General features: G+C 33.4%; 6 protein-coding genes and 1 long non-coding RNA gene across 10 annotated transcripts; 4 read left to right on the plus strand and 3 right to left on the minus strand.

Moving 5' to 3' along the window:
• Positions 1–2557: 2557 nt before the first annotated feature.
• Positions 2558–6334, plus strand: LOC108195244 (sugar transporter ERD6-like 16). The gene is made up of 18 exons (XM_017362200.2): positions 2558–2964; positions 3093–3155; positions 3252–3341; positions 3467–3526; positions 3603–3668; positions 3759–3824; positions 3919–3994; positions 4093–4157; positions 4238–4330; positions 4423–4503; positions 4609–4693; positions 4763–4809; positions 5017–5079; positions 5190–5249; positions 5332–5385; positions 5479–5538; positions 5615–5729; positions 5847–6334. The coding sequence occupies exons 1-18, from the start codon at positions 2593–2595 to the stop codon at positions 5960–5962; spliced, it is 1632 nt and encodes a 543-aa protein (XP_017217689.1). The 5' UTR covers positions 2558–2592; the 3' UTR covers positions 5963–6334.
• Positions 6335–6870: 536 nt separating this feature from the next.
• Positions 6871–8021, plus strand: LOC108194352 (nucleoside hydrolase 4). The gene is given in 7 exon segments (XM_064081315.1): positions 6871–6906; positions 7035–7125; positions 7128–7205; positions 7254–7375; positions 7377–7538; positions 7743–7852; positions 7854–8021. Coding segments are annotated over 7 exon segments (633 nt in total). The 3' UTR covers positions 7888–8021.
• Positions 8022–8206: 185 nt separating this feature from the next.
• Positions 8207–10113, minus strand: LOC108193869 (histidine-containing phosphotransfer protein 1). Its single transcript, XM_017360707.2, has 6 exons — positions 9818–10113; positions 9583–9713; positions 9314–9382; positions 8926–8997; positions 8732–8804; positions 8207–8497 (listed from the first exon to the last, which is right to left on the minus strand). Exons 1-6 carry the CDS (start codon positions 9875–9877, stop codon positions 8444–8446), a joined length of 459 nt encoding a protein of 152 aa, XP_017216196.1. The 5' UTR covers positions 9878–10113; the 3' UTR covers positions 8207–8443.
• Positions 10114–25348: 15235 nt separating this feature from the next.
• On the minus strand, positions 25349–30282 carry LOC108195284 (probable prolyl 4-hydroxylase 4). Its single transcript, XM_017362242.2, has 7 exons — positions 30067–30282; positions 29924–29981; positions 29740–29844; positions 27753–27810; positions 26503–26678; positions 25888–25954; positions 25349–25789 (listed from the first exon to the last, which is right to left on the minus strand). The coding sequence occupies exons 1-7, from the start codon at positions 30183–30185 to the stop codon at positions 25494–25496; spliced, it is 879 nt and encodes a 292-aa protein (XP_017217731.1). The 5' UTR covers positions 30186–30282; the 3' UTR covers positions 25349–25493.
• A 13283-nt stretch (positions 30283–43565) lies between these two features.
• LOC108196868 (uncharacterized) lies at positions 43566–44860 on the plus strand. The gene has a single exon (XM_017364343.2). It carries the CDS (start codon positions 43814–43816, stop codon positions 44327–44329), a length of 516 nt encoding a protein of 171 aa, XP_017219832.1. The 5' UTR covers positions 43566–43813; the 3' UTR covers positions 44330–44860.
• A 6417-nt stretch (positions 44861–51277) lies between these two features.
• Positions 51278–52589, plus strand: LOC108196249 (uncharacterized). The gene is made up of 3 exons (XR_001801733.2): positions 51278–51399; positions 52255–52372; positions 52466–52589. It is a non-coding gene; the product is annotated as an uncharacterized LOC108196249 (long non-coding RNA).
• Positions 51471–60369, minus strand: LOC108196248 (pyruvate, phosphate dikinase, chloroplastic). Of its 4 annotated transcripts, none has more exons than XM_017363444.2 (21): positions 60232–60369; positions 59337–59616; positions 58767–58823; positions 58109–58342; positions 57782–57919; positions 57466–57628; positions 57139–57374; positions 56910–57038; positions 56582–56761; positions 56058–56195; positions 55752–55916; positions 55506–55667; positions 55329–55418; positions 54429–54567; positions 53966–54143; positions 53514–53643; positions 53187–53315; positions 52922–53059; positions 52734–52811; positions 52024–52115; positions 51471–51867 (listed from the first exon to the last, which is right to left on the minus strand). In XM_017363444.2, the coding sequence occupies exons 2-21, from the start codon at positions 59601–59603 to the stop codon at positions 51825–51827; spliced, it is 2886 nt and encodes a 961-aa protein (XP_017218933.1). In that variant the 5' UTR covers positions 59604–59616; positions 60232–60369; the 3' UTR covers positions 51471–51824. The 4 variants fall into 4 exon arrangements, with proteins under 4 accessions (XP_017218933.1, XP_017218932.1, XP_017218935.1 ...); XM_017363443.2 differs by having other exon boundaries at positions 60124–60241; XM_017363446.2 differs by lacking the exon at positions 60232–60369 and adding an exon at positions 60124–60220 and having other exon boundaries at positions 59337–59583.
• Positions 60370–60948: the final 579 nt, after the last annotated feature.

Genomic DNA, 60948 nt, shown 5'->3' on the forward strand with positions numbered 1-60948 from the left:
TACACAAGTATCAAATTAAGAGTAAATCTTTAATAATTTATAAATTGAAATAAACAGACCAATTAATCAAAGTACCACAACACACCCACCGACCTCCATCTTGCTAAATTTCTGATGGATTGAAGGGGGGAAGTGAGTTAAGGTCGGGAGGTGGCCGGAGTAGCGAAACGCCGCCATGAATGTGATGTCCGGCGGCGGAGGTGGTTTCACTACTGTTGCAGCGGCGCCGGAGGAAGAATGAAGATGAGAGATTTTTGTTGGGGGCTGTGTAAATTGCATTCGCGTGTATGGTTTGTGTGTGTAGGTCGGAGAAACGAAACGTCACCACCTCCAACGGTGGTGACGCGGCAGCGAGGGAGAGAGGCGGTAAGAACTGGAGAGAGGGAGAGACGAGGCTGGAGAGAAGCTAGAGAGAAGGAAGGGATGAACGAAGGAGAAGAAAGAGAGAAGTAAGGGGGAGGTCGCCGGATTTTGGCCGGAAAATGGGGTAGAGGCTGAGTTTCTCAAATCCGTCTTGGTGGATGTACAGATCAGGCCTCTACGAGTCTATCCATGATGGATATGTAAGCATCGGGTGTTGCCGGAATTTGGCCGGACAGTGGTGGCCACTGGTCATTGAAGGTGAAGCTTGGTGAGGAAGATGGTGAAGGAAGGAGATGAGGGTGAATATCTCACAAATAAGTTAATGAATAATTAAAAGAAATAGTAAAAGAGAGATAATAAAATGTTAAAATATAGTATATATAAAAGCTGTTGAGAAACTGATTAACCATATTAATTACAATTTAATCTAACGCCGTCACGCTTTATTTAACGGTAGTACACTAACTGCTGAACATTTTAAAGTGCTGTATTTCATCTGTAAGATATGGAAGTACAGTATTGAAAATGCTGGAACGATTAAAGTGCAGGTACACATAGTGCACTTTTCTCTTCATTTATTCAAAAAAGATTATCATGATATGCAAAGATATCTCCGGACGTTGAGATAATAATACTTTAATATCTAATAGAAAAAAACTCATTGAAATCTCTATTAAGAATCTTGTGAAAAACAAACGAAATAAGAGTTTATATATAAAATTATATACACTATAAAACTTGTAAAGGATGATATATCCAATAATAAATCATTTTTAAAAGTGTGTAAATATACATGCTGAAGTAGAAAAATATACATCTATCGCAAATTTGAAAAACTACTTTGAGGAATCGCAAATTTGAAAAGGAAATGATCAATGCAAGTGGGAATTTAAAAGGAAATGAATATTAAAACAATTTTTATATAATTTTTTGTACTTGTGTTAATATTTTACGTTTCTTTATATTAAGTTATTTTGACGTACTTTTTGATTTCACATTATACTATTATAATAATAACTACATTTATTTTAGATTTAGCATTGGATTAAGTTTTATTTTGAATGCAAATATTATTATATTATATTTTAATATATACATCAAAAAATAGAATATCACTTAAACTGAGATACATGTTGCGTCTAAATAACATTTGGAGCTGGGTGACAACTTTGTGGATGTGAACTGGTTATCTTCGCAACTGGAGTATATCAAACAACTAACAAGTAGTTGTAACTTTTGAAATGGCGAGAAGCGATATGTAGACAAAACAAAAGCAGCAACTTGCAAGCAGTTGCAGCGTGGAAATGGTAATTTTTAAAGTGAAAACCAAAGATTCAGCTACTCCGATGTGATCCATATACAGCTTTGATGTTTTTGTGTTGATTGTTTCTTATTTGTCGGCTCAATAATAAAACGTAGATTCGATTTGTACATATATAGAGTATCGTTTAACATGCATGCCCTGTTACATTCAGCGGATCTAATAACAAATAATGCCTTGGTTTTTGTTTTCCAAGTTGTGGGTAAACTGTAACTGTAGTTGATATTTTGATCTGGGATTTATATTGCTCACATTTCTACTTGAGGTTTTTTGTTGAAATATCATGCTGAGAATTTATTAAGTAATTTAATTGTTAAATTATTAGTGATCGTAATTCACATAGTGTGTATATGACCTTGATTCATGACTGTTTGTATATTATATATGGATGATTATCAAAATATAAGGTCCTGTTCATTTTGATATAATGAAATGGGGGGAGAATGCAGAAAAATGTGTACAGTATAATTGGATTTACGTTGTGCAATCCTCCACAACAAAAACCATATAAAAAACCTGTTTTTTAGTTTACAATATTGTGGTTGATATGAAACCAAATATTTGACAAAAAAAAAAAAACAAATCTTTAGCCGGTATAGTAAAATTATTACCAAATCGCAGAATCTTCAATTTTACTGAAAATATAGAGATGGTAAAAAAAAAAAAAAAAAGCAAAGGAGGAATCAAATAGATTAAAAAAGAAGACGATGAAATGAAAAAAATTCTGTCGATTAGATAACACGTCAGTGACAGCTTTCGACCCACATGAGTCCTCATGTTGTACTGAACAGACATCTTAATCATTTACATGAGACAATAACAGTACAGTTGCATTTTTGTTAGAAAAATACATTTCAAAGAGCCACTACAATTTCCTAGGTTGTCTGCATGGCCATCACATATTTGACATGTGTATTTATATAGCTAAAACCCTCCATAGATTTCATTCTTTCTATCAGTATTTTCACCATCTTTCTCTCGCAAGTTTCAAACCCTCCATTAATTTCATTCTTTGTATCAGTATTTTCACACCTCTCTCTCTCTCTTCCCCACTGTCTCTCTCACACACATTCACAGAGATGGCCATTACTAATACTAGAGACATTGAGAATTGTGCAAGTAAAGGACCTCAAGATTTGGAAGAGCCATTTATCGAGCATACCAACAAGGTGGTGGTGATTTCTGAAGACGAGGAAACTAGTGAAACCAATGTGTCAGTTGGGATGGTCCTGTTCAGTACTTGTGTTGCTGTTTGTGGATCTTTTGAGTTTGGCTCATGTGTGAGTATTCACATTTCAAACGCGCGTGCGCGTGCGCACACACACACTAGATTGGAGATCAAGGTTAGTGTCTAAGTAAAACTGAAAAAGGGTTCCTCAGCTCAATTTTGTTTTGTAAATTGTTGCAGGTGGGATACTCAGCTCCTGCTCAATCTGCTATAAGAGAAGATTTGAATTTAACATTAGCTCAGGTTAATTTTGCCCCTTCTTAGTATTGTATTTATATGTATTCTACTCACTCTGTGATAATACAGAACTAAGATGTATGTGTTGCTACCATTTTTCAGTATTCCATGTTTGGCTCCATTGTGACCATTGGTGCTATGATTGGTGCAATTACCAGTGGCAGAATTGCAGACTCCATTGGTCGAAAAGGGGTATGAGTCATTTGTAATCACCCTATTTCTTAATCCAATTAGTTGATTCATAAATTTTCCAATATCCCCTGATTTTATGAAAAATAACTAAAATTGAATCTCGATATGCTAATTTTGTTAAACAGGCTATGAGAATGTCAGCTGCTTTCTGTATTGCTGGGTGGCTTGCAGTTTACTTGTCCATGGTATATACCTACTTATTATTCTGTTCTGATCGAAAAGGAAATGAGGAGATATGACTCTTTGTATTAATTTATACAGGAAGCTTTGTTACTTGACATCGGTAGATTCTTGACAGGATATGGCATTGGAGTTTTTTCTTTTGTGGTAATATAACTTATATCTCAAGTACTAGCCAAGTCTGCTACTTTTATTATTTCAATTTATCCTAATGAATTATAAATTTGAATTTTTTAGGTGCCAGTGTTCATAGCAGAAATAGCGCCTAAGAATCTCCGTGGAGGGCTCACTACTCTAAATCAGGTCATTAGAATTAAAAGGATTGTTGTTATGCTATGTTGTATCATCTGGTTGCTATTTGAGACATTGGCATATGCATGATTTAATTATTCTGCAGTTAATGATTGTAATTGGTGCTTCTCTTGCGTTCTTAATGGGAACAATGCTATCGTGGCGAAACCTGGCTATAACAGGTAACTTTTCAGCTTACTCCCACCAGATGTAGGTGTGTCTATGTTACATATTTAGACGGCCAAAAATGATTGATAATTGAATTTAATTTTAAATGAAGGACTTGTTCCCTGCATTGCCCTTCTAGTTGGTTTATTTTTTATTCCGGAATCCCCCAGATGGCTGGTAAGTCTTGAATATCAGAAATAAAAGGCTTATGCCATGGGAAAATGTTACTTATGCTATTCTGTTATTGGATTTCACAGGCGAAAGTAGGGCTTGAAAAAGAATTTGAAGTTGCTCTACGTAGGCTTCGTGGCAAAGATGCAGATGTTTCAGCAGAAGCTGCAGAAATTAAGGCAAGTTTCCTTACTGCACGGACATCCTGTTGTCTAAATTTTATCAATTTATAGCTGCCTTGATAAAATTTGACTTGCTTGTGCTTGAATAGGCTTATATCGAAAGCCTCAAGGATCAATCTGATGCTAAAATACTAGACCTGTTCGATAGCAAATACATACGTTCTGTGACTGTAAGCAGCATAAGAACTTTGTGTTTTAAGTGTTAGTAGATTTTAAATTATATAGAAGGAGAAGTGCTTTGCAAATTTAGCATACCCATTGACTGTGGTGTTCAGATTGCTGTTGGACTGATGGTATTCCAACAAATAGGAGGAATAAATGGAGTGGGTTTTTATGCTAGTGAGACTTTCGTAGCAGCTGGTAAGTTAACAAGAGCTAGTTGATCATATGTACAGAACTTGTTAATAATAGATCAAATGTAAAATGCAGGAATGTCTTCAGGCAATACTGGAACAATAGCTTATGCATTAATTCAGGTTTGCAAAGTACCTCTATTTCTTGATGAATTAGAGAAACAAATAGAGGGGAACTTGTTATTTTACTTGGATACTTTTTCCTATCTATAAGGCCAATTACACATATACAATAGCACATATTTTGACATTAAAATGAGCCCACAAGAATAGTGCAGCTGCTCCTTTGGTATACAAGCCGATCTCAATTTGGTTAATATGTCCAAACAGGTTCCAATAACTATTGTAGGAGCATTGTTGATGGATAGATCCGGAAGAAGGCCACTTCTTATGGTGTGTCAGCAGTTCTTTTTGTTTATGCAATTCACTTAACGCAGCAATGTTACCAAGTAACCCTTTTGTGCAATGAAGTAAACCATATAAATTTGGATTTTCTTGCTCAGGTGTCCGCAACCGGGACATTTCTGGGAAGCTTTCTAACTGGGACAGCTTTTCTCCTTGAGGTATATTTCAAACGCTACAAGATCGTACATGTTCCTTTGCCAGAAACAACAGGCTTATCTTGTTCCATATTTTGGTAAATAGGGGCAAACACTTTTGCTTGACTGGGTTCCCACTTTAGCAGTTTCTGGTGTACTGGTAAGTTGAATACTCTTTCTTACTTGCTTTTTAATGCTAAAGTGATGGCGTGAAAACATCAGTCACCTCTAACATATTGCCTCGTATTATCAGATTTATATTGCATCATTTTCAATTGGAATGGGAGCAGTACCTTGGGTGATAATGTCTGAGGTAATGTTGTTACCAAGCCTTAGAGTTGTGACACATGAAATTAATCGTGCATGTTAACTTGCTTCACTGGCTGCAGATCTTTCCTATACACATTAAGGGTATTGCTGGTAGCCTTGTTGTGCTCGTAAACTGGCTAGGCGCTTGGGCAGTTTCATATACTTTCAACTTTCTCATGAGCTGGAGTAGCACAGGTATTAAAGAATCCAAACCAGATGCACACATATCATGTACATGTGTGGCTGAGATATATGGGCATTATGTATTTCTTCATCGATACCAAATGTTTTAATAAATATATTTTGTTGCAGGCACCTTCTTTGTGTTCTCCGGATCATGTGCTCTCACAGTACTGTTTGTGGCAAAGGTAGTTCCAGAAACAAAGGGGAAAACGCTTGAGGAAATTCAGTCCTCCATCAACTCATAGTTTTATGAGCAAAAAAGGTAGTGTCCAAGAAGATTCCTGAGGAACTTGGAAATTCAATAACTATGTTTAGAAGATGGAAAAATCCAAGACAAGTGCATAAAGATCAAGCAGATAAAGCTGGATGTTCTTTCTTTACATTTTTGTAAGACCTCAGAGGCAGGGATGATCTGTGCAAGGGGAAAAAATAAAATTAATATAGCAATATATTCAGTTCAGATTACTCGTTTCTACCAACTTCTGCACCATTAAGATTATACGCCATGGAGACTTTATTTCTTTATCTTACTACAATGGTTGAGATTGCACTGTGATACATAATACATCCCTGGCTTGAATAGTGAGAAAATGCAAAAAGAAATTTTTATGATGGAATTATAAAGAATGCGAGGAATAAGGAGAGAAATATTTGTTTTATGTTTTCATTGTAGTTTGTGATGTATAAAATTATATATATATATATATATATATATATATATATATATATATATATATATATATATATATTTCCTCTAGTTTCTTGCAAATATAAATATCAATGTCAATCGTCCCATTATCTTCGTATCTTTCAAGTAGGTTATTACCTATTAGAATTACTTTCATTCACTTTTTTTAAAAAAATAAGGACTTGTTTTTTCATATAAGTGGTTGACAAACATGACCAATATTATGTCAAGTGACAGATAGGCGTGACAAGCTTCTATTCTGTTCACTACCTGAAATATAGGCATAACAAGCTTCTAATCTCTTCACTCTAAACATATATGCTCACATAATATCATAGTGAGTCAGTTACATTCTCCCTAGGTTATCATTCTCTCTCGCTCTTGTGGAATTCATAGTCTACTGTATATAGTTTTGTTGATGTGGAAAGTGAAGGTTTTATCAATGGAGATCATTGTATTGAGTTCATGGAGATTACGTTTGTTTGTCTTGAGTTCATATCAGTAAGGTTAATGTTTTGTCACAATTTCGTGGCTCTGTTTTATCTTCTTAAACTTGCTGTTAAGTGAAAATCTTGGTGAGAATCAACACAACTTTCTTTTCCATTGCTTGGATACGAGAAACAAAGTAGTCGTCGTTGTTTGTTTTCGTCCAGGCAATCCTGGTAACATCAACTGGCTGGGCAAATGCAGAAACAGTCGATGTCGTTTATGATTTGCTGCATATGATGACATTCCTGTCGGCATGTGGGAATTCTTTGATTTCAATCAGTCTGTTTCGCCTGACAGCAGCGTCGGGACAAGTCTGTTTCACCGGAATCAACAGCTGATTGATTAATATTCTAATGCAGGACATATAACCGTAAAAAAAAAGGAGACGGGGAATGTTATCAATGTTCCTTCCAACAAATATGCAGAAAAGAACGTGTTTCTTGACCCTCTGGCTGCAAAAACAGTGTTTGAATCCGAGCTTTACTTTTACCCTCATTCCCCTCGATGTCCAGCATCAAGAAATATTCACAAAGATCGTTGAAGAGCTGCGCTATACAAGAAAGCTGCCCAAGGCTTTGTTTTCCTGGCGCCTACTATTAGCATTACAAAGCTTGCAACTAAAGAATCATAGATATCAACACATGGTACTAATAATTACTTATATACCTCAATTTTTCACAGCTTCCATAATTCTATCTTTTACCAAAAAATTGTCTTGGTAGGAAACATTCCTAGGGGAAATTCTTGGTACAGTTGTCTTGGCTAGTGATAACTCAAGATTAGAATCTGAATTCTAATTCAATCCTATTACAGTTTTAGCAACTGCAGATGTGTCTGAAGATGAATAGCTGTATATTGATGAGAAACAGGGCATATTAGTCAAAGTCTTAGCAAATTTGGAATCTTCGGGATATTATGAACTCTTTGCAAATCTACTTGGTGATGAGAAACAGTCAGCATGTTGGAAGCTTTGAGGAGCAGAGAAGTATTTAGAGTAGGTTAACAAAATGAACTCATATCGATCACACGATTAGTAAAACATTGTTTGCTTGAAGGCGGCCAAGGTTGTGACGCTATAAGGTCTCCCTCGAGCAATAACTAACTACATCCACGTATTGCCATTAGTTTGTGCTTCCCCACAAATTTGTAATTATCAAAGAAAGGCTTGGTAATTTATCTACATTGCCTATCTATTTCTAAGTACTTAGTCTTTCTCAGATAATTATAGAACTGGTGAAACAGTTATTAAAAAAATTAATAATAAAGACACGCACTCGCACATCAGAAGATTTTGAACCAACACAAATCAGACTTTTAAGAATGAAAATTGTGCATGCAATTAAATTCATAAGTAGGCATCCACTCCTTTACTTACAATGTGCTTCTTAACACAGCATAAGACCATCGATATATGCTAGAATTAGACAAATTAAGCATCATAATATTCCTCGAACGAAAATCGAAGAAAAAGTCAAGAGAGGAAGAGAAAGGGTAAAAATCTGAAGAAGGCTACACAGTCGAAGGTAATCACATTTCAGTTACCGCAACTTTAATACTCGAGCATAGGAACTGCACCACCAGCTTCCACAATCTGTTGCTCCAACTGTAATTGAAAATTTGAAAGAAATTCCTTCTCAGAAATGTAATGTATGACCTTATCCAAAATTATTCAATATGCATGAAACTGAATATCAAGGCAACCCGAGCTACTAATGGCCGAAAACAATTCTGGCTGACATTAACCAATGGAATTGCCACAGCAACACTCTAGTTGCGATGAATCACAGAAACCCTCAGAATTAGAATCCGAGCTGGTACATGATTATAAACAGCTCACCTGGAACAAATTCTGAAGCTTATCCTTCACAAGTGAGTACTCCTGCTTAAGTTGTAGCAGACAACTCATGCATCTATATGTCAATACATTTGTATCTTTGTTAGTAAGCCGATTCAGATTTTGTGTTAAAATGAAGGACTGATCAATATTGATATTTCTTATTATTAATAAGAGATTGGGAACAAATTACTCACGCTTCAGTGTTCTGTTCTTCGCAGAAGCTGCGAAAAGCAATGCAGACATTTCTGACTCGCTGAGCACCAATACTGCAACCAACTTATAAGATAAGAACATCTTCCTAACTACCAAAGAAATTCCTTACAAGAGTAATTTAACAACATTAGCGTCTTTAAGTAAATATACTACCTTCTGAATATAGGAAACTCAAGTTTGATCGTAAACATGCTATTCTAAAATCTAAACTTCAAATGAACTTGTGATTAGAAGTCAGAAATGCTTTTTTTCTTTTCTAACTTGATAAATATGTTTAAATTGTGCAAGGGTCAGTTAGTGATTTCATGACTATATGAAATAATTTAAATCAGTGTACATGTTAAAGCAAGCCTGACTCGAAATATATACCTGGAACTGCTACCCTTAAACTGATGAACATAAGCATCCACCTTCTTGAAATCCACAATATGCTGACCTCTGGTACAAAGATATGTATTAGAATATTATTATTAACAAAAAACTGTGTATCAGTGTATGTGTGTGTGAGAGAGAGAGGGAGAGAGAGACGGAGGGGGGAGGGAGGGAGAGAGAGGGACAGAGAGGGAGAGATAGAGAGAGAGGGACAGAGAGGGAGAGGGAGAGAGAGAGAGAGAGAGAGAGAGAGAGAGAGAGCTAACACAGCTATGGTGAGATCATTGAGGAGCTTTTCAGAATCTTCAAAGAAGAGAGAGACCACTTCAAGCACAAAATCAGGGTTGCTCTCATCTTGCAGTTGTTGAAGTTGGGCGAACTGACCATCCAACAGCCCCTTACAAGTCATAACCAACCAAATAAAAATATCAAAACTCACTCCAACCAAAAACAAAGAAGCTAACACCACAAATCAAGAACACAACACATCCACATACTTACCTGGTTAAACAATGATGCAGTGTATTCAAGAAACCTCCTCTGCAACTGACCCACCTCCATTTTGAAACCTCTCTGATTCTTGAGGATAGAGATGACAGAAAGAACTCTGCTGAAAGCTTAGCTAATGAATATATAATTGGCAGATACTACTATACCAAGTGGGAAGAATAAGTAATAATTGCAGCACAACCAAGGGCTGAAAAGGATGAGGTGAAATGAATGTGGAAAACACAGAGGGAAATGGCAAATCCAAAAGTGTGGCAAAATCCAAAGGTGTTCGAGTATTGATGCTTCTTTCTCTTTTTCCTCTGGATATGTGTTTGTTTTAGAGCTGTAAACGAACCGAACTGTTCCGTAAGTTCGCTCGGTTCGGTTCGTGTTCGAGTTCGGTAAGCTCGTCCGGTAAGCTTACCGAACACGAGTTCGAACAATATTTTCCGTCCGATAAGCTTAACGAACCGAACCGAACTTTTAGGGTGCTCGGTTCGTGTTCGGTTCGTTAAGCTCGTGTTCGATTCGAGTTCGAGAAGTTCGTGTTCATTCGACAATAAATAAAAATATTTATAATATTATATGTAAATATAATATATAATATCCATAATTTAGGTATTAATTTTATTTTATAATTGTAAAATTATTTAAAATTGATATTGTATATGTTGTAAATATATAAATAAAATATTTGGGTTAATTTTTTTCATTAAATTAATTAAAAAATAACCTAAATATTATTTAAAAATATACATTGTTCGCGAACTGTTCGTGTTCGGTTCGTGTTCGGTTTGGTTCGACATGTTCGCGAACTGTTCGTGTTCGGTTCGGTTCGTTACCGAACCGAGTTCGGTCATGAAATTTTGTTCGATAAAATTATCGAACATTGTTCGGTTCGTTAAGATTTTGTTCGCTTACAGCTCTAGTTTGTTTTGTCATGCAATCACATCCCACTAGCTTAGGCCTTAGCTGCTCCTGCCACTCTCACGGATTATTTTGCATTGTTCTTTAAATTTTTACTAACTTTATTCTTTGTGCGCTCCCACCCACTCTTCCGGCCTTTTTTTTTAAAATCATATTAGGTCTCATTTAATTTTATAAACATGCTTTAATATTTTATATTAAATATAATTATAGAATTTATTTTTATGATTTTTTTTCCTGAATAAAATTTTAATATTAAACTTTTCGTCCAATTTTTCCTAAAAGAATAAGTTATAAACCTACACTTTGGAAAGAGCGTTAAAGCGCGTTCACGTCATCTGCCTATAGAACAGAGGGACGTAAGGAGTATTAATCTATTATATATCTAATAGAACAAGTGTGAGTAATTTAATTCGTTGAGACGAAACTACCCTCGCTCACAATACATATATATTCATAAATAGTGAGGCTATTATTGACTTTTTATTTTAACAAATTTATTAGACATTAATGTCTCTTCATTAATATACATTAATTACTTTATAATTAAAACTCCAATATACATATAAGTATATACTCCCTCCGTCCCTCCCATTTGAGAGGTTAAGAAATATGTATAAAGTAGTGGAAAAGAGGAAGAAAAGTGGGTGAAGTGGTGGGACCCATTGATTTTTATCGTATAAAAACAAGATAGTGGAGTAAAAGTAGTGTGAAAAGGAAAGAAAAATGGATAAGTAGTGGGACCCATTACCTATTTTTGGTAAGTTTTGAAATGTAAATAATTGGATGGGACACCCAAAAAGGAAAGTGTAAAGAAATGGGAGGGACGAAGGGAGTAATATTTATAATTATGATTTAATAAACATGATCATTATTTGAAATTAATTTAATATTATATATGTTAAAACAATATATAATCATTTTTAAACTTTAAATTTTCCCCATAAATTTTGTAATTTTTTATATCCTGGCTGATTTTCAAGCTATTAATCAAATCTCTTACCAATTAGACATCGATTTAACCGGATTTTACCAAATCGGATCAAAATCTGTCCGATTATCGATTATTCCGTTAATTCGGCTGATTTTTAGAATTTAATTATTATGATTTAATAAAATTTATATATATATATACACACACTCTAATATATATATATATATATATATATATATATATATATATATATATATATATATATATATATATTAGAATGATTATAAATAATATATAACTATATGACAAAGACTCTAATTCGGCAAGAACCTCATTTTTTTTAAACAAATTTTCAATAATTTTAGGTGAGTGGTATTTTAATTATATAATAAAAAATTTAAATAGTGTATTTTTTTGTAATTATATTTTAATAAATATTATTATAGTGAGGATATGTGTACATATATACATCAGCATAGGGGTTGTTTGGATAAACTTAAAAAAAGTGACTTCTTACTTAAAAAAAAAGTGGACTATTAGTGAGAAGTAAGTCTAGACTTTAAGTTTATTAAAGTGTTTGAAAGAAAGTAGAAGTCCTGATAAAAAGATGGAATTTTCGGTTTCTTATATGTGCTTTTGATTTTTTACACAAACGGGTCAATAAAAGTAGAAACTAACTTTCTTAGAGCATCTCCAAGAGCCTCCTTGTTGGCTCCTAAATATAATATAAAAAATGTGGCTCTTAGCAATTTAGAACAAAGTTAAGAGTGTGAACTCCAACAATGCTCTCTACATCTCTTCTCTATTTCATATTTTATTCATATATTGGGCTCCACTACAACAAAAAAGAGAGTGAAAGATGGAGGTGAATTGGATGGAAAGATTTTTTTATTGTAAAAAAATAAGTTAGGAGCCATGTGGTGGCTCTTAACTTTGAGGAGAGAGGAGAGAGAAACAAGAGGCTCTTAAGATTTAAGAGTCATTTAAGAGTCTCTTGGAGCAACATTTTTCCTCTCCCTCCTCAAATCTCAAGTTAGAAGCCTAAATGAAGAGACTCTTGGAGATGCTCTTAGAAAAGGAAGCCGGAAGCAGGAACAACCTAACATACACATGATATGACTTCAAATACAAACAAATCTATTATATATCTAATAGAACAAGTGTGAGTAATTTAATTCGTTGAGACGAAACTACCCTCGCTCACAATACATATATATTCATAAATAGTGAGGCTATTATTGACTTTTTATTTTAACAAATTTATTAGACATTAATGTATCTTCATTAATATACATTAATTACTTTATAATTAAAACTCCAATATACATATAAGTATATACTCCCTCCGTCCCTCCCATTTGAGAGGTTAAGAAATATGTATAAAGTAGTGGAAAAGAGGAAGAAAAGTGGGTGAAGTGGTGGGACCCATTGATTTTTATCGTATAAAAACAAGATAGTGGAGTAAAAGTAGTGTGAAAAGGAAAGAAAAATGGATAAGTAGTGGGACCCATTAGCTATTTTTGGTAAGTTTTGAAATGTAAATAATTGGATGGGACACCCAAAAAGGAAAGTGTAAAGAAATGGGAGGGACGGAGTGAGTAATATTTATAATTATGATTTAATAAACATGATCATTATTTGAAATTAATTTAATATTATATATGTTAAAACAATATATAATCATTTTTAAACTTTAAATTTTCCCCATAAATTTTGTAATTTTTTATATCCTGGCTGATTTTCAAGCTATTAATCAAATCTCTTACCAATTAGACATCGATTTAACCGGATTTTACCAAATCGGATCAAAATCTGTCCGATTATCGATTATTCCGTTAATTCGGCTGATTTTTAGAATTTAATTATTATGATTTAATAAAATTTATATATATATACACACTCTCTAATATATATATATATATATATATATATATATATATATATATATTAGAATGATTATAAATAATATATAACTATATGACAAAGACTCTAATTCGGCAAGAACCTCATTTTTTTAAACAAATTTTCAATAATTTTAGGTGAGTGGTATTTTAATTATATAATAAAAAATTTAAATAGTGTATTTTTTTGTAATTATATTTTAATAAATATTATTATAGTGAGGATATGTGTACATATATACATCAGCATAGGGGTTGTTTGGATAAACTTAAAAAAAGTGACTTCTTACTTAAAAAAAAAGTGGACTATTAGTGAGAAGTAAGTCTAGACTTTAAGTTTATTAAAGTGTTTGAAAGAAAGTAGAAGTCCTGATAAAAAGATGGAATTTTCGGTTTCTTATATGTGCTTTTGATTTTTTACACAAACGGGTCAATAAAAGTAGAAACTAACTTTCTTAGAGCATCTCCAAGAGCCTCCTTGTTGGCTCCTAAATATAATATAAAAAATGTGGCTCTTAGCAATTTAGAACAAAGTTAAGAGTGTGAACTCCAACAATGCTCTCTACATCTCTTCTCTATTTCATATTTTATTCATATATTGGGCTCCACTACAACAAAAAAGAGAGTGAAAGATGGAGGTGAATTGGATGGAAAGATTTTTTTATTGTAAAAAAATAAGTTAGGAGCCATGTGGTGGCTCTTAACTTTGAGGAGAGAGGAGAGAGAAACAAGAGGCTCTTAAGATTTAAGAGCCATTTAAGAGTCTCTTGGAGCAACATTTTTCCTCTCCCTCCTCAAATCTCAAGTTAGAAGCCTAAATGAAGAGACTCTTGGAGATGCTCTTAGAAAAAGAAGCCGGAAGCAGGAACAACCTAACATACACATGATATGACTTCAAATACAAACAAATATTACATTTAAATTACGTTTATAACACAAATAATCTTAATTTGGAAAAGATGAACAAAAAAATATGAGATATATTGAAAAAATAATTTAAAACAACATGTGCTTTGCACGGGTTAAAAAGCTAGTTAATATTAATCTGGTAAATTTATATTTCATAAGTTAATAATTTTAGTAAAATACATAAATAATCCAATTACAACAAAATTTAAGTTTAAATTATAATTATTCAAAATTTTAATAAATGAAAATGATTTCTCTAACTCAAATATACTCTTTCAGCAAGGTCACATTGTGATATTAAAGAATAACTATCCATAGTAATAATAAATTATTATATATAAGCCTAATTTGGTTCAAGAGTTTTTAAAGTAGATAGGTAAACCTTACATGAAATTCTTGAAAAACAAATTTAAAAGAAAATACATGAAACTAGCTTCCTATAAATTATCTTGCAAATCATAAAACATGTGTTTGGTATGCAACTAAGATTTTATTCACGTCTCTTAAAAAATTTCCAAGTCTAATAATCTAAAACTTAATTATATAAAAAAATTAGATATAATTATAAATATATAAAAGATTATATATATATGGTCTTGCTCAAATGAAATCCACTCTTGTAGTGTGATATGAGATCTAATTTCATCCACTAATTTAAATACATTATATTCATCTCTCACTATTTATTTAATTTTTAATATTTCACCATCTTTTAATTAACTACCCATCACCTTCAACCACCGCTGACCACCACCATCACCTCCAGCGACCACCAACACCTCCGGCGACCATCAGAAAATCACCACCGCCAAACATAAAATCACCGACGTCAAACTAAAAATTACCACCGGAAAACTAAAAATCACCGTCAGAATACCAAAAATCAACGTTAGAAAATTAAAATCACCACACCACTGCCATCAACAAACAACCACCACCACCACCCAAATCCAAAAACTACCAACTACAAACAAAATCACCATCAGAAAATCAAAAACACCACCAAAAAAGATAATCACCACATCCAACCGCATATAATTGCAGAGGGGCGGGGGATTGACGCCGGTGGTGCAGCAGCGGAAGAATATTATGGAAGACGAAGCACAGCTAAAAGATGCGACGCCGCCGCGCAGAGGAAATAAAGTCATGGAGGCAGCGGTGTTCAGACCTGGTGAGGCGGTGGTGCTGACCTCGCCGTGAGATTGAAAGGAGAATAAGGGAGATCTGGAGGATAAGGTCTACGCAATCGACATCGGCGGTTCCAGTAGTGGCGTCCGTGTTTTTCAGAGAAAGAGGAGGCAGAGCAACGGTGAGAGTTAGGTTTCCGGCGACCGGAGTTGGTGGAAGGGAGACCACCGAGAGAGAAAGGCAATGGGGCTGAAAGTTAGAGGGTGGCTACGTGGGCGGGTTATATTTGTGTGGTTTTGATTTAATTTGGCGATAAAAATGTGTGGATGAGATTAGATAAAAATGTGCGGAGGATGTGGATATGGAAGGGCGGGAGTATGGAGGAAATGGGGAAGGGAAAAAACAGGGCGGCAGATGAGGCAGTTGAGATGGCGGAGGAGGTAGACAACGGGATGAAGCTGTGGTTTTAGGCTGCGTAGCTTCGCCAGAGCTGTAGAAGACAACTATGGTTGCAATTAAAAGGTGACAGTGGAGGTAAGAGAGGCGGAGGAGAGGAGGCGGCAGCGATGGAGGTGAAGGAGGCGGTGGAGGAGGAAGCAGTGGCGGAGATGGAGGTGGAGGTGAAGATGGAGAAGAAGGTGTAGGTATTAGTGATATGTGCTTTAGAATGTGGGTTTTTAGTTTCTAGAATAAAGAGGTTTCTATTGGAGTAATACTCTCACAAAAGCATTGGAGTATTGGGGTACAAGTCATAATTTTTTATTTTAATCAAAAATAATATTTTTGATTATTCAAATTTGTATATAATTTATCATTTATATTGTCTTAATCATAATTATCAATTAATCAATAATATCTTTCAACTTTAACAAGTATTGACATTCTTGTTCAGCTTATTAGTTATATTGCAGAACATGGTGTCTCTGATTTATAAAATTAATTGCTCTACGTTTTGATTACAATGTTTATGTTGTAGAACATAATTTTCATGTTGTAGAATGTTTACAAATATTGTAGAACAAAAAAAATTAAATTTAGATGACTTGATTATATTTTATCCAATTTTTTACTCCAATGTTTTTATGTACTCCATAGAACTTAACTCTTTCTCTCTCTCTCTCTCTCTCTCTCTATATATATATATATATATATATATATATATATGTGTGTGTGTGTGTGTGTGTGTGTGTGTATATATATGTGTGTATATATATATATTACTACTCCTATACAAACCTTCTTATTTTACAAACTAAAAACCCAGCTGGAATATCACTAAATTCTCCCAGAACCCCATCTTCTCCTCCTCCAACCCAGCCTGCCTCCACCGTCACTTCCAGCAACTTCATGCCGCCACCCCATCTATGTTCGTCGCCCGTCCATGTTTGCCCCCGCCATATCTACAACCAACGAATCCAACCCACTTACACTTTTTCCTTCTTCATCTTCTCCTCCTCCACCACCTCCACCTGCGTTAGTTCCCCGTCGTCCTCACCTCCATCATCTTCCCCGCATTACTTCCAGTTTTAAAGACTCAATTCTGTCTATTTATCAACAACTACCAAACAGAGCACCCTGTTGAATCTACTGAAATTGTTGTCCCATTAACTCCTTCCATGTCCACCACCTTCATCTCCACCGCCACCTCTACTAGAATCAAGTACAAGAACAGATCTGCAGATTTTCCCCAATTTCCGGGAGTTTTCACCAAGTTTTGCAACACAAATCACTAAATTACAATGAGAATATGACTTCTGAAACGCATAACACTAATTTGTATAGCAGAATTCATCAATTTTTGTAAATATATCAACGGTTATATCAAAACTTTAACATGTAATCCATGATAGAGTTTAGTCGTTCCCGAGATTGAGAGAGAGATTGTCGAAAAAAGAGCAATGGAGGGGAAGGGAAAGGACGAAGGTGGTGGTGACGGAGAGAAGACAGAGTTGGTGATGGCGGAGAGAGAGCAAGGATACTGATGACGGGGAGAGGATGGACAAAGTTGGTGCAAATGATGGTGAAATCAGGGTGGTGAGGTGGGTGGTGGTGGTGGTTGTATGGGTGAGATTTGATATGGGCAGATCAACTGGGTGGGTGGGTTTTACTCATTACAGTTTTCTTTTAGCGGAGTGCATTTAGTAAGTACAAGAGTTTAAATAGTGGTCTTTAGTTTTTATTTTAGGAGTGGTTTCTATTTGATCATAAGCATATATATATATATATATATATATATATATATATATATATCATTTGATTCTACTTTTAACATTTCCTAATTTTAAAACTATTACTTATGTATAAAATCTATTCTAGTGTAAATAATAATCATGACATGCACAAACAATTGAATAGTTATAACTTAAGTACAAGTTTAATTTTTAATTTTGTATCTACCGCACGATCACTTTCGACAAATATGGTTCTATAGTCGAATTTTGGATATTATGACTAATTTCAATGATTTTTTTGAACAAAAATAATGTAACTTTATTTTTTCATTTATTAATTAAATATTGGATGGATAATGTGATATATATATATATATATATATATATATCTATATATGTGTATATGTATATATATATATGTATATATATATGTATATATATATATATATATATATATATATATATATATATAAAATTCACCTCCAATCACCACAACCATCTTGATTCTGGATGCCACCAAATTCGACGATTTACTGCTACTAAGAGCAGAAGAGAGATTGAGGGAAGTGGAGAAAAACATGAGAAGGAGGGTGGAAGAGATAAGTTGGGCATAAGTAGGGACGTATCCAGGAATTCGAACTCATGGGGGCAAAGATTAAAGCAGGGTAGTTTGTTTTGTTTGTAAAAAGAGAATAAACCAGGGAGGGCAGGAGCAATGTTTACTGCTTCTAGTTTGTTGGCTGCTACAAGTAGCTGGGATGAGCTTCTAGAACATACTTATACTCTGACCATGGGGCAAGCCTATCAATTGGAAAATTTTTATAACACAAACTAATTAACTCTAGAAAACCTACTGGGGGCAAGTACCCCCACTGCCCCCAGTCTAAATCCGTCCCTGGGCATAAGGACGAGCGGGGACAAGGTTGGGTCGAAGTCGGACGGTAGTGGTAGTGAGTGGTGAGAGTGGAACCGTGATTATGATAATTGGGTGGGGGGAAAAGTCGATGAGAGGTAGGCCGGATGATGACGGTGTGTTTGTGGATGAGATATACGTGGTTGACCGGCTGGGATGTGAGTGGTGGTGTAATCGTGATGATAATTGTATTTGGTGGACTGAGAAAGATAATCACTAAATATAATTATGCAGATAACTAATGTTTCTAATTTCCATTCTCGTATTTGTTTTGATCATTTACCTGTGTGTGTGAAATTAATAAAAAAATTCATATAAATTGGAATGCTGAGAGTATTTTCTCTTTCTTCTCTAAGTCACACCGATCAATTTTATAACATTATATATCATAATGTCATTTAAAACATAAATAATCTATTATTGAATATATTTATTAGTTTGTAAAATTGTGAGAATAATTTTGAAATATCAACCAAAATTTTGTAATTTATCAAAAATATTTTTTTTGAATGAAATAGAAGAAATACTTCTTTGTATATAGATATTCAATTTTAAATAATTTTAACCCTAAATTTTAGGTGAAGTGATTTCTTTCTTAAAATAAAGAAGTGGATTAGTGTTTTCAAAAGAAGTAGAAGCTCTAACAAAGAACTAACATTCTGAACTCTTAAAAGTGTTTCTACTTATTGACATAAACGAATTAAAAAAAAAAAAGTCAGAAACAACTTTCCCCAAAAAACAAAGCGCGTTATTGACAACCTTGTTCTTCCATTTCTAAGAGCATCTTCAACAGCGTTGGCTAAATGGGACATGTAAGACATTATATAAAATTTGCTGAACCTGTAAGACAATTTGCTTCAATCGTATTGGCTATATCTATAATTTAAAAATAGTATGTTATTAATATTTTAGATTGTTAAAATAGAATATATCAGTTCAATATAGTAATAAATGATGTGCAATCTTCATACAGATTTCTTACAGACCTGTAGAGGTTCGACAAATTTAACGAAGTTGTTTAAAATTATAGACAACAGCTGGTTATGGTTGGAGTATGAGTTTTTCGAGCTGTTGGCTAATTTTTTTTATTTTTAGTATGTCAACTCATCTTTTTAACTAAGGGTTTTCACTGGTTGGGGATGCCCTAATGCCACACCGTGATTTTTTTTTTTTCAATTTTTTCTCGTCATATAGATTTTTGATTTGATATTTATATGGTTGCATATAATTAACTGTAACTTGGGAAACAAGGGATGTTACGCATTGTTATATTTTATACGCAAAATACTGTGTAGCCTATCATGGTGCGTCAAATTCGCAATATATTTTTATATTATAAAGTTAAATTATGGGTTTTTTAGTATGTAAGGATAAGAATCTGATATGGACGTGCCTGCTTTTCGTATTTGCTTGTTAGGAAACGGGAACGAGGAGCTAGTTTTTTAGGCTTGGAACTAGGGGTGAGCAAAAAATCTTCAAACTGATCGAAACGGCCGATCCAATCTGTCCAAACTGAATTTCACGGTTTAATAACGGTTTGGTTTGATTATGGTTTCAAATTATAAAACCGAATTATTTCATTTTGGTTTCTGTTTTTACCTCCAAACCAACTGATAAATCCGAACCGAACCGAATGTGTAGATTTAAACATTAATATACATGTACTAATAATGTATTATTAAAAATAAAATTATAATCTAAAAAAAATGTACAATCTTAAACATATAAAAGGTATCCTAGTAAAGATTGTTTTTAAAAATAATATTTATTCTATTTTATGATATTAATTTTGATGTATGTATTATATTTTCATTCTTTTTATTTATATTTTTATAAAAGTATACAAATCACATTTTTTTATTTTCCTCCGTCTCCTTTTATTTATCAAGATAATATATTCTTGTATCCTCTTTAACTATGATTAAATAGAAAATATAAAATGAATTTTTCATTCCTTATTTTCAAGTTAAAATTTAATTTTTTTGCTAATTTTATTTTACATATAAAAAACGGTTTAAACCGAAACCAAACCGAACCGAACAGTTTTAAACGGATTGGTTTGGTTTGGATTTTAAACATAATGATTTGGTTTTGGATTAAGATTTTGAAAAACCGATTATTTCGATTTGGTTTGATTTAGATCTTCCAAACCGTCAAACCGCCCAATGCTCACCCCTACTTGGAACCTAGATTTGGAACATAATTTTAAGTCATTTTTGATTTTGTGATGAAAATTGTTTTTTTTGCGCAATAAGTTACAATTCGCTTTAAAAGTATAAGAGCGTGTTTGGGTGGAGATTTTAAGCTCCACTTCTGCAGTTATAAGTTAGAAGCAATTATTCATACCGTTTGTGTAAAAAGTCGAGAAACACTTGTAAAAAGCCAAAAATCCTAACTTTTGTTTCATGACTCCCAGTTTTTTTCACAAACACCTTAATTACTTATAAGTCTAAACTAATTTCTAACTTCTACTTCATTTTTCTTACTTTAAAAAAAGTACTTAATTTAAGTTTACCCAAGCTGGAAACTGATTTAAAGTCAGAAGTTAGTTTGGGTATTTTTTTTCAGTAACTTAATTTTTTTAACTTGTGTTTAATAAAAATTTGATGTAAGACATAAGTTACCAATAAATTATTTTTATTTTTATTATTATATTTTTAATAACTCGTAAATAATTAATATGTCAAAATTATCCTAACAAAATTTTAAACTCACAACTTATCACATAAATGACGTTAAGTCAAAGATCAATTAAACTTATAAGTTATAAACTCAGTCAAACGGGTTCAAGATTACATCCGACTGTGACGTTTCATAATGGCAAGAGCCAAGAAGCAGATATATAAAATAAATAAATAAATTAGAAGCCGGAGCTATATTCGTAACAAAAGAAATGTAATCAGATTTTAGTTGTAAAATACAAAGAGTTTTTAGTCAAAGGACCCAGAATGCATTAACCGAAATATAAACGAGTAAAATGTAAACAAGTAAAATATCAATTCGTATTTTTGTTAGTTCCTCAATTACTTCCATCAAATTATTTAGGAAAAATTTAGTACAATACGTAGAGTTGTAAACGAGTCGAGCTGTTCGCGAACAAACTTGACTCGACTCGGTTCTATTCGTTATCGGGCTCGAGTTCGAACAAAAAAATTTGTTCGTTAAGAAACTCGAGTCGAGACAAGTTTTACTAGTGTTTGACTCGAGCTCGATTCGTAATCGACTTGAGCTCGACTCGACTCGTTAAACTCGAACTCGACTCGTTAAACAGAATATATATAATTTTTTTAATTTTTAATGTTTATATAATATGGATGATTGAATTTAATTTTTTTTATTTTTGTTTTTTTTATAATATCATTAAAATAAGTAAATCTTAACATTCTTACGGTTAGATTGTCAATAAATTTTACGGTTAGATTGTCGATAATTTTTCTTAAAGAAAATATAACATCAATTCGTGACTGGTCTTGTTTCAAGTAGTAATAGTTTCACTTGCTAACTATTAAAATTTCACCTAAAATATACTTTTTATATTTTAATATTATTGTAACATCATTAATATAAGTAGATCATAACATTCGTCGGTTGGATAGTCAAGAAATATTTTGCAAAACAATAAAATATCAATTCATGACCAGACATGTTTAAAGTAGTACTTGTTTCACTAGTTGACTTTAAAATTTCACATTAAATATATATTTTACTTTGTGATATTTTTGTAACATCATTCACATAAGTATATCTCAACATATGTGCAGTTGGATCTTCAAGAAATATTTTAAAAACTTTTTAAATATTAATTGAATTTTTCTAAAAAATTATGAATTTTCGTGAGCTACTCGACTCGACTCGAACTCGAATTGTTCGCGAACAAATCGACTCGGTTCTTAACGAACTCGAGTTCGAACAATAAAAATTGTTCGATAAGCTTAACCATCAAACTCGACTCGTTAAGCAAAAACTCGAACTCGATAAGAAAAACTCGACTCGGTTCGTTTACGGCCCTAACAATACGTGATAGTTTATGGTCTTTTGAAAGGAAATATTATTGTTTTCAACTTTAAATTGAAAATTGTCTGTTTGTGTAATAAGTCAGAAGCCGACTTAAAGTCAGGATAAACCAGAAGTTGACTCAAAGCCAGAGGCCCAGAAGTTAGTTTGAGGCAATTTTTTCAGTGACTTAAGTTTTTCGAACTTTTTTTTGATAAAAATTACACATAAGTCATAAGTTACTTATACAACATTTTTATTTTTATTATTGTATTTTTAATAACCCAAAGGCCGTTAATAAGTCAAAATTACACAAACAGTCATTTTAAACTCCCAGCTTAACAGACAAGACATGTTAAGTCACAAGTCACGTTGTCATAAGTCATAGCCAAACAGGCTCTAAATGACAGTCTGCCGGTAGTCTTGCGACAAGTCAAGGTTTAGGAAATAGTCGATCTTGCAACGGATGGACAAATATTTTCAAACGAGAAGCACTATATACATAATTTTTTCTCTAATTTTTTTTATTTTTTTATATGTAATTTAAGTTGTTAAAAGATCATATCTAAATATATGACAAAAAAGTCAAATCGTAATATATTATTTTATCAAATTTATATCAAATTAAAATTTAGAATCAAAATTTAATTTGATATAATAATTGAATTTTTTTTTTAATTGAATATAACTATTGTTATGTACATCATCTTGATATACGTGTTAAAAAAAGCATATACTCCCTCCGTCCCAGCCATTTGTATACAAATGGTTGGGACACGGAGACCAAGGAATTGGATAAAATATGAGTAAAGTTAGATGAAAAGTGGGTATAATGGTAGGACCCGTTTATATTTAATAATTGATTTGAGTTAGTGGAGGGAAGTAGTGGGTGTAATAGTGATTATATTATTATAAAATAGAGATAGGGGAAGAAAGTAGTGGGTGTAATGATGTTTTATATTATAAAAAGTTGCTATTTTGAGAATGTATACAATTGATGGGACGTCCCAAAAAGGAAACTGTATACAATTCATTGGGACAGAGGGAGTACTATTTAAAATGTGACAAGTAGGAATAGTACTATAACAAATCAGGAAAAGATTCAGAATGATTTTGGACCGGTAACATCAAGTTCCGTGTCAACAGGAACCAATTTAACGGTCTAATATACCTAGTTAAATCTAATACAAATATTAAATTTATTAGGAAATATTTTTATTATGAAACAGGTGCCCCGAGCTATTACCTGTGTCTTTCAGTATTACCATATTAGAATGTAGGGATGACAATCGCATTAGTCGAAACGGGTTTTGTAAAAATCAAACTCGAACCTGATTTTATATGGTCTACCCAAACCCGAGATTACCCGAACTATGTAATCCTGAACCCGATGGATGTTATTCGGGTTCAAGTTAACCCGAACCCCGAAAAAAATTGATAGTTCAGAAAAGATGAAAATTCAAAAATTCAACAATTTTAAATAAAAAATATTACAAATTTCGAAAATTTGGAAGCAAATTAAAATATGCTAACTGTTCTTTTAGTCTGCTACATTCAAATATTTATAATCCCAAAATCACAATAAAAGATATAGGCAAAACAACACTAGCAAGTTTCTGAAGTTGTTCCAATCTGAAAGCCGCTAATGTGATGTGTCCCTGCCCGTTGTTATGAAATTGAAAATAAGAGTTTGTTTAATTAGGTAAAGGACCGTGAAGACTAAATGGGTCAAATGTGACTAAAGGAGTCTACTTATGTTATGTGTTATGTATATATTATTAATAATTATTAAATTATTTAGATATTAATACGAGTTTCGGGTCGATTTAGGGTTCGGGTTTTGTTAGAAACGGGTTTTGGGTTTTCGGGTCGGATTCGAAACGGTATGACCTAAACCTAAACCCCACCCGAAAGTAGTTCGGGTTTCAAAATCAAATCCAAACCCGAACCCGAAATATTTGGGTTTGGTAACATCCAATCGGGTCGGTATAGATCGGGTATCCATCGGTTTTGTACAAATTGTCATCTCTATTAAAATTCTATTTTTTTAAAAAAAATTGAATCTAAACTTTATTTTGATATAAAAGTTAAACTTTTATGTCAGGTGTCACTTTTTTTTTGCATCTTAATATACTTGCCAAAGAGTCAAACTTCATATCAAACGAATTCTGTATTTTTCTTTGTCAAACTCTCCAATCTCACGATGACAAGTGTCAACGTCATATGACATGCCATGACATGACACCCTTATCGGCATTTTATTGAAATCATGTGATGTTTGGAGTGTCAAATTATGGGGTAAAGGGTGCCAACTTTGGGTGTCAAAAGTTGCATCACATAAAGTATGGTGCCAACTTTATTTGTGGTCTTAATCATGAATTAAATATTTTTGGTCCCAATCGTAAATAGGAATTTTATGGATAAAAGTTGAAATTCATGAGTGTCAACCATTGAAATGTATATTGAAAACTGAATGTAAAAAATAATATAAAAATGAGAAATATAAAAAATGATAATTTTTATAAAAGTTGACACCTAATGCCAACCATTGGAGTAAATTCGGGATGTTATAAATTTTATAATTGTTCAGTAATATGATTTATATGAACCACCAACAAGAAAATAAGGTCCCGGAAAACAACTTAAACTACCTCAATAATTTTGAAACATTCAAAAGAAGTAGGCTTGCTACATTAACAAATGTACGCTAAATTATAAATACTTGTTTATGTAAATCTTAGCATAAATGTTTGAACCAAAAAATATTACTCGAAAAAGTAGTAGATTGAAATGGTAATGAGTAGCCGAGAGACTAACATAACTTACAACTTCTTCTACAGTATCCTGGTTGTTCTTCAGTTCCCCCCATGTACTCAGGGTTGTTCTGGCACTCCCCGAGAGCTGCCCACAACGCACAATGGTCATTCTCATCTGTGCAGTTTGCATCAGCTCCTAAGGTCTTGTCAGTGGAGTCAACATGAATCCATTTTGTTGCTGACCACTTTTCGCCTTCAATTACTGGGCAACCTGCATGCAGACTTTGAAGGTCCGGAATTGCCTTTGGATGGAGATTGAAGAAAAGAAGTGCATCTCCCTTTCGTGGTTTTACTGTACGAAAATTTTAATAATTGAAACTATAATTCTATCAACATGAACAAATTATATTGATTAGTAAAACTACTAATAGTCTTTTAGCAAATTAACACCTGCAACACCCTTTTGGCCGCACTCTGATAAATTAGCATCTATAGATGATTTGAGACGCGAAGATTCCTACATGAGAACATCAACAATATACATGACATTGAATATATTAGTTTATTAAGTTTGTCCTACAGTCTCCCTCATGTCTCCGACAGAGAATAACAAAAGGATGACATGGTAATTAAGGAATACAATTTTTAACATTACAATGATAACATATACTAAACTATGTCTTTAAGATATGATTTAGAGCTCAACACATGCTATATAAATGTGCATTTATATATATTTTAGTTAAATATGAAAATCTTTTTTATTTTTTACTTATTAAAATCGCAGCATTACTAGGATATGAATACTTATGTGAGAGGAACACATCAAATGATTCACAAACATAATGCATATTTCAATATATTGTCAGCTAAATTTATGCAAAAAGATAAGTGTAGAACTAAGAATATAGTTATGGGAAAGTGGAGTACTTGTAATCATATTTCGATATCTTGATAAAAGAACTGAAGCTGAAATCTTGAATGTATTTGATGTATAATATATATAATGTAGATGTGAAATTGTATCATGTATAGATATTGATAGCCTAAAAAGCACAAACTAACCTCTGCCTTGGGAAATACAGTTTCACCACCTTTTTCAACGTCAGAGAGATACATGAGTACAGTTGCTATTCGATGACCACCCTTTGCACTATTAACCTTATCCAAGAAGAAATCATAGTGGGGGTCATATTTTTGCCCATGCTCGTATCTTAAAACTTGAATGTCTTCTCCATTTTCTAGAAAAGAAAATAAATTGAAAACAACCAATTGCAAATCCCAAACTGTTATTCATAGAAAGCCAAAAAAATATTTGTACTCGTCGACATGAATTACAATTGCATATATATTGGTATCATTCTTACTCGAGTATGATCATTGCATATGCGCAAAATTAAAAAGATTATAACATATACAAGATGAACTTGCAAGAAGTATCTGCATTAGTGTTATCATCTGTTTACCACTCTCATTAAGCACACACAATTTAAATATATTAGGAGAATCATGTGATGTTAACCTAAAGGATAGTACAGTGCTATCAAATGCTTAAGGTGTTAAACAAAAATTATACGATTCAGTGGAACTTGGGTCAAGCGAATAAGAAGTAGCCTTTACTAACATCGATTTAAATTATATTACATATATACCTCGATGTGAATGACTACGATAGAAAGAGAAGAGAAAAAAAGTAAAAGAACTAATGGCTATTTTCTCCTAAGGTACTGTTTGGGATTGCTGTTGCAGACAGCAACAACGGCTTTTTGCTGAAAAGCAGGTGAAAAACTGTTTGGTAAATCTAAAAGCAGCTTTTTTGAACAGCTGTTTTTAGCGGAAAAGCTGCTTTTAGAAAAAGCAGGTCCTCCCATACTTTTGAAAAAAGTTGCTTTTCAGCTTTTTCAAAAAGCAGTTATGGATTTCATTATCAAACTTCATCAAAAACATTATTTTTTTATATTAAAACTCAAAATAAGCAAATATCAAAAAAATTACCAAACAGCTAACTGATTTCTACATCAGCACTTTTTTTACCAGAACTTTTTCTGACAGCACAGCAATTATTAACAGCACTCCCAAACAGACCCTAAGTAGTGTATCTCAAATACAAATGCAAGAACATACTCTATGTAATTTTACTCCAAACTAGACTTGTGGAATAAAATGTTAATTTGCCATTCAACACGTTTTGTTCAGTTTCTGTATTTATATATTGTTAACTATTAGTTTATAATTTTAACAAAATCGTCAGGAAAAAACCCTTGGTTGTATGCATTAAAAATTTATCATGCAACTCAGTCTTCCGACCAACAAACCTTTAGGCAGGAAACTCCAGGTTTCAATCTTTTCTTCTATGTCAGCAACAACTGGATCCTTCATGAAATTGTAAAGCAAGTTTTACAACATATACACAAATAAAAGATCTTAGAGATAATTATAATATAATATATCCATCCCTGCACATTCAAAACTAAATTGTTTCATGGAACACAGTGAAGTTAAGGGATCATTTATATAACAAATCATATTATTCTTCTCACAAAGCACAATGCTCAACAATGAACAAAGAGTTACACTACAAGAAGTATCCAGGAAATATTAAGATGCTCTCTTATCCTCCAAGAGAAATTGAAGTAATGTTATGTTCAAGAATAAAGGATCTTGATAGTTGTTAATTTATGTGTTTACGAAGAATGATTTTATATTTTATGTTTAAGTGTCTTTCATAAACTCATCTAGAAAAACGGATCCTTCGGCATTCTATACTAGAGATTCCATAAAATATTAAAGATGATTTTATAATAAGATTATATATATATATATATGGGGTCCCACTCCAATAGAAACTACTATAATAGAAACTAAATAAAAACCAATGCGATTAAGTAGAATGATGCGGGATTTGGGACCGGGGATGGACCCCGAGATGGGCCTAGACAGGGTCTAAGTGGGGCCTAATATGGTCGGGTCGGGGCCTAGTGGGACCATGGCTGACCAAGTTTTGGCTCTTTAAGACCGTCTAGAGCCTGTGCAGGGCCTGTGAGGAGCCTTGGCGAGGTCCTAGCGGGCCCGGGGTGGATTGAGTGGGGGTGAGGGTGGGCCCTAGATGGGTGATGACATACAGGGGTGTGTGAGGTCATTTAGGTATAGTTTCTCTTTGTTTCCATTTTAGTTTTTATTTTAATGGTTTCTATTTGAGCAATTGCCTGTGTGTGTGTGGGGAGTGGGGGGGGGGGGGGGGGGTGTTCATAAATCGTCTTGATTATGCCTGTGACTTCAATTTGCTACCTTTACAACTAGAGTTTCCTCTAGCATCTGGTCCTTTAATTTCAACATTTAAACAATTAGAATTTTGTAGCGAAATGATCAATATATCTAAGTCCTCTCTACAAAATAACCACCAATATTTATACCTCAATTTTGCAAATTGTATATCAATAAACTTGTTATAGATAATAATAATAATATCAGATATTTCAAAAAAAATAATAAATGTGACAGAAATATTAAACATGATGTTAACCTCAAAAGCTAAAGCACGTAATCACAGGACCCCCATGGGGACTCCAAACATGCACCGATTGCACTTTGTCCATATGAATTGTAGAATAGGGAACTACTTAACATTGTAAGTTTGCAACACTACAAATAAAACTGCTGAATCTAACTTTCCTTTCTATTGGTTTTTCAATAATGTAGTGTCTGATAATCACCTATAATGTAGATAAGCCGAATGACTAGCTACACAAGTGTATAAGAATAGGAAGTTTAAAGTGTTGTGGAAATAAAAACTATCAGTGGCTCCTTTCTATTCTTACACCCCATAAGTTCCACTTCTTCATAGCGCTTAGTCTTTTAAGCCGTACGAATCTACTAAAGCTACACATCTACGATTTTACAAGTAATTACACAAGATTGCATGTAGAAACATGATCCTGCAAAGTCACTTAGCTCTTTATTTACTTATTGAGTTATTTCCTATGCTTCTAAAGATTGTAGAATCTATTGCGTTTCCTCTATCACTACTAAAATAAAACGCCTAAACATTAAGTGAATTCGTACTCAAGCCATGGTCCTAACATTCATTTGCAATTACAATCTACAAAAATTATTAAAGAAAGTTTCAATTTAAAGTATCTGCTTATCATTTACCCTTCTCAACATTATCCACTAGATCACCTATTAAGCCACATTTTACCATCTACTTAGACTTAATCATAAACTTGTTATTAGCAATCAGTAACATGCAGTGGAGGACCCATGAAAATGTAAAATATAATTAATGAAAGATAGGAAACATACATTTTCCCTGCGTATGAACACTCCTGAGCTAGTTCGGACCTCACTATGTTTACTCTCTCCAGATAGATTATCTGCAACAGATGATCTCTTCAAACCCGGCTTCGCCTATCACAATACCACAAATTACATTACAATTTAACAAGAATTAAACGAAATTATTTCAAGATGAAAAGTTGTAACTCACAATAGAGATCAAATGATCGCATTCCTCATTAGTAAGAAAACCTTGATACACAAAAGCTCTGTACATAACATACAGATTGTATTAAAATGTAATATTGTTCATGAACAACTTTAAAATATTTCAATTTACATCGTCATTGTTACCTGGGTTTCCAAGAGATTTGCTTCACTTTTGAAGGATTTATAACAGCGAAGCTCGAACATTTCCAAATAATTGACAAGATGGAAATGAAGATCACTAATATCTTCGAAATTTTTTTCATGATTTTAGTATTTACTTATAATTAAAATTTTAAGTAGTACAGAAATTGAGTCAAATAACCAAAACTGATCACGAGAAGCATTGCATGTGTGTGTTGTGTTATATCATGTGTTGATTAAGACAGCGATAAATACGATTATGTAAGTGAAGCCAAGTCATGACCCAAAATACCAGTTAATTAGTTAAACTTAAACCACGTCATATAATTGTTTGGTTTTTAGACACGATTGATGAATTAATCAGTTAGTGTGAGCGCGTTTGACTGAGTTAACACTTATGACTTAACGTGACTTATGACTTAACTGACTTATGTTATAAGTTGGAAGTTAAAAAAGTTAAGTTATGAAAAAAGTACCTCATACTGACTTACAGTTTTAAGCTAATTTTTGGTTTGTTTCTAAGCCGACTTCTGACTTTACACAAACAGACATTTGTCACATGATTTTTTTGCCTATTTACAATTTTTGGTTGATTAATTATATTTTATATATAATTTTGCTTAAATAAATCAAAGAAGAATGGGGAATATTATCTTTGTTCCTCTCAATTGTTTACATTGGGAAATGTATACTTGTCACGTATTTTAAGACTCATTAAATATGGTTTGATAAATAATTTTAAACCTTTTTTATTCTAAATAAAAGTTTAATGTTTAAAATTTTATACAGAACGAGAAATTTTTAAAAAAGAGTTATGACCGTATATTTTATTTGCACTTTAAAATGCGTGCCAAGTCTACATTCCATAATATAATTTACATAAAATAAATTTTTTATTAATTTCATAAAAATTTTAATATATACAAAATTGCTTCGCGCAGGAATAAAATTTTCTTTTCTTCGCCGAATGAGCCTAGTTTTGTGCAAACCTGGTATAAAATGTAAGTTTTTAAAAATTTAGAAAATAATATTTTATACAAATATAATTTAATATATTTCTATTAATATACTTTAAAATATAAATATTTATACGTAAATATAAATATTTATTTGTATATTTATTTTTATGCAGTATTGCAAATGAAGAAATGAAGGCACACGAACCGGAAAGTCAGCCGTTGTTTGACCAATTTTGCGTGTTTGCAAAATTTGAGTTTTATAATCAGGAATTCGATGAAACTTCCGATTTTATAAAAAAAAATTGTAATTTTTATTATTGCTGTAATAGTTCAAAATACTTGATTATATAAAATTAATTATTATTTATTGAGTAGTCTGAATCCTGGGTTTTCAATTTCTCATACAAAAGTTATTGATCATAATTAAGTAAATAATCAGACGACTCGATAAAAATTACGTCAAATTGATAAAAATAAAGAGCTAAATATTGAGAAATTTTGTAAAAAATCATTAAAAAGGAAGAAGATGGAAACTTAAACAAAAGATAAAAAATATAATTCTCATATATACCATTCATATTTTAGATGATTAAGTTACACAATTTCAGTTTATTTTTCCTCCTAAAATGATTCCAAATCCAAATTTTAATTTTTTTATAATATTAATTATACTTGTATAACTATATTTTCAAATGTACTTGCGTTAGTATATAATAATTATACATGTATAATCAAAATAATTCGTATATATAACTGTCATAATGATATTTTGTTAAAGATGAGTTCGGGTGAATGTGTGTTTTATATATTTTTTAACTTTTTCTTTTCTTATCCTGCAAATACAAACATTTAAACTGAAACTAGTGAAATGTGAGGCACTGTTAATAACACATATAGTAACATAATAGCATTCACATATATGAAATATGTACACGCGACCAAATTCAAAACCAAAGTTTATTAGTTTTACAATTATGTTCTTCTTGATGAATATCCTAATTGTTTTCTTAAGGCATTATCAGATGCCGATAAAGAAGCTGAATGGCTAAGAAATCTGATATATGAAATTCCATTATGACCAAAACCTATATCACCCATATCAATAAGGTGTGATAGTCAATTTATCTTGTCTAATGCTTATAGACAAGTGTTCAAATGAACATCTACACACATAGGTGTTAAACATAGTATGATTCGTGAGCTTATCACTCACGGTATTATATCAGTGGAGTTTATAAGAACTCAACATAATTTAGCCGATCATCTTACCAAAGGATTGAGTAGAGATCTTGTGCACGAGCCGGTTGTAGGGATAGGATTAAAGTCTGTTTAAAAGTCTCTCATGTTGAGAAACCCAATTCTCACCTAAGATTACATCAAGTGTTGAATTCAATGTGGAAACTTAACATCTAGAGATTGGAACACATTAAAGCATCATCCCAAGTTATGTGTTCAGACCTGCAAGTTGAGGAGGTTGAAGTCTATCTTCTTAATAGTTCTTTTGAAAAATCGCATATGCAGGTGTGAGAATAAAAGAACTACCTATTTGAGCATGAAGTTTAGCCGCTTCAAGAAGCTTGGACTTGGCTTTGATATGCTTAAGAAGGATTGGGACACAAGGCTAGTAAAATATAGTGTCAAGTAAAAACATTTGAAAATGTAAAGTTATGTGTATATTATATTCATGTATTCACTATGAATAGTGGAGGTTCAATCCATAGTGATACCTTGATATTCGAATATTTGAAATGTGTAATATACTAATGTGAAATTCAATCATCATGATATTTCATTTATGCATAACTTTGTTATTTGTTGTGATTTTGTTTAGTTAATTATGGATTACGCTAAAATGGGGGAGGATTGTTGGATATTTTAGTGTAATTGAATTAACTTGTTGATCAATGTAATCATAATATTACATCGAACAAGTCAGGAGAGTACAGAGTGTATGCTTTGTTTGAGTTTATTATGATTTTAGTATTAGTGCTTATGAGGCATGTTCATTGGCATTAGACACATCTATCAGAAAAGAAGTGTCTATTAGCATTAGATTTGTCCATTGACATTAGACATATCTATTGAGATAAGATGTTTCTATTTCCATTAGACAAATCTATTTGGATTAAGATGTGTCTATTGTCAAAAGACACATCTATTGACATCTATGTATAGATGTTGGATTGATCATTTCAAGGAGATGGTTCATTTGAAATACACAACAATACACATTCTCTCTTCTTGCAGAATTTCTGACTTTATCCGATTGAATTATTTGATGAACCACAAATAATGTTAATCTGAAAGTTTTCACAAGACTTCAGAAAAATCCAAGTTACCACCATATGTACAACAGATAGCCCGATAGAGAAAAAACCATGCATCAACCTTTGTTTATGCCGTGCACTTTGAGAAGGTAGAATCTCAACTTATTATTTATAAAAGCCTAGTTGTGTTTTTTCAAGAAGAAGCCCAATGCTGAAATTTTTCCAAAGAAGCGAGAAGCCATGAATGCTAACGTTTTACAGCTTATATTCATTTGTGTGTTGCATAACAATGAGTTATTCACCTAAAATAATATTATTTGATTAGTACGGTTTGTTTTTTACTTATTTGTATTTTAATATAGAAATTTGTACATTGAAATGTGCAATAAATTTCAAGTATTTGAATAAAAGGTTTATATTATGTAATAATTTAGTCTAGAAAATATATTACTAATTTATAAACTTAGCAAAAATCACTTTTAAACTAAATTGTCTATGGGGCTGTTTGGGTAAATTTAAAAAAATATTTTTTGCTTGAATTGCTCAAGTCCAGTAGCCCCAGTTTTAGCCGAAGCCATGGTAGTAAAAGAGGCTCTGAGTTGGATCGATGAGATGCAGTGGCCTAAAGTGACTCTGGTTTCTGATTGTTTGGTCGTGGTACAAGCAATCAGGAGTAAAACACCAATGAGATCACACTTTGGAAGCATTATTGAAGAATATCGGAGCCATCTTCGTGATTGAACAAAATTTCATTGTAACATGTCAAACGATCTGCCAATATGGTTGCCCATCAGCTTGCTAGGGTATCATTTGGTTATCCAGGTCGTAGGTTTGATAGAGACTCAATTCCGAGTTCGGTTAAATATTGTATTGAGTCAGATTTGAATTATTTTTAAAATTCCTAACTCTTCGTCAAAAAAAAAAAAATGGACTACAAATGAGAAATAAATTAAGATTTATAAGTGATTAAACTATTTGAGAAACAATTAGGAATCCTGAAATAAAAGTTAGCATTCTTAACTTTTTATAAGTGCTTATGACTTTTTACATAAATGGGTCAAGAAAAGTAGAAGATGATTTTTTTATTAAAAAAGCGGGAAGTGTATCACCTAAAAAGGGCACTAAATATTTTAACAATATCATTTATAATCCATGTTGGGGATAAAAAGACAAGATTTAACCTTCTAATACAAAGCACACACAGAACACCCCACGTCTCAACTTGTATTATTAATCAAAACCATTATCAATAATACAATCAACCAAACTTGGATACTCAAGCCTACTACTCAATATTCGCCCGCAAGCGATATCTAAGTCAACATCTTGAGCACACCTATCAAACACAATATGACTATGCATATATAGCCATCTTAAACTAGACAAAATCAGAATCTAATTCTAAAAGAGCCAAACATAGTCCAAATCCAATTCTGATTTCCAACTCAAATCAGAATCCAATTCCAACTAGATCTTCTATCTTTGTGACCAAGACATATCTTATAATAATTATCTAAACATACAATTATTATCCTTATATACTTTGGATCACAAAATTCCATGTTACCTTGTAATGGGCTGATACCTAACGATCCATTTATTCGCTACTTAACTAATACCAGAACACACTCTTTTCGCAACGAAAACTTGACTAGCGCCTGTTTTTATTTTTCATATACCTATGTTTTTTAGAAAAAAAAAAAAGAAGAAGAAGAAATACCTATGTTATTTAGTCAACAGTTTAGCCTTCAACAAAAAGTTTAACGGAGTGACTTGATAATAATGACGGAGAATTTAGTTTACTTTGCATAATACTTCCCCTAGTCATTTTCGGGGAATATGATTAATATAAGAGTAAAGTGCATTATGTGTACTCGCACTTTGTGCGTGACACCACTTGCAATATCAACGTTTAATAAGTATCACTTGCAATATCCAAGTTTCGAATTTTTTACAAAGTGTGTTTCACCGTCAATTTAAACTAACACCGTTAATCTTTTCAAGGACTTTTTCGTCTTTTTCAGTTATTTATGTTTATACCCAATTTAAAACCCTATTCAAGAATTAGATCGTGCTTGTTAATTCAAACTGGAGCCAGATTATCAAACACAATCTAATTCGGGTGTCAATCCTCTCTTGTACACAATCATAGCCAACTCTAAACTCATCAATCCATCTTAAGTTTTCTTCACAAAAAATGGCACTCGTGAAATCTCCACCTTGTTCAATTCCCGAACCCCATTTTCGGATACCCAATTCTTCATCACCTCGCATCATATCATCACCTCATTTTCATTTTCTCCCTTCACTAAAAAACACTCAACAAATAGATATAAATAAAAGGGAAAACTGTATATACAAGTACCAGCTTGAAGCCTTGAACCATCTTGATATGCTCCTTTTCCACTAGATTTAAGCTCTCTAAGAGATTATTTGATGAGAAAGGACAACGGAAGTTTGAGAGTGTTTAATTGGGAAAGTGTTTGTTGACACTGATTGTGATTATCCAGTGTAAAAATTTGTGTGCTGAAATTTGTGTGCTGGCATTTATCCTCGTGGCAGTAAATCAAGATTGTTGTAATGCTATTGTGTTAGCTTTTCAATTTGGTTTAAATAAATTGAGTAGCACACCATCTGTTTGATGAAGTGTTGTAAAGAAGTAATAGTGTTTTAAATTAACTTGGTTCAATAAAGCTGTTAGAAACATTGTAATGACCGAAAAGTCCTTGAAAAGATTAACGGTGTTAGTTTAAATTGACGATGAAACACACTTTGTAAAAAATTCGAAACTTGAGTATTGCAAGTGATACTTATTAAACGTTGATATTACAAGTGGTGTCACGCATAAAGTGCGAGTACACATAATGCACTTTACTCTTAATATAAATATATAAGTAGTCAATTTATAAAGCTAAAAGGAGAGAAGATAGCATTATGTTGCCAACATGTAATGCACTTACAAGTTACAAACTTACAATAAAGCAGCTCAGATTTGTTCCCTCTTTAACTTTATTCCTTTTATTTTCCCTTTGATAAATAATGTTCTTGTAATCATCCTGCGGAGTAGAGCCCATCGTCAGCCCATAAAAATGAATGTGTCATATTTTAATAGTCAAATTATATTTTATTTGGGATAATTTCTATGAGACCACCGGAGACTTGGAGACCACTTATGTACTGCAACTAAAATACTCCATAAAAATATTGCAAAATTTATTATTTTTCGAATCATGTTCTACAAAGATTATTATTTTATTGACAATCTTGCAAATTTTATATATTTGGCAAATAAAACATTAAAAAATATATTATTTTACAAAATCATGTTTAGTGTGCAACGTTTGTTGATCTTGCAGAACATACATGTTCCGCTTGTTTAGCATAAATAATTTTCAACATTTTCAATGAAAGAATGATATTTATCGAATGTATTTCGCAAAACAATAAATTTGGTAGCATTTTAATTGCAGAATATAAGTGATCTCCAAGGACTCCGATGAAAACGTGGTCTCCACAAAACTTTTCACTGTTTTATTATAAGAAATGTAAAATCATAGCAAATAGTTTTTGTTCTTCTACTTAATAACTTTTTTTGCTTTATTCGTGAGATTCCTAATTACACCTTGATTATAAGGATCCTACTCCGAATTCTCAACGTTTTAGTATTGTTGACAAATTATTGAAATTAATATTTGATTTGCCTTTTTCATTTAATAATTGTACTGTGGGAGCATTATATTGCACAATATGCATGATGTAGTTTAATACTCTCCCACTCAATTCCTATACTTTCTTTTACTTGTTTGCACACATTTTAATATTTTTATAATATATATTTTATAATTTATTTTTAATTTTTTTCTAAATATAGCTTAAATTTTAAATTTTTATTTAGAAATTTTTTTAAAAATAAGTTATAAAACTATACTCCTTTGTCAAATTTTACATGTCTCTTTAAAAAAAACGACGCATCTTAAGAAAATGCTAATTGAGTATTTAATTTTCTTGTCTATCTTGATAATTGTACTAAATTAAATTGTGTTGTGAGTATATGTATCTTACTCAACCATTAGAAATTATATTCCAAGGATATTCAAATAAAAAATATTCAAACAATTGCTTTGAAAAGGGACATGTACAATTATTTTAAGACAATTTTTTTTTCCACAAGGTACATATAAATTGAGATGGAGGGAGTTATATAAGCATTTTTTTTTTTTTTTGAAAATAGAAGAAATTTCATTAACTTGGAAACTCTGAAGGTAACATCTCCTACAACAAGTCTGGAGGAGATAAGAAAAGATTGTAGCTATTCAGCAAACATGGGACTCTTGCCATTAAATGGCCAGCCTTGTTTGCTTGCTTTTTGACATGAGTAATTGACAGATCAGTTCGCTCCTTAAGGTTCTTTTTGCACTCGTCAATGATGTGCCCTACCTCTAGATGGTATGAATCTTCAGCGCGAATTGCATGCACCACCAGTTGAGAGTCACACTCAATAACAACCTGTTGTAAGCTAGTACTATTTAACCACTTCATAGCTTCCAACACCCTGATGCCTCAACTTCCATGACTGATACCTCACCTGCAATCTTCAAGTTCTTGCCCATTATGAAGCTCCCTTTGTCGTCGAGCACAACCATGCTTAGAGAGAACATGCACTCGCCCATATACAGTGAAGCGTCTACATTTAATTTAAACTTTCCTGCATCAGGAGGCTGCCACACTATACGATCGATTGTTGTTTCACCAGAATGCACATGGGCAGTGTGTGATGTACGCTTGTTTGCTTCTTCCCACTCCTGCACTAACTTCGAACTCAGCTCCATGCTGATAGAAGGTGTGATAGATTTGTTCTCCCAGACCTTTTTAAACCTGGCAAACCAAATTCCGGAGAGCACAGTAGCTGTTCTTTGACTTGTTTTAGGGTTCTCCTTGTTAATCGTATCCAGCAGCCAGGTCGAAGCCGACTCTACATCCTGCATATCAATACTCAGTCCCGATTTGTTCCAGCATTCCACAGCAAAGGGACACTCACAAAATAAGTGTCTTAAGTGTTCTATATCAACCAAGCACATTGGACACGCAATAAAAATCATCACTCCTTTGCTTCTTAATAATTTCCTTACTGGGATATTGTTCCTGCAAAATCTCCAGAGAAACACTCTAATTTTATGAGACAACTGCAGATTCCACAGTTTAGTCCATCCTGGCGAGTCGATTATGTCTTCACTACAAGCATTACATTTTTCCCAGTGCTTATACCCTGACTTCACTGTATAATCACCTTTGTGAGAGCCTGTCCACGCTAATCTGTCTTTAACATCAATCTGCGGAATTCTTGTTTGGAGAATCAACTTGCTATCATAGCATCAATCTGCGGAATTCTCGTTTGGAGAATCAATTTGCTATCATCAGCATGAAAATTATGTTCCACCTTGTGCACATCCCAGACTCTGCTTTTAGGATGGAAGTAAGAACACACTTTTTCATCCCTTAAAAAATTCAGATGATTGTCATCAACTCGAAAATCCACCTTACCTTGTAACCACGGATCTTTGAAGATATTGATCTCCTTACCATCCCCTAAGACCCATCTAAAACCTCCTTTCAACTTCTCTTTGGCCTCCCAAATACCAGTCCAGATAAAGCTTGGATCCACCCCTCTGCTGGCTTGTAGAATATGTCTGTCATGGAAGTACCGCTCCTTAAAAAGGCGAGCTGCAAGCGTGTGTGGCCTGCGACTAAAATTTCAAATGTGTTTCCCTAATAGAGCCAAATTAAATTCATGAAGATCGCGGACACCCAGACCACCTTTACTCTTAGATACAGCCAACATGTTCCAAGCCATCCATCGAATACCACCATTGTTATTCCCACTCGATCCCCACCGGTACCCATTCATCATTTTCTCAATTTCAGATTCCTAAGCTCCATTTGTCTCGTCTCCAAATATATATTCCCCGCTTCCATTATAATAGTCTTTTTTACAAATTTCACATAGATTAGGAAATATTAAATGTGATATCTTATTATTATTTTAATCACTAAAATTTATTATACATGAATAGAATCAATTTTCATCCTTTTTATTAGAATTTATTAGTTATTTGTTTTGAAAAATTTAAAAGTTGTAGGGTCTTTAGATCCTATTATTACTACCTTATTTAGCATCTTTGTAATCTTTTTGATTAATGAAATCCTTTTGCCTTTAAAAAAAATGTTGAAAATAGCATATTTGTAGTATTTGCTATATCCTAAATGCATCCATTTCGACCAGTCAAATTGATTACATTTTGGCTGAAATTTAAATGTGTCATATAATTGAAAAAATAATAAATATTATATCATTAGAAGTTATATTAATTCTATTTTAATATATAATTATTAGATTTTAAAAATAGTGAATGAATAATTGATAATGTTTAGTTAAAAATAAAAAATGTTTAGTTAAATATTGATCAATTTAAGTCCATGAAAATCAAAAGAACATGTAATTAGAGACGGAGAGAGTATTAAATAAAGAATAGGTCAAGTATTTTTATTTTCACGAAGAATACTAAGCGGGTGTTTGACGGCCACTTTTAAGCCGGTTTTTCGGTTTATAAGTTACAAGCACTTATTCGTACCGTTTGGGTAAAAAGTCAAGAAGCACTTATAAAAAAAAGCTAGGAATGCTATCTTTTGTTTCAGAGTTTCTACTTATTTTCCAAACACTTTAATCACTTATAAGTCTTAATTTGCTTCTAATTTCTACTCCAATTATTTATTTTAAGCAAGAAGCACTTATTTGTGTGTGCAATTAGTGAGGATGGAGAGAATACAGGGTAATTAGTTCGACAAAGATAACAATGTTGTCGGAGACTTGCAAGTTGCAAGTTGTAATAATACTGCACCTGTAGGCTGTTGGCTGTACGGTGGACCTGAATCTTTAGGTAGGATTTTAAATGGTAATCAGTGTTATTTTGTTTTCGTCGCAAAATGGTAATCAGTGTTAATTGCATAATTATATGGATGGATCGATTCAATGCACATACATGATACAGCTCATAAACTCCTCTCCTAGTCCAACCACGGAGTTTCTTCCTTTCTCATAAATTATGGGGCCGTTTGGTTTAAAGAAGCCTGAGCTGCTTCTGACTTCTACTTTTCTTAATTCATTTGTGTAAATAAGTAGAAACATTTTAAAAAGCTGAAAATAACTTATTTACTTCTCAATTCTGCTCTATTTTTTTATTTAAGTAAGAAGTCACTTATTTTAATCTAATCCAAACGACTTTCTGTTTCGAAATATAAGTAAAAAGAAAATTTTAAAACGATCAAAAAACATAAAAATACGTGCAGAAAAATCAAACGACCCGCATTTACTAACGGAGGGAGTAGTAGTCTAGGATAGCAAAGAAATTTATCTGCTAATTACTACAGCAGAGAAATAGTTGTATTTCTCTGTTAATCGTTCTTTGTTTGGTTTCAATATAAGTATTTTTATTTCGTTGTTTTCGGTTTGCTTTTATTTCGATTTGTGATTTGTATTTTCAGATTGTTTACCCTATGTCGTGAAAATTTTATTTTTCACTTCTTAATTTTAAGCGGGGTCTTGATTTGGTGATGAAAGTTTGTATTGAATCGCAATTATGATCGATAGCTCAAACGATCGCTTATCAGGGCATGATGAAGAGGGTACCGGTAATTCAATGAAAATGCATAAAACTGGTACTTGTATTTATATATACATTTTCTTCAAAATATTGTTTAACTGTCTCTTTATGAAAACAAGCAATTGCAATTTACTGTTTGTTCGACTCGATCGTTGATGTAGGTGTCATATGACATTTTATTATTAGATTATCACCTTCGTTAAAAAAGAACTATATGACTTTAAATGAATATGGTATAGATTTGAGCGTTAAATTGAATCATGAAATAAATATAATATTTTGTGAAATTCTCATGAAAAAAATTCTTAAGAATTTTTCTGAAAATTCTCAAGAAAATTTCTTTAAATAAAAATACTATTGAGAAAAATAAACTTTAGGCTTATATATTTCGTGGAAAACATTTAACAGAAAATATATTTTCTATGGAAAATATAGTAAAAGAATAGTTTCCAAAAAAATATAGTTTTCAAAATCAAATTATTTTTAATAAAACAAACGGAGTCTAAAGGCATCTCCAACCGTGATCCAAAAATCCAAATTTGAGGCATTTTATCCCAAACCACTCCAACCGTGGACTAAAAGGTAATCCAAATTTGAATTAGTGAATAGCACTGGTCCAAATTTGGATCACTAATATTCACTGATCCAATTTTTTTTAAATTAAAATATTATTATTTTTATTATTAGATGATTTAGTTAATTTTAGTAAAGATAGGTGAATCAGGATTAGAATATAATTAAATCAATGATTAATTTTAAATTAAAATTTTAAAATACTTAAAATTTCAGAATACATGAAAATTAAAAATATGAAACAAAATAATACAATATAGACAATAAAACGATAATACAACATTAAATAACCATTAAATTAACCCAATTTAGTCGTCAGTATATCAGTTCTAGCTCCTCCGAGATAACCCATCTTGAACTTAGAAATGCACTAATTGAGCATATGTTAGAAATAAGATTTGGATTCAATCCTAAATTTGGATTATCAAAATTTGGATCTATGATTGGAGTTGGCCTAAGATACACGTTCATGTTCCCCATTTCGATAATATATTAAAATTCAAATAATTACTCAGCCAAATGATCAAATTTAAAATATATGTTTATATCTACTTCGATATAAATACCGTGACTAATAAGTTCTGATATTATTTATCTACTTTTGAAGAGTGACAAGAAGTATATATAAGAGTTGGTATATAAAAATTAAATATTATCTGTAATCTCTTAAAAAAAATTAGTGCATCCCTAACGAAATTGGCTATAATAATTGGTTAAATTGGAACTCAAAGACATTATATATGTAAAATTTTAACATGTAATACGTACATTTTAATTCGATGGTGTTGACAATGTTTTGAAAATAACATGTTATTGTTATTCCATGATATTATAAATAGAATATAGATAGAATGTATTGTTTTTATATGATAATCAGATTGTGTAGCATTTGCTACAGACCTGTATTGTAGTGTTTCGACAAATATAGTCATTCATAAGAAATCTGCTACAATGATAGACAAGAGAATAGTATGATTCGAGTGTGAATTTTTTAAGAAATTATCTATATTTTTAATTTTGTTATACCCCTCACTTTTTAGCTAAGAGTTTTTCATTGTTGGAGTTATTTTTGTCAAGCTCCCACGAAATCTAAATTTGTCGAAAAATTACAGATATGTAACAATTGCCACGCCATTTATCACATTAAAACAATACATTATATTTATAAGTAACATATTATTTTGGCGATTTAATTAAACATTTGAAAACTCATGTTTCATGTTATATAGCGGGTGTTTGGGTGGGGCTTTTAAGCCCCGCTTCTGAAATTTTAAATTAGAAGCACTTATTCGTACTGTTTGTGTAAAAAGTCGAGAAACACTTATAAAAAGTTAGGATTTCTATCTTTTGTTTCATGACTTCTACTTTTTTCCCAAACGTTTTAATTACTTATAAGTATTAACAAAATTCTAACTTTTACTTCAATTTTTTTTTAATTTAAGGAAGAAACACTTATTTAAAGCTCACTCACACGGACCCATAATCTTTTTATCTTTAATATTATAAATTGAACTCGAAATATGATTTATCACCCTCTTGATAATTTATTCTTCATTATTTCAATTAATAAATAAATTATTAAAAAATTATTATTATTATTATTATTATATGTCATAAACACACTACAAAAATTGTTACTCCCTCCGTTTCTTTATACTTTTCTCGTTTGATATGTCGGGACTGTTCATAACATGAGATAAATTACTAATTTATGTCTAATCTATAAGATTAAATATATTCATGACTGATCTTGTTGGATTCGTATTTACGGGTACTTTAATACAATGAAGGTTTTATATTTAATAGTAATACGAAACTAAAGATATTAACGATAAAAAATGTGTGTTGACAAGCGTAAAAAAGAGAAACAGGAAAAGTATTATGGGACGGAGGGAGTACTATTTTGTGATTTAACATACTCGTGCTATGTCTTCCACGTTTTCTCTCTCCTCTCTCTAGAATTATCGAAACTCACGCGTCCTTCGTTCAACGAAAGTCGCACGAACCCCTCACCTCTTCCCCCTATAAATAATCCCACTACCCATCTCACAATTTCCATACTCTCATTCAAGCTTAATATTATCTTCTCTATATATTTATATTTATATTTAGTTTTAGTTTTAGTTTTTATTTTTTGTTCTTTCTTCGTAGAGAAGAAAAAAATCAAAATAATCTTCAAAAATTCACAACCTCTCTTCTTCTCTAATCACTCTGCAACTCCAGATCTGTTAACATATATTCTGTATATACACCAATACATACATATAATTAATTAGGTTTCGATTTCATAGACATGGGAACAGAAGTATTGAGGCCACAAGATTGTATCAGAGAAGCTCCGGCGATCTTCACTCATCGGAAAAGTTTCCATCACGGCGTGCCGAAAGTCAACAGGAAACCGGTCAGGCAAGCCAGGCCGGAGAACCGGCGGAAGTCACCGGAGCCGAAAAAACCGGCGACTTTTTCGGAGGACGATCTAACGCCTAGCAACCCTAAGATTGTGTTAGGTCAGGTAACGATACTACGAAGAGGCGAATCGCTGGATCTGAAAGTGAAGGCGAGTGAGAAAAAAGAAATTAGTAAGGAAATGACGGTGTACGGAACGGGTCGGTTGGGTCCGGATCCGAAAAACGTCCCGAAACAAGTGAGGTTCGGGTTGCCGGACACGTACGCCGGATCTGCGTTTTTCACGTCTCCGGCGCCGAGTTCGTTGCCCCTACCGTCCTTTTTCAGGAAGGATTGTGGCGTCAAGGCGGTGGATGATTCGGTAGCGACTAGGGATTTGAGGCGGTTGTTGAGGCTGGATTAAAAGGAGCTGTGGTTGTGGTTGTGGTTGGCTTTATGATTCTGCTAGTTTGATTTGAGCTATTCTCGTGTTTTCAGAGATGTTTTGAACCTCGCCATGATATTTTTTCACAAGTGGCGAGGACTAAACATCTGAAAATAGAGAGCTAGTACCCAAGTGGATTAGAGGAATGATCATCTAATTAATTCTATTGAGTAACTTATGAATATATATAGATAAGTATTATGTATTTAAGTAGTTTTATGAAGGTTATTTAGGGGAAGATTCACAAGCTTCGTTTGTTAATAATGGTTGGTTTGGGTGTGTTAATAAATCTTAAGATGATTCTTAAGTAAGTAGGGGTGAGTGATTTAGGTATGGAAAATTGGGGAGTAAGATGTTTTTATTTTGGAAGATTGTTAATTAAGAAGTGTTGGTTCTTGAGGTCTGTGTAGTTTGTAAGCTTTGTTTTCTTATGTAAACCAGCAGCTGCGATTGCTATGTATCTTGTTGTAAGATTGTTTGTATGATAATAATAAAATTGTGTTTGAGATACCTCTTTGTAGCGGTTCAGAGATTGTGAGTTATAAATTTAATTTATGTTTATTTGAGAGATGCATAGTTTGCTCGAATTTATCAAAACTGATTTTAGTAATTTAGCAACTTGAAGCCAGAAAAGATGATCATATATTCATATTCATGAGAGTTGAAGGCCGGTAAGATAACTACTCTCTTTGGGTTGCTTTATCAAACTTCTGGTAACGATGTGCTGTTGTGTTTGCATATACAGCCTGATAAGGAATCAACGGAAGGGATCTTGTCTCATACAGTATTATCCTATATTTTGCAACTTTAGCCTCAAGTTGCAACCAAATGTACGACATCATTTGATTTATAATCAAGTGGTTTAAAATAAAGCAAGTGGTTACCTAAAATTAAAGACAAGAGTAGAAAAGACTTGTTTATGGCGCCGTTTGAGTGATTTTAAAATAAGTGTTTTTTGTTTAAAGTAAAAAAAATGAATTAAAAATTAGAAACAAGTCAAGATTTATAGGTGATTCAAGTGTTTGGGGAAAAAGTAGAAGTCATGAAACAAAAGTTAGCTATTCTTAATTTTTTATAAGTACTTGTTGATTTTTTACGCAAATAATATGAACAAAAACTCCTCACTTATACCTACTGAAGCCAGCTTAAAAACTAGGATCAAACACCCACTATATTACTCCCTCCGTTTCAATTTACATGTTCACTTTCAAGATTTTTTTTTTCAAATTACTTATCCACTTCAACTTTCAATCTAAAATCATATTTTTAAAGTCAAGTCTACTCCATATATCTCTTATTTATATGTCCTAGATCAATCTAACTCCACATATGTTGATCATTTAATGCAATTAATTTGTGGACATATATTTTTCTTAAACTGCGTAATTTCTTTAAAGTGGACATATATTGTTTAATAATACTGTAAATTTAAGTAATGGGAAATGCAAGCAAAGATGTGAAAATGAGTACAGAACTAGGGATGGCAACGGGTCGGGTCGGATCGGGTTTCTTAAGATCCAGATCCGATCCATTATATTTCGGGTCGGTTCGGGTTCGGGTCCGGGTCTGGAAAATGAAGATCCAGATCCGATCCGTCGGGTTTTTTCGGGTTTCGGTTCGGGTTCGGGTCTAATTCGGGTATTTAAAAAATAAAATTAGATAAAAATAAAAATTATATATATCTATAAAAAAAATGTGATGATTGATTTTTTAAAAATTTAGGAACATAAAAAAGGGTTTTACAAGTTTCGTCTAATACAATAAACACGTGAAACATGTTAACTTAATTGTATACAATCATTCAACTTATCATTTATATTTTATATTTTTATTATATTTAGATTTTTTAATGCACAATAACTGAGAAAAATATTGATGAAATGAATAATAATTCTATATTGGGCATATAAAATTAAGTAAAATGTTAATATTCATACCTAATAATTCATAATATTTCAATATGTATACTTTACATTAAACACATAATATACACAAATATATATATATATATATATATATATATAATATTTTGTATCGGGTTTTATCGGGTTTCGGGTTCGGATCGGGTTTAAATCGGGTTTCGGGTTTCGGGTCGAGTCTCGGTTCGAAATACCTGAGATCCAGATTTAAACTCTTTCGGGTCTAAAAATAAGATCCAGATCCGGATCCAGATCCAAAAAAATCGGGTTCGGGTAGACCCAATCGGATCGGAACGAATCGGGTATCCATCGGGTAGGGTAAAACTGCCATCCCTGTACAGAAGAAAGGGATGTAATTTATGGGAAGGAGGGAAGTTTGGTTGGTGTTGACGAATGGATGGTGACCTGGTATTATCATTGTATATGTATATTTGTATGGGTTAGACATGCCAGAATTGACCTAATCAAACAGGGGGGCACTCAAGACTTGGCCTACTCCTTTATTGTTTTACAGGAGCATCCTATGCCTGCTGATAGCTACAGTTTCCCTGATTCTTCTCCTCCTATCATTTCTTCCGAGAGGTTAGCTATATCATATTTTAAATAATAATTTTGAGAAATATAGTATAAAATGTCATCATAAGAGAGTATTAATAATTTCTAAGTAATTAAGATCCTCTCTTTGTTCTTTGTATAATAGGTAATCAGTTTTTATTTCAATTTAATAATAAAATACTCAAAACTCATGATTTTCCTAATGTTTCTCATATTTTTTTATAATATATTTTGCTAATAAATGTTGAATTTAACATTGTTGGTGGAGGAATTTGGTAATCAACAATAAGAAGGTTCGTTACCCAAATAAATACGTATTCGTGATGGTGGTATGATAGAAATCGGCCTCAGGGTAGTAGTTAAGTGTGTTTGAAGGTAACTGAGATCAAAAAGATATTTGATTGCTCTCGTGCTCCCAACTCTCAATATTATTTTAATGTGCATACATATCTCATATTTATAGGGATAAAACCATATGTAGTTTTAAGAGATCAGGTCTAATTCAATTAGAAGTAGGCTTCCGAAAGATAAGATCACAGTCAATGTTGTCGCTTATCTACAACTCTTCCAAAGTCTTCAGGATTTTTCCACCAAGACGATTCCAATATATACGGAAAGAGAGTCGTCCTCCGCTGAGGACTAGCCTTGAAGCCAACTACTGACTCTTAATTCAAATACATCATGAATTCGGCATTACTTCTAACTATCGGAGCTAATACTAATCGTTACTTTTCGTATCATGGTAAGAGTCACTCGGTATAGATGTGGCCATCCTTGAGATGTAACGACGAGCCCTAACCTTAGTGGATACCCGTTCTTTCTAAACAATCGGGACATACAATCATATCAATATCTCGATGAGAGTAATTCTCTAGAGTACATGATCCAGACATGTGACCTTCTTCATACTACCCAAGAGAACCTTAAATAAGAATCGTGATCACCTCAAGAAGCTGCATGAGAACAACCCTACATAATACAAGATTGAGGATTAATGTTGATCACGCTGGATGGGTTTTGGGTGCATAGATCTTCATATCCCCGTAAGGTGGTCTTCGTATCTCTTGGAAAGGTAGTCTTCATGTCCCTAAAGGTTTGTTTTCATGTCCCCGAGAGAGGCGGCCTTATCTATAACATATTTATCTAAACACTATTTCACAAACACACCCCCGAGGGAGCGCCCCCATGACCAACCATGGTGTATCCTTGTATATCCATCATGTCTACTAGACAATTTGCCCTCTAAGGTCGCGCCTCCCCCCGGTCAGGATGAGCATACCTTATCATCATACAGCTCACTAGCCACCTAGCTAGCAAGAAGATACCCAACCCAACAACGCTTGGCAAAATCCCAGGGCCGGCCCTTGGGTAAGGCGACCAAGGCGAACGCCTAGGGCACCATTATCTCAGGGGCACCAAAAAATCTATGCAGTAGTATATAACGATAAATTCATTCATTTATATATTTACATGCATTTAAATTGATTGTGTTATTAATTTTAAAACATTGTTTTTGATCATGCCAATGTATAATTTGAATTTATATGTAAATTTTTTCTTTACAATCTTAAAAATAGGGGCACCATTTTCAAAATTCGTCTAGGGCACTCAAATCTCTAGGGCCGGCCCTGCAAAATCCAACCATAACAAGTACTCCCCACATTCTCCTGACATAGAAAATGTTAATGGAATCTCTAAGATAAAGCATAAACTCTTCATATCACCTACACATTCCTTCACGTAGCTTTGACGGCACGCCACCACCAAAGGTGTCTGTCCTGCTAGAACTCGATCTCACTGCAAACTTATCTTAAATAGCAACTCAATTCCACTCATTAGAATCAAACCATATATATCTTTTTAAAAATTCCAAAAGATTTATTTATTACAAAAGAAAATAATTTATTTCACAAATGTAAAGTACTACCTCCATCCCAAATTAGATGGCCCCGTTGACTTTGGGCACGTAACTTTAGGTGCATTGACCGTCTACTTTCGAAATTTATTTTTTTATTTTTTCTTTTGTAAATAAAAATTTCATATTTAAATATTTATTTGCAAAAATAAAATTTTAAAAATAAATCATGTAACTATGCGGTCAATGAACCTTAAATTGTGTGCCCAAAGTCAACGGGGCCATCTAATTTGGGATGGAGGGAGTAAATGATTAGTGGGGGACAACTACTGTCACGTGTAGGTTTTGTCTGTTCACTATAAATACTCCCCACTACCCCCACTTCTTCCTTTCATCCTTCATATCTACATGTTTTTCTCTTCAACAACAGTCAAGCTTATTTTTGGCCAAATACTCACTTCTTCGACCCCCTTTTACAAATCTTCTTCGACGAAACCTTTTCCTTTTTCAAAAGGCACATTTTCGTACTTGTTTGGTAAATTTTCACTACCTATATCACAAGATATGGCCAATTGTCTCTTGAACTGTCATGCAGTGTTCTTGAAGATCTTGAACAATTCATGCATAGATATGTGTGTGTGTTTGATTATTAAATTACCTTTAAACGCTTTTGTTACCTGTTTGCAAATTTTAAATTGATTATGAACATAACGTGTCTTGCAAGTACCCTCACCCTAAACTTGTTATCTCCAAAGTAGATTCCATGTAGAACATTGTAAGGCTCGTACTTTAATGAGTTAACAATTTGTATGCGCTTATTGACGCATCTTTATGCAAATTAATTTTCATGAAAACAACAAAATCAACTACAAATACTTCTCTTTTATAAGGTGCGCAGCGCATCTCCAATAATCTCTTAACCCACTCTTAAATATAATATAAAATATTAGACTCCTAGTAAGTTAATACAAATTTAAGAGTCTCAACCCCAACAATATTCTTTATACTTGCTCTTAAGTTAATATTTTATTCTTGTTTGGGCTTGTATATGATACAAATTCAAATGTAATTGGAGGGAATGGATATTTTATTGTAAAAAATAAGTTAACAGCTTTGTAGTGTCTCTTAACTTTGAGAAGAGAGGAGAGAGAAACAAGAGGCTCTTAGTGATATGAAGAGCTACTAAGAGTCTCTTGGAGCAAAAATTTCCTTCTCCCTCCTCAAATTTCAATTTAAGAGCTTATTTAAGAGCATCTCCAATAGACTCTTTATTTGAGATCTTAAATTAAAAAATAAAGAGCCATGCCAAATTTTGAGCTCCAAGAGACTCTTAGAGCAACTCCAATGCAATGCTATACTTGGTTCTATTGCTATATTATAGCATCAAAAGTAAAAAAACTCAACTCCAAAGGGGTGCTATATTTGGATGCATCCATGCATAGATGCATCCTTGGTTCTATATTTGAAACCAAGGATGGATCCATCCATGTTGCCACATCATCTTAGCATTGGAGATATTTAATAAAATTTATAGAAGTTAGGTAAAAGTTAATGAGTTGGTTAAATTTGAAACTAGTTATAGAACTTAGCATTGGAGTGCAAGTTTTATTTTAGCACCAAAAAACACTTTTTGGTGCTATATTATAGCAATAGCAATAGATATATGGCATCTAGCATTGGACTTGCTCTTAGAGGCTTTTTAAAAGCTTAAGAGTCTCTTCTCTCTCCTCAATTATAGGAGCCACTAGATAGCTCTTAACTAATATTTTATTACAAGTTTGTTCCACTTACTCTCTTTCTTTCCACATTTCTTTTGTCTTTTTGTGAGTTCAATGTACTTTTAATAATATAAAAATAAATAAAGAGTGGATATAAAGAACATTGTTGGAGGACATGTACACTAAATTGCTAAGAGCTAATAATTTATAAGTATTATATTTAAGAGTGATTCTAAGAGTCTATTGGAGATGCTCTAAGAGTCTTTTGGAGATGCTCTTATATATTTGTCATTCATAGCTGGCAAACAAGGAGTGTTTCCTCCACAAAATCCTTTTCGTGAGTTCTTTGGGAGATACGGAATTTCCACAACCCCTCCTCGTTACTTTGCTCCCTCTCCACTCCGTAGCCCTCAAGCCGTCCCATTGGATTTCATAGAGAAAGTCAACAAAAAGATCTCTAAGGAAACATTCACCTCATGCCTAAATATGGACTCCTCCCATTCTTCCGACTATCAAGCTCACTCCCCAACTCACCTAGAGGACGCCACTAGCTTTCATATCTCAACAACACGCCCTTTAAACTGTGACTCAAAACTAGAGTCTTGGTTCGAAAAGTTAAGCAGTTAAGCCTGACAAGGGAAAAGACAAGCTAGTGGAAGAACCTTCACCTCATACTACACCACAAGACTCTTCTCATCAACCAAACACAAAGAGTATTCCCTCCCTCAGGACGTGCCCGAAGAGAGGTCATCTGACTTTGTCATTTCTTTTCCTGAGAGTTGTCCAGAAAGATTGAACACCCGACGATTGAGTCTCGGGAAGAAAATCTAGACTAGAGCACACTTCCAGATAAATTTACACTTTCTGCAACGGTGATTGAGAACCTTAAGAAGGCTGCAGATAGGATGTCCTGGACTATGATCAAATCCATACAGATGTGCTTTAAAACTCCTCCGACAAGACTGATTTCAGAGTTTCAATTTCGTGACAAATACTATCAAGGTGTAGTTTTTGAGTTTGTTAAATATCGTTAGGTTGCACTCACTTAGATTGAATGGAATGAAGAGATAATAGAATGAAAAATTATAAATAACTTTTATTAGCTAGATTCGTAGTATTACACACATACACATTTTGATTTATTAGCGTTTAAGAGAACACACATAGCATGTACAGAGAGCAATACTGTTGCTCCGCAAGCATGCCTTATAGTTGAATGATGATAATTTACAACCATGCACAATCCTCTGTTTGTTTATGTTATGATAGAGTTTTCTTGCCGTTTCTTTTCTATCCAGCATGACGTGTGTTTTTAGATGAATGTGTTTATTCGTGATTATTTATATACAACTGATCAAGAATTCAAGATCAACATTTTCGACGAATTTAGAGTTCAGTCCCAATTCCAAACTGCAAAACACTGCTTCTTATACAGCAACTTGCGCTGCAGCTAGCCGCGCTATAGGTACCCTGCATTCAAGATGATACAAGTTTTATGTTTTTCTTTAGAAAACTTATACTGAGAAAATAAAACAAAGATACAAGTGCAACGAAGGAAATCGGCAGTTGAAATTCAGTTGCATAGTTGTATTGTTGAAAAAACAGGACTACTAGATTTATTGTTACCGGAATGGAGAACAAGAGACATAGTCCAGCCCAGCCTGGGCAAAAAAAGCAACGGAAGATGGCTCTCCCCCATGTTCCCCACATATTCCAACCTGTTTGTCATCATCATATACGTATTTAGATCTCAACAAACAAGAAAATTGAATTCACAGACTGCAATCTTAGAACTGCTTCCATAATTTTTTCCATTGTTTGCTTTTAAGGTAGTGTAAATAACTGTAAATCCTGCAGTACCATACCCATACATTGGAGCCGGGCATTGTACGTGTCTACAGTGTGCTATGAATTCAGTTGGAGAATACTGAGTATCGACTCTATCAATTGCAAGATTTTGACCTATCATTCTGAGGTATGCATAATCAAGAATACGATATATTTACAGTTTTATCCAAAAAGTGATTTTATATTGTATGATGATATTAATACATTTATGGAACTTCAGATGGTCAGGTTCTGCAGGGAAACTCAATCCAATCTATGTATACATCAGAGGTTATGCCTGGCAAGCATGGTCAGATATTGGTCTAAGAACACAAGAAATGGACTTGTGATGCCAAAGTGGCAACATGTACTTTGTAAAATGATTTTCCTAATGAGTTAAAAACAGATACTTGAAACAAAGAGATGATGGAAATATTCATTATAAGAAGTTCCAGTATGTAATATGTAACTGCAAGCACTTCCATATAGTAAAATAAAATTGCAATCACCTTCAAGTTCGGCCTAGCTGCTCGGCCTCTTTCAGTTGCCATCTTGACAAGTTGACCTACACCTTTCTGGTCAAGTACCTGAGCCAACACTTTCCATTATTAATATCAAGAAAGCAACAGTAAACTTTTAACAATAGTTCCGCTGACTTTAATAAAAGTCTCATGTGACCTCATGTTAGATTTCTAACCTCAAATGGATCACTCTGGAGAATGCCTTGGGCTAGGTATATGGGAAGAAATTTGCCAACATCATCTCTACTATATCCAAATGTCATCTGTGTGAGGTCATTTGTCCCAAAGGAGAAGAATTCTGCCTCCATTGCAATCTACAATAAATTTCGTATATAAGACATAAGCAATATGTATTACTTGAAGATATGATGATTCGCTCGTAGGCCGTTAGGTTGAGAGCATCATATCATAACACTTTAGTGACAAATCATTTCAACTGACCTCATCCGCAACAAGAGCAGCTCTAGGAATCTCTATCATGGTGCCCACCTTGTAGCTCAAGGATGAGCCCATCTCTGAGAATACTGTTTTTGCGACAGTGTGAACAAGATTAACTTGATGTCTCAATTCCTGCAGTTTACTAGGGCAGTCATTTATGAGATTTGCCATAATTGCTGTTCAAAAGGAGGGTAACAGTCTAACAGACAAAAGATGGCATTGCAGATAGATATAGTAATTGTGTAGCATAATCAGATAGTTCGCATATAAACTAAGATACATTTGTCATACCAAGCTAAATTAAGAAGAAATATAAAGGAAGATTCATGCCTGGGGAGTTCCTACGAGGGGAACCATAATCTCTGGAAAGACTGTAAAACCCTGGTTGCTCAGAGACAAAGAAGCCTGAAAAATTGCTCGCACTTGCATTTCTGTCAGCTCTGGGTAAGAAATTCCTAGCCTGTATATGTGCATTTGAATCTGATATCAGTAATTACGATTCAGTTAAATTTCTTGACTACACTATAACAAGTTTTGGAAGACCGATTTGCTCAAGTCCTTTTAAAAGTCCAAGCATCTCTATTCACTAGGTATTGATCTAGTACATGAGATCCCCAGTAAGACAAAGTTGCCTAATGCATTCGTACTAATAGCAGTATAATGTACTACAGCCTATTTTTAAAAGCCATTTAATCATGTCTAGGAATTATTCTAAACAGAATGAGAAAGTACTTGTTTGATGAAACTTCGGATTAAGAAGCTTAAGAGATAGACAACAACACCTGCATCCACGGAAGCCAAGCATGGGATTCACTTCTGATAATTTCTCAATCCTCGAGTAAACTTCATCTTCACTCATTCCAGTTTCGCTAGTTAGTTCGCCAACGATCTCTTCCAGGTCACCTTCTGGCAGAAATTCATGAAGTGGAGGGTCCAAAAGTCTGATTGTCACTGGAAGCCCTGTAGATTGAATAAATTATTATAATTTCTCAAAACAGATGAAACTTAAAATCAGTCAGCTGATCAACATATAGTACATAGTAAAACAATTACTCAAGACTCAATCGTGACTCTGTTACTATTCACAAGTAAACTAGATGCCAAATCTGAACACAAAAGCAGAAATTAATGTTCATTTCGTCAAAGCCTTGAACCTACCAAAATTTTGCTATAGTAGCGATCAACCCCCTAAATATATAGGGATTAGATAGATATAATATATGTCTATCAGTGATAATAATGTACCATCCATTGCACGGAAAATGCCCTCAAAGTCGGATCTTTGATAAGGCAACAACAAGTCAAGGGCTGCCTTCCTCTGCTCATGTGTAACTGCCATTATCATCTTCCTTACAGCCTTTATCCTCTCATCAGAAGCAAAGAACTGTAAAACCCGAAGCAAAATAACTTAGAAACTAATATTACAAATTTAGGATGCACTGATAAATAAGTATGGCCTCTCTTATTTAAAGTATACAATGTATGTTGATTTAATCCTTACAGAAGTAGACAATAATATGCGAACTTCACTGAAATTTCTTTCCAGAAGGATAATAATATGAAATGCAACTGTGTTGGTTTTGTTAAGTAACTATCTAAAACCTTAAGGTGTCAGAGGAAGGCCCCAACATGATCTTAAATTGTTCAACACTCACCTCAACTGTACAATTGCAGACAACAGACAGATTCAAGACCAGACAGACAGCAGACAGAGCTCAGGCGCGGGAGACTCAAGTTTGATTTTTGTGAGCCCCTCATAATTTATTAAAGACACGAAGACAAATTTATGCCCCGAAAGATCTGCACCCGTGATCAACTCTCGACCCAAAAATGGGCTTTCAACTGAGGGGGAATGATAGAATACAATATGATCCAGGTAAGCCCTCCTAACACCTTCAGGCTTTAGGAAAGTTGGTCACTTAACAGGTTTCATATCTTTCCTCAACACAAAAACTTAAAAATATTATTCAGAAACAGTAATATGCCTAGTCTTCATATATAAATTATTGTATTTTGATTATACCTTCTACAGTTCTACAAGTTCTTAAATTTCTATAAAACATACGTTTGAAGGTAAAAATCTGTTGCACTTGGCACAGACTAGAAGAAGAAGTAATGCTACGAAGACAAGAAATATAAAATTACCATGTGCTCAGTTCTACAGAGTCCAATTCCTTCAGCACCATTTTTCCGTGCTGCCAATGCATCGTCAGGCGTATCAGCATTTGCCATAACCTTTCACAAAGCAAATTGTCATCTCGCAACATTCACAAAGCTAGGGATCGGTTAAACAAAAAGATATGAAGTAATTGGCCGCTGTACCTTGAGCTGTCTTATTTCATCAGCCCAGGACATGAAGGTCTCTAAATCACTACTCAAAGCTGGAGGAGAAAGAGGTTGTTTTCCCATTATCACTTCACCTGTAGAACCATTGAGTGAGATCCAGTCTCCTTCATAAATCACCAAATCTCCAATCACAACCAACTGCACCACAACAAATACATTATCATGACTGCACTAGAAGTTCTGCAGTATCAAGTATCAACATTAAGACCTTAAACAAAATACCTTTTCGCTATCATTCACACGGATGTCAGCACAACCAGAAACACAACATTTTCCCCAGCCACGGGCTACGACAGCTGCATGAGAAGTCATCCCCCCTCTAGCAGTCAATATCCCTGCAGCAGCATGCATACCACCAACATCTTCTGGACTAGTTTCTGTTCTTACCTGCAATCATTACTACATATAATGAGTCCAACCTAAACATTTGAAACAAGGCGAAAAAGCTGGAAGGTGTTCTTGCCTAACTTATAGCTTATCTGTTGTTAATGATAGATCGTATAAGAATAAGAACCAGTGTCAGCTTACCAAGATGGCACTTTTTCCTTGTGCATGCCAAGCTTCAGCATCTTCAGCACTAAATACAACTTGCCCTATTGCGGCTCCTGGAGATGCAGGCAATCCCGTGGCTACCACTTTGTCTTTGTAAGCCGAAGGATTTTCAAACTAGATGAATAAAGACGCAAGATTGTTATTTAAAGAAATATGCAAAGTCGACAGGTTCTTCTGTTTAAGTTATGCTAGGTTGCCTGCCAAATGCAAATTTTGCAACATATATATAGAAGATATTAATATGGTTAATCAGATAGGAGTTGTGGATGTTCTATCATGATTAGAAAAGATATTGCTGCAAAGTTTTCGACCATCTGACCAGGATTTTTGTATCTCTTGACAGAAATATTGATGGCACTCAAAAGTTTAGAAATGCAGAACGTGCATTCTACTAATACATGAGACTCTGTTTGATACTCAGAGTTAAATATATGCTGCTTATTTAGATAGAATATCAGCTGCATTGCATATAAGTTAAGCTCCCTCTACAAAATGTATACCTGCGGGTGAAGAAGCTGATCCAGATGCTGTGGCTCCACCATCTTAATTGCAGTGCGAGCATCAACAAGTCCTTCATTGACCATGTCTACCGCAATTTTCACTGCACCTTGACCTGTGCGTTTGCCTGATCGACATTGCAGCATCCACAACCTATTTTCTTGAACAGTGAATTCTATGTCCTGTAATCAACAAAGAAGCATTTTATATTTTTACAGTTACAGTAATTCTGCATATGTAAGAACGACATCTTTTGAATTTAATATATTATCAGCTAAGATACTGAAAAAGTATGCCAAGCAATATGACTTCAAACTGTTACAAATTTACCATCATATCTTTATAGTGTCGCTCTAAGATTTCACAATTCTCCACGAGCTCCTTGTAAGCATCAGGCATGCAATTTTTCATGGTGTTCAGGTCTTCTGGTGTTCTAATTCCAGCAACCACATCCTCTCCCTGTTGAAAGATGCTTATCAGCCAAGTAATAGAAGCATTATAAGTAAGCCTTCATAATTATCTATGATAAAAAGTCATAGTGAATGTAGCACTTTCAGACCTGAGCATTGATTAGAAACTCCCCATAGAGCTTCTTTTCACCTGTACTTGGGTTTCTTGTGAAGAGGACACCTGTACCGGATGTGTTCCCCATGTTCCCAAACACCATAGTTTGAATATTCACAGCCGTTCCCTTTAATCCAGTTATCTGATTGATGCTTCTGTACTTGTTGGCCCTTGGACTGTCCCAGGAGTCAAAAACTGCATTTATGGCCAACTGCATCTGTTTCTTTGGATCTGCACAGGAAGACAAGCAAGCAGAACAGAAATCAGAAGCTATTTTCTCTTGATCTAGTGAACATAATGAGTTGGTGACCATACTTGATACCTGAAGGAAACTTTCCACCAGTAGCTTTGATGTAGACCTTCTTGTACTGCTCCACAAGTTCTTGAAGATCAGCAGCAGTTAGATCAGTGTCTTCCTTAACCCCTTTCACAGCTTTTAAATTTTCTAGTTCTTCCTCGAAAGAGGAGTGTGGAATTCCCATCACCTTCCAAGAAACAGAAATTTGTGAACAACTTTAAAACAAATAAATCCAGATAATAGATTACAGTAAAAGCAATTTAAAAACTTCATGTCGTTTGGCCAAATCCAAAAGGAAACAGAAACCTAAAGTGTTTAGAAGTAAGAGGAAACTACATACAACATTTCCAAACATGTCAAGAAAACGCCTATATGAATCATACGCAAAGCGCTCTCCACTTTTGGAAGCCAAGCCAGCAACTACGTCATCGTTGAGTCCTAGATTCAGGACAGTGTCCATCATACCAGGCATCGATATCTAAAAGTGAGAATAATAGCAAGTGGTAAAAAAAGCAGCTGATACAAGCAAGTAATACAGACAAAGCAACATAATCTTCTGAGTTCATTAAGATAGTCAAAATATTCCCGGTCATGCAAACCTATCCAGCAACTAGGAATTTTTCTAAAGTTAATTAAGTAATTATCACTGTCAGTAATAGATACGTACTGCGGCACCAGATCGAACAGAAAGGAGAAGAGGCTTAGATGAATCACCAAGGAATGCACCCATGTCTTCCTGCACGAACTCCAGTCCTTCCAGTATCTCTTCCCATAGTCCTTGTGGCAGACTCTTTCCATTTTTTTGATATTCCTGGCATGCTTCGGTGGAAATAGTGAAGCCTGGAGGGACTGACAAACCAATGCTTGCCATTTCAGCCAGATTTGCTCCTTTGCCTCCAAGCTAAATACACATATATGGTACAAATACAAAAAATTTCATCCATAAAAGACGTTTCACACTGACATATAATCATAGACAGCAACTGAAAGAAATGTGCCACCACTGAGGAATGTATAATTCAAAATACAGTTTCAAGCTTAAAAATGAAGATCAGTTAAACAAAGGTGAATTAACTCAGAGAATTAAGTCATAAGCATGAGAAGACATTTAGATTTCCTAAGACATAATAACTTAATAAGAAATCACAGATTTTAATTGTGGTCTCAATCACTCAATGGGCTTATAGCAATGCATTCTTCGATCACAAAAATGGGCTCGAGCAAGGGACATACTAAACAGCATGTTACATATTAAGCTATGTTCCTTACATTTTAGAAGATCCTAACAAGTTATTATAGTGGAATGATGAGCTGACAATACTTACCAAAGACTTCATAGCCTTGTTGCCATCACAATTTCCTTTCCCAAATGTGAATACTCTCTGCACGAAAACAGAGAAAGCACAGACTTATATCTAAGCATCTCCAGTTAAAGAAAGCCATTTGTACGAGTTCTTTTTACATCAGTGAGCTAAACTAAATATTACCTTCATGGTTCCTAACAGCAAAAAGCTTTCAAGATTTTGGTTGATGAGTAAAATGAAAAGATTGCTAGTTCTTATATAGTGATTACAGACAAAAAGATGCATGCATGGTGAAGATACAGTAATAGGACAAATTTAGAGTATTAAGATGATAAGTAGATAACTGCAACAGCCGACGTATGTACTTGTGTCAAAACCATTCCCATCCCCTATAGGCTGTAACAACCTTTTACATTGGAATTGATGATACCTGATCCTGATGCAATCTTATCTAGTTCAATCACTGATCCTTTTTTCTTTCGTCACAAAAATTGCACAAAGCCAGATCAAATAATTTCATATTGTTGAATTTTATTTAGCAGAGTAAAATTCCAATTCAGGGAAGAATTACAAGTGTGCTATGAAATGTACCTTTTTGGAAACCTTGGCAGGGTCTGATATTGGAGTAAGAATAGCTTGAGACCGGTTTGGACCCCGAGCTGGAGTCTCACGACTATTTGGCGAGTGGCAGCAACTGAGTCGAACTCGACTCGTCCTCTGCCCCACGGGAATAGGTAAAGGTCCAACACTATCAATCTGCTGGTCTGCATACTTTTCCTTGAACAATCTTTGTGTATACACATCCCCTGTATTTCTAATACACCTCGAAAGCATACTGCTGCCATAAGATGAAGACATTCACTTCACTTCACTGCAGATTCCAAAAAATTAAAATAAAATCACACTTAACATATTTGTGTACAAAATCTAATCTACTTAGGCGCGATCAATATTTTTGTGTGTGTTATGCATTAATTTTATTACCTTTTTATGATATATAATTAGTCATGGAAGAGTTTAGTATTCTTTCCATTCTTGCATCCAATAAACACACAGGAATCTTGGTTCAGATCAAACAATTTACAAATCAGGATTAACAATTTTTTCTCGTTGGAGACATAGTAGCCCGATTTAACGGAAAAAAAACGCTAGTACTATGGAGCATCAATTATTTATCTGGACCGAACCGAAACACTTGTACCAGAATTAAATTTCATTGTCCTGTAACTGAATGTCGAAAATTGCAGACTCAAACAGAAACGTAAGGTGCAAATATTAGCTAAAAGTTTGAACTAACGAAATATATCCTAGGCAGCTGAAACTTAGTTGTAATACTCAGCAGGCTCATCAAGCATGCAACTACAACATAAAAGCGTACCTGTGCAGCTTCAAATGATGATATATGTACAGGTATAAATATATATATACTGATTCTTGAAACAATTAAAAATGGTGTTTCTTGCAAGACATGAAACTGTGATCATACCCAATAAAGCTGGACTTCACTTGAGCCTTTCATCGTAATTTCCCGTACTACCCCTTCTGGCCAAAATTTTCTAATCCATATATATTGTTATCTATAATATTATAATTCTGAATTTGCATACCATTAACTTTATGTTTTTCTTGTTGCACTTGTCTCTCTCGTATATTTTCTGATAATTTTATTATCTACTTTTAGTTTACTCACGCTTCAAATCCATTTTCAATTGTCTCTTTAATCATGTTTTTTTCCATCTAATATTAATATTGTGATCCATATAACGTTTACCTATAAAGACACACTAATAATCATTTGTTTAATAATTGGATGATAAATTTTTATTAATTATAATTATACTAATAATAATGATCTCAGCATGCACTAAAATGTTTTATCAATCAAAATTTTTTTATCTAACTAAAAATATTTGTTAGTGTTCGTTAATAAAAAGACTACAGAACTATAGAGGGACCAAGAAGAAAGTAAGGGTATACTTGTGATAAACGACCAGGGTGAGAGAAGGATAATTTAGGAAGTTTATATGTTCTGTGGGACACTTGCTAATGTCGTGGGACAAAGGTGTCATACGTTTTGAGAATATACTTTTTCGCCAAAAGGGGCTCGCCACGTGGCTTACTATGAGACACAGAGTGAAATGTGCCATCCTTGCTCTCTCCTGCACTACCTTATCTTCTTAATTTCATTTCCCAACATGCTTTG

Source organism: Daucus carota, chromosome 7 (assembly GCF_001625215.2).
Source record: "Daucus carota subsp. sativus chromosome 7, DH1 v3.0, whole genome shotgun sequence".
Taxonomy (NCBI): Eukaryota; Viridiplantae; Streptophyta; class Magnoliopsida; order Apiales; family Apiaceae; genus Daucus; species Daucus carota.

What these genes read in the sequence shown, in the direction of transcription:
- LOC108196868 (XM_017364343.2), top strand. Translation starts at nt 43,814, where the DNA reads ATGGGAACAGAAGTATTGAGGCCACAAGATTGTATCAGAGAAGCTCCG.
- LOC108195244 (XM_017362200.2), top strand. Translation starts at nt 2,593, where the DNA reads ATGTGTATTTATATAGCTAAAACCCTCCATAGATTTCATTCTTTCTAT. An exon ending in TGAATTTAACATTAGCTCAG is followed by an intron (nt 3,156 to 3,251) that starts GTTAATTTTGCC and finishes ACCATTTTTCAG; the next exon opens with TATTCCATGTTTGGCTCCAT. An exon ending in CAGAAGCTGCAGAAATTAAG is followed by an intron (nt 4,331 to 4,422) that starts GCAAGTTTCCTT and finishes GTGCTTGAATAG; the next exon opens with GCTTATATCGAAAGCCTCAA.
- LOC108193869 (XM_017360707.2), bottom strand. Translation starts at nt 9,877, where the DNA reads ATGGAGGTGGGTCAGTTGCAGAGGAGGTTTCTTGAATACACTGCATCA. An exon ending in AATGATCTCACCATAGCTGT is followed by an intron (nt 9,383 to 9,582) that starts GTTAGCTCTCTC and finishes TCTTTGTACCAG; the next exon opens with AGGTCAGCATATTGTGGATT. An exon ending in AGCTTCAGAATTTGTTCCAG is followed by an intron (nt 8,498 to 8,731) that starts GTGAGCTGTTTA and finishes TTTCAATTACAG; the next exon opens with TTGGAGCAACAGATTGTGGA.
- LOC108195284 (XM_017362242.2), bottom strand. Translation starts at nt 30,185, where the DNA reads ATGAAAAAAATTTCGAAGATATTAGTGATCTTCATTTCCATCTTGTCA. An exon ending in GCGATCATTTGATCTCTATT is followed by an intron (nt 29,845 to 29,923) that starts GTGAGTTACAAC and finishes GTATTGTGATAG; the next exon opens with GCGAAGCCGGGTTTGAAGAG. An exon ending in CGGCCAAAAGGGTGTTGCAG is followed by an intron (nt 25,790 to 25,887) that starts GTGTTAATTTGC and finishes ATTTTCGTACAG; the next exon opens with TAAAACCACGAAAGGGAGAT.
- LOC108196248 (XM_017363444.2), bottom strand. Translation starts at nt 59,603, where the DNA reads ATGTCTTCATCTTATGGCAGCAGTATGCTTTCGAGGTGTATTAGAAAT. An exon ending in ATGAAATAAGACAGCTCAAG is followed by an intron (nt 55,419 to 55,505) that starts GTACAGCGGCCA and finishes GCTTTGTGAAAG; the next exon opens with GTTATGGCAAATGCTGATAC. An exon ending in CCCTCGTAGGAACTCCCCAG is followed by an intron (nt 53,316 to 53,513) that starts GCATGAATCTTC and finishes AGTAAACTGCAG; the next exon opens with GAATTGAGACATCAAGTTAA.